General features: G+C 39.5%; 1 pseudogene across 1 annotated transcript; it reads right to left on the reverse strand.

The window, feature by feature from the left end:
- Positions 1-23,928: 23,928 nt before the first annotated feature.
- Positions 23,929-25,671, reverse strand: LOC100590881 (annotated as a pseudogene). The gene is made up of 2 exons (XR_004028755.1): positions 24,571-25,671; positions 23,929-24,498 (listed from the first exon to the last, which is right to left on the reverse strand). The product of XR_004028755.1 is annotated as an RNA-binding protein 39-like (transcript).
- Between the last annotated feature and the right edge of the window lie 46,418 nt (positions 25,672-72,089).

The raw sequence follows: 72,089 nt of genomic DNA on the forward strand, positions 1-72,089 counted from the left end.
TGACCTAGTTTCCATGGCAAAGGTCGTGGGCTATGATTGTATAGGAAATAAGGACTAGACCAGGGGTAAACCAGGTTTAGCATATGACACTTTGTCATTTCCAGTCATTTGACCTCCTGCCTGCTCCCTGTTTATTGATCAAGTATGGATTTATATGCCCAGAGCAGACTGGGCAAATTCCCTTATGCCCTGTGGATGGTGTCTCTCTGTGTCCCTGGAAGGAAAGACAGCAAAGATAGATCAAGTCATATCCACATAGTGGGTGGAGCAGGTTAGAATAGAATTGTCTCCATCTGAGAGGTAGAGGAGAAAATTCAACCTAGTACATGGAATGCTGGGAGTTTGTTTCTTTTTCACATTCGATACAAATTTGGATTTTTAGATTTTATCCATATGCTTTTTCAGCAAGAAGTGGAGCTTAAGCTTTTTCTTCCGGAATTTATACCAAATATGTTGGAGAACTGCATGAATATCTATACTATTTATTTTTCCTATAGATTTAGATGTTAATGCTTTGATGCCCAGGCACTAAAACCATTTCTCAAAACTAATTGGAATGAATCAAAGCTTTTCCTTCATAAGAGCTCATCAAGGAATGAAAAGATGAAACAGAGAGATGTGGTTGCATTACCCAACTAACCTAGTGGGACAAGACTCCCTCTTCCAAACCTACCACTTTTACTCCGAATTAGATTTTTTTTTTTTTTGGTCTGTAGTCAACAAGCCACTATTAAAACTAATATAGAGTTGGAGTTAATATCAGTAAATAAAATAGAAGGATTTTTTTTTTTTTGAGACAGGGTTGCTGTTGCCCAGGCTGCTAGAGTGCAGTGGTATGATTTCGGCTCACTGCAGCCTCAATCCCTGGGCTTAAATGATCCTGCCACCTCAGCTATCCCCACCTCCCAGTAGTTAGGACTACAGGCACATGTCACCATGCCTGGCTCATCTTTGTATTTTTTGTAGAGACAGGGTTTTGCTATGTTGCCTAGGTTGGGATTTTTTCTTTTTAAAGAAAATGTTGAAACATTTACATAACTTAACTTTTTGTTAAAATTATACTTTAAGTTCTGGGATACATGTGCAGAATGTGCAGATTTGTTACATACATATACACGTCCCATGGTGGTTTGCTGCACCTATCAACCTGTCATCTACATTAGTTATTTATCCTAATGCTATGACTCCTCTAGCCCCCCCACCCCCCGACAGGCCCTGGTGTGTGATGTTCCCCTCCTTGTGTCCATGTGTTCTCATTATTCATCTCTTCAAAAAAAATAAACGAATCCAGGAGCTGTTTTTTTTTTTTTGAAAAGATTAACAAAATAGATCACTAGCCAGAAAAATAAGGAAGAAAAGAGAGAAGAATCAAATAGACAGAATAAAAAATGATAAAGGGGATATCACCACTGATCCCACAGAAATATAAACTACCATCAGAGGATACTATACAGAATTAACTAGAAAGTCTAGAAGAAATGGATAAATTCCTGGACACATACACCCTCCCAAGACTAAACCAGGAAGAAGTTGAATCCCTGAATAGACCAATAACAAGTTCTGAAATTGAGGCAGTAATTAATAGCCTACCAACCAAAAAAAGCTCAGGACCAGATGGATTCACAGCCAAATTCTACCAGAGGTACAAAGAGGAGCTGCTACCATTCCTTCTGAAACTATTCCAATCAATAGAAAAAGAGGGAATCCTCCCTAACTCATTTTATGAGGCCAGCATCATCCTGATACCAAACCTGGCAGAGACACAACAAAAAAAAGAACATTTCAGGCCAATATCCCTGATGAACATCGATGTGAAAATCCTCAATAAAATACTGGCAAACTGAATCCAGCAACACATCAAAAAGCTTATCCACCACGATCAAGGTGGCTTCATACCTGGGATGCAAGGCTGGTTCAACATATGCAAATCAATAAACGTAATCCATCATGTAAACAGAACCAATGATGAAAACCATATAATTATCTTAATAGATGCAGAAAATGCCTTCAATAAAATTCAACACCCCTTCATGCCAAAACTCTCAATAAACGAGGTATTGATGACAAGTCCACAGCCAATATCATGCTGAATGTGCAAAAGCTGGATGCATTCCCTTTGAAAACTGACATGAGACAAGGATGCCCTCTCCCACTACTCCTATTCAACACACTATTGGAAGTTCTGGCCAGGGCAATCAGACAAGAGAAAGAAATAAAGGGTTTTCAAATAGGAAGAGAGGAAGTCAAATTGTCCCTGTTTGCAGATGATATGATTGTATATTTAGAAAACCCATTGTCTCAGCCCAAAATCTCCTTAAGCTGATAAGCAACTTCGGCAAAGTCTCAGGATACAAAATCAGTGTGCAAAAATCACAAGCACCCCTACATACCAATAATAGACAAACAGAGAGCCAAATCATAAGTGAACGCCCATTCACAATTGCTACAAAGAGAATAAAATACCTAGGAACTTATAAGGGATGTGAAGGATCTCTTCAAGGAGAACTATAAACCACCTCTCAAGGAAATAAGGGAGGACACAAACAAATGGAAAAACATTCCATGCTCATGGATAGGAAGAATCAATATGGTGAAAATGGCCATACTGCCCAAAGTAATTGATAGATTCAATGCTATCCCCATCAAGCTACCATTGACTTTCTTCACAGAATTAGAAAAAACTACTTTAAATGTCATATGGAACCAGAAAAGAGCCCATGTAGCCAAGACAATCCTAAGCAAGAAGAACAAAGCTGGAGGCATCACACTACCTGACTTCAAACTATACTCAAGGCTACAGTAACCAAAACAGCATGGTACTGGTACCAAAACAGATATGCAGACCAATGGAACAGAACAGAGGCCTCAGAATAATGCCACACATCTACAACCATCTGATCTTTGACAAACCTGACAAAAACAAGCAATGGGGAAAGGATTCCCTATTTAATAAATGGTGTTGGGAAAACTGGCTAGCCATATGCAGAAGATGGAAACTGTACCCCTTCCTTACACCTTATACAAAAATTAACTCAGGATGGATTAAAGACTTACATGTAAAACCTAATACCATAAAAGCCCTAGAAGGAAACCTAGGCAATACCATTCAGGACATAGGCATGTGTAAAGACTTCATGACTAAAACACCAAAAGCAATGGCAACAAAAGCCAAAATTGACAAATGAGATCTAATTAAACCAAAGAACTTCTGCACAGCAAAAGAAACTACCATCAGAGTGAACAGGCAATCTACAGAATGGCAGAAAATTTTTACAATCTATTCATCTGAAAAAAGGCTGATATCCAGAATCTACAAGGAACTTAAATAAATTTACAAGAAAAAAACAAACAACCCCATCAAAAAGTGGGTGAAGGATATGAACAGACACTTCTCAAAAGAAAACATTTATGTGGCCAACAAACACATGAAAAAAACCTCATCATCACTGGTCATTAGACAAATGCAAATCAAAACCACAATGAGATACCATCTCATGCCAGTTAGAATGGGGATCATTAAAAAGTCAGGAAACAACAAATGCTGAAGAGGATGTGGAGAAATAGGAATGCTTTTACGCTGTTGGTGGGAGTGTGAATTACTTCAACCATTGTGGAAGACAGTGTGGTGATACCTCAAGGATCTAGAACCAGAAATACCATTTGACCCAGCCATCCCATTACTGAGATTTTGGGTATTACCCAATACCCAAAGAATTATAAGTCATTCTACTATGAAGACACATGTACACGTATGTTTATTGCAGCACTGTTCACAATAGCTAAGATGTGGAACCAACCCAAATGCCCATCAATGATAGATTGGATAAAGAAAATGTGGCACATATACACCATGGAATACTATGCAGTTATTAAAAAGGATGAGTTCATGTCCTTTGCAGGGACATGGATGAAGTTGGAAACCATCATTCTCAGCAAACTAACACAGGAACAGAAAACCAAATACTGCATATTCTCACTAAATTAACTTTCTAAAAATGCCAGTTGCTTGATTCCCACCCCGCAACACATACTTTTTTTTTCCCATTTAGAAGGCAGTGTAGAGTTGTTGAAAAAGCATAAACCTATGCTCAATTCCCAGCCTCACTACTTTCTGATCATGAGTCATTAAGCATTTCACTGAATCCCTCTATGCCTGTTTTTTTATTTGTAGAACTGGGGTAATAATATCTATTGTCTAGAATTACTGCAAGGATTCAGGGAGATAATGTATGTACAGTATCTGATCTATAACCACATCTATTAATATATATTTAAAATTTCTTTTTCAGTGTCCAGGTTGGAAGTTCTAATTTGTAGTAAGGGCATATTTTAAAAATCATGATTTAAGACCTTATGAATCTCAGCATTTTGGGAGGCTGAGGCAGGCGTATCACGAGGTCAGGATATCAAGACCATCCTGGCTAACACGGTGAAACCCCGTCTCTAATAAAAATACAGTACACTAGCCAGGTATGCTGGCGTGCGCCTGTAGTCTCAGCTACTCGGGAGGCTGAGGCAGGGAGAATTGCTTGAACCCCAAAGGCGGAGGTTGCAGTGAGCCGAGATTGCGCCACTGCACTCCAGCCTGGGCGACAGAGCGAGACTCTGTCTCAAAAAACAAAACAAAACAAAAACCAACAACAAAAAAAGACCTTATGGAAGTGATTATGGGACGAAGGGGGTAGTGGGAGTAGAGTCCTCTTACCCAATAACCCAATATTCAAGCCCATTTCTTTTGCTATGCTGTTCACTGGAGAACGTGGCCATGTTTTTAGAAACTTATTTTTTGAAACCTCTCTATTCAAAATATTTTGTATTTTTCCAACAGTTTCTTCTTTTCTTCTTTCCTCTTTTTCTTCCTTCCTTCCTTTCTTCCTTCCTTTCTCTCTTCCTTTTTAGGGTGAGAAAGAATATGTTAGAGGTATTATCCTCTCATCTATCCTAACATTTAACTACTAGCATCCTTTCAAATTTTCTGTAATGTAACTCTGCATGTTACACTTGAAAGTCATAGCGAAAAACAACCTCCAGAAATTGAAGTTATCTTTTCCCATTAACCACTCATGGCTAGACCTGATTATATCATTGATTTCAACTGAGATTTAGAATTTATACCCTCCTAGAATGGCTTGTGCCTTGCAGAAGAGATTCTAGGTAATCAGCTATGTATTTGTAGAATCTTATTTTATGTAAAGGAGATTTTTAAATAAAAGCATAAACATTTCCATAACTGGAAACATTGTCAACAAAGTAGTTCTCCAAAATCCACTCAGCAACCATCAGGGATCCGGTCCCATCACATTTTCTTTCTCAAAATTAAATTTAAAATGAACGAAGAGGCAGATTGGCAAGGGGCCCAGCATCCTTTACTTGTGTCAACTATCCCCCACACCCCATCCGTTGCTTACAGTCTGTCCTCTTGGACACCTGAAGGCCACTCCTGGTGTCAGTCAGCTTGCTGCTGCATAGCTGCCATCCCTCCTGGACTCCTCAGAGCCTCCAAGGGCCCTGGTCCCCTCTGTCTGCCTGCTGTTGTTGGCTGTGTTCCAGTGAAATCTTGCTGGCCCTAGACTACTGTGACCTATTTGAAGAGCACACTCCCCCAGCTAGCCAGATGAGGTTCAGGCATCCACCTCCCTCACAGAATTATAAATCCCACTCCTCTTCCCAGTCCTGGGGACTCCATCTCAGAGATAGAGGCATGTCCTCTTCACTCCTTGAAACACAAATAAGTGGTCATTTTGTAACTTCTACCCCACTGTGGTCCTTTGCTTGTATGGGTTGGGGGAGGGAGGGTGACAGGGTCTTGTCTGTTGCCTAGGCTGGAGTGTGGTGGCATGATCACAGCTCACTGCAGCCTCGACCTCCAGGGCTCAAGTGATCCTCCCACCTCAGCCTCCTGAGTAGCTGGGACCACGGGCATGTGCCACTACATCTGGGTAATTAAAATAAATTTTTTTTTTTTAGAGACAGGGTCTCACTATGTTGTCCAGGCTGGTCTCGAACTCCTGGGCTCAAGTGATCTGCCTGCCTTGACCTCTCAAAGCACTAGGATTATAGGTGTGAGCCACAGCACCCAGCCCTCCTCTGCTGTTCACTGGAATGATACCAACTCAGCAACGGGGCTCTTGGCTTTATGTAGGTAAGAAGATATTATTAACAGTTATGCATGTCTCTAGTAAGAAATTGAAAATGTCTTTACAATAAGTATAGTTAGTTAGTTAGCATTTTTATCAGTCAAGGTCCTTGAGGAAACAGATGTGACCAATAGGTTACAGATGGCACACTCAAGGGGTGATTGATGAGAAAAAGATCCTTTTATAGAATTGTGGACAGGGTTAATGGAACCACCAAGGTTGGTGATGCATGCCAGGGACTAACAAAAGTAGGAATGCATTACTACCCAAGGTTTAAAGGGGCAGGGAGAGGCCACCGTTACTGGAACCTAGAGAGAGCTCTTGCTGTGGGAGAGGGATTACCTGTCCGTAAAGGAGACTGTGACTTGTAGGAAGGTAGGGTGGGGCTGGGATGCATTTCCTGACTACTCTCCTCTAACCCTCTGATTTCCTGTGAGTGCTGCCCCTTGGCCCAACTCAATCAGAAACCAGGGTTATGGTGAGCCCAGGTGCTGCATTACCACAGAGGTCAACCCAGGGCACAAAGAAGGAATGAGAAAGGAGAAACATGGAGCTGGAAGAGCAAACTGAGAAAATAGTCAGCAGAACATCTTTTAACACAATAGAAACCACTAAACGGATGAATCAACTGAGTGAGTATTAAGAGAAATAAAGGCTGGATCCTGGTCAGTAGAAAAGGTAAAGGAGAAAGAGATGAATTAAGGAGTAAGGGATCCTCTCTTCCTGGCTGCTTCCCAGAGTGGAATTCTAGAAGTTGCAGAAAACTAAGCCCTCCTTTAATTATACCTGTATAAGAAGACATGCTTCCCCAAATAACCTCATCTTCCAATCCACAATTTGAAATGCAGATGAAACAACATATCTCAGGCTTTCAGATGCTTAAAACCAAGCAATCAATTTTCAAATGTAAAGACGAATTGTTTTCCACTTTCTTAATTTGCTGCTGGGGAAGAGAAGGAAGTGTTTGACTTCTCTTCTGCTGCATAACAAGTCACTCTAAAACTTGGTGTAAAGCAACAATTTATCATTTCTAACGATTCTCCAGGTTAATGAGGCTCAGCTCAGGCCATCTTATGCTCCACATCATATAGCTGAGGTCACACATATAGCTGAATTCATTTGGGAGCTTGCTTGGGTGAGAAACATCCAAGCTGGCCTCTCACTCTCTAGGATTTCTCTGTCTGTGGCCTCTCAACACTCAGTAGCTAACCTAAGCTTCCTTATAGCATGGCAAGAGACTTCCAATGAGTTCCCTAAGAGGACATGTCCCAGTGTGCAAGCATTTACTAGGTCTCTGCTTGCATCATGCTTGCTAATGTCCTATTGGCCAAAGCAGGTCACATAGTGCCTGGTCAAACTCAGAATCATTTTGGGTGGGAACTACATGAAGGCATAAGTATAGGGAAATTCAGGGACCACCAGTGTGCCAATCCACCACCAAATAGTAAGAGAATCTGGTCTCTGAAGAACAGGAGGGGTCATCACCAAAGTGAAATGGCACAGAAAGGAATCCAGATATCAAAACTTGCTAAGATCATCCTGTTACCTTAGTTTTATGAAGGCAAATCCATGTTATTCTCAGAAGTTTGTTGCTGCATGTGGGCATGGAGTAATAATGCAGTTCTCTATCCAGGAGAGTCATTACCAGAGAGGTATTGTTACCTGAAAAGGGTCTGGATCCAGACCCCAGGAGAGGGTTTTTGGATCTCAAGCAAGAAAGAATTTAGGGCAAGTCCATAGAGTAAAGTGCCTGATTTCAAGCTATAGCATAAGGCCATAGTCACCAAAACAGCATGGTACTGGTATAAAAATAGGCACATAGACCAATGGAACAGAATAGGGAACCCAGAAATAAAACCAAATACAGCCAACTGATTTTTGATAAAATAAACAAAAACGTAAAGTGGGGGAAGGACACCCTAATCAACAAATGGTGCTGGGATAATTGGCAAGCCACATGTAAGAGAATGAAACTGGATCCTCATCTCTCACCTTATACAAAATATCAACTCAAGAGGAATCAAGGACTTAAATCTAAGACCTGAAACTATAAAAATCCTAGAAGATAATATTGGAAAAACCCTTCTAGATATTGGCTTAGTCACGGATTTTATAATCAAGAACCCAAAAGCAAATGAAATAAAACAAAGATAAATAGCTGGGACTTAATCAAACTAAAGAGATTTTGCATGGCAAAAGGAACAGTCAGCAGAGTAAACAGACAACCCACAGAGTGGGACAAAATCTTCACAATCTATATATCTGACAAAGGACTAATACCCAGAATCTACAACGAACTCAAACAAATTAACAAGAAAAAAACAAATAATCCCATCAAAAAGTAGGCAAAGGACATGAATAGACAATTCTCAAAAGTAGATACACAAATAGCCAACAAACATATGAAAAAATGCCCAACATCACTAATGATCAGGGAAATGCAAATCAAAACCATAATACAATACCAACTTACTCCTGCAAGAATGGCCATAATCAAAAAATTTTTAAAAAATGGATGTTGGCATGGATGCAGTGAACAGGGAACACTTCTACACTGCTGATGGGAATGTAAACTAGTACAGCCACTATGGAAAACAGTGTGGAGATTCCTTAAATAACTAAAAGTAGAACTACCATTTGATCCAGCAATCCCACTACTGGGTATCTACCCAGAAGAAAATAAGTCATTATACGAGAAAGATACTTGCACACACATGTTTACAGCAGCACAATTCGCAATTGCAAAAATGTGGAACCAACCCAAATGCCCATCAATTGACAACTGGATAAAGAAATTGTGGTATACATATACGATGGAATACTACTCAGCCATAAAAAGAATGAATTAATGGCATTTGCAGAGACCTGGATGAGATTGGAGACTATTATTCTAAGTGAAGTAACGCAGAAATGGAAAACCAAACATTGTATATTCTCACTCATAAGTGGGAGCTAAGCTATAAGGATACAAAGGCATAGAATGACACAATGAACTTTGGGGACTCGGGGAAAGGGTGGGAAGGGGGTGAGGGATAAAAGACTACAAATTGGGTGGAGTGTATAGCTCAGGTGATGGGTGCACCACAATGTCATAAATCACCGCTAAAGAACTTACTCATGTAACCAAACACCACCTGTTCCCCAATAACCTAAGGAAATAAAACATTTTTTAAAAAAGAAAGTAAAGGAATAAAAGAATGGCTACTCCATAGACAGAACAACCCTAAGGGCTGCTGGTTGCCCATTTTTACGGTTATTTCTTGATGATATGCCAACCAAAGGGTGGATTATTCATGCCTCCCCTTTTTAGACAACATAGGGTAACTTCTTGACGTTACTGTGGCATTTGTATATTGTCATGGCGCTGGTGGGAATGTAGCAGTGAGGACGACCAGAGGTCACTCTCATGACCATCTTGGTTTTGGTGGGTTTTAGCTGGCTTCTTTACTGCAATCTGTTTTATCAGCAAGGTCTTTATGACCTGTATCTTGTGCTGACCTCCTATCTCATCCTGTGACTTAGAATGCCTAACCGTCTGGGAATGCAGCCTAGTAGGTTTCGGCCTTATTTTTCCCAGCCCCTATTCAACATGGAGTTGCTGTGGTTCAAACGCCTCTGACAGTATCAGGGTTGTAGGCTTGCTCTTTAGGTTTGAGGAAAGGGAAAGAGGGGTGGGAGTGGGGAGGGGAGGCCAGAGGAAATGGAAAAATGGAGCTTGAGGTCATTTTGCACAGACTCAAGGTTCAGCACAGAACTAGTGCCTAGCCTTTCACCTCTTGCCCTGGGCCCAGGAAAATGGAGATTAATGGAAATCAGTTTGACAAAATTGAAGGCATTTATTTCACAAGTACGAAGCTCATAAACAGTTTATAATCCTGAGGATTGTGAGTGGATGGATCCCCAGAAAACAATCCCCCTATTTGTGATGTAATGTCTCTTCTCCTCCCAACCAGGTTAAGGTTAGTGGCTGTGGGTTTTCCTCAGATTTCTCTCAGCTCCGAGGAGGTTCCTGGGTGTGGATGTGGCATGTCAGTCTCATACTGACTCCAACTGCAAACCTTAGCGGGGTCTTAGACGTACAGTAGATAATCCAAGTGCATGCTGCTATAAAGGTATTCTGTCTGCTTGTGAGAGAAAGTGTACTCTGGAGCCCACCTGGGGGACTCCGGTTCTTTCCTCAGTGTCCCCTTCTGTCTCAACATGTCCCAACATGATCTATACTTTCTATTTGCCCTGGAATATCAGATGTGGAGGAAAAAGTGTAAACACATAAACCATAGCTATGAAGGAAGCAGACTGAAAATCTTCAGATAAGTACCAGGTTTTAAGCATCCAAATGAAGGTTAAATCAAAATAATCCTTTTTAGGCATTGCCTTTGAGGCCAATTTATGAGCTGCATAAGGAAATCAGTCTTTTTATTTCATGCTTACAAAAACCAAGACTAAAAACAGCATTACTGATCTTGACCACTAACCTTATTTATTTGAATGACTTTTAACTATTTCCATTATTCAAATGGAAAGAATGTGACATAGGCACTTAAGGCAACTCTGAAAAATAATTTTAAAAATTAATTTGAAAAATAATTTGAGTAGAGGTGGCATTATTAGAATAGTTAGAGCCTTATAAATTGCCTAGCTCAATAGGAACCATGTATTTATGTTCTAAGTTCTAGTATGTTTGTATAAATAATTTTTTTCTTTATCTCAAGCTATATTTTATTAAATGGCTAAAAAAGCTATGTCAACCAACCTCTAAACTGCCCCATAATGATCCCTATCTTCTTATATTTACACACTTGAGTGGGGCTGGACTTTGTGACTTGCTTCTCAGAATACAGCAAAGGTAATGGAATATCACTTCTGAGATTAGGTTACAAAAATCTGACTTCCTTTTTGCTTGTAACCTCTTATACACTTCCTTTCTGTCAGAGACCTTGCTCTTGGGGAAGCCAGCTGCCAGGTTGAAGGTTGCCTTCTGGGGAGGCCCATTTGGCAAGAAACTGAGAGAAGCCTCTCATTAACAGCCAGTGATTACTGGAGCCCCTCAATCCAATAATCTGTGAGAACCTGAATTCTGTCAACAACCATGTGAGTGAGCTTGGAAGCAGACTTTCTTTAGTAGAGCCTTCAGATGAAACTGCAGCCCTGGCCCACACCCTGAATGCAGCCTTGTGAGACATCCTGAGTCAGAAGATCCAGCTAAACCACACCCAGATTTCTGATCCACAAAAAGTATGAGCCAATACATGTTGTTTTAAGCCACTAAGTTTTGGGGGTTTTGTTACCCAATAGTAGATAATTAACACAAGGTCACTAGTATGACACAGGAGTGGAAAATTAACACAAGATCACAAGTATGGTATGATCAAGGAAAGAAGCATTTATTTCTACTGTCATCTGCCTATGAAGAACATTATTCCAACACATCCATATACAATTTAAAATAATAAGATTTTACATAGTTAAGGATTCTAAATAGTGAATGAATAAATCTCGAAAAGGAACTGACTAATCAATGGGAAAGTTTCTTCCAAGACAGTTCTAGTAGAAGTGAGTATGATGGTCACCCACAATACCCATTGTTGGTATCATAGAATGTTAAAATTAATCTTTGGGGCAAAGATTGACTTTGATGGCACATTTCCCTTTTTAAATCTCCATTTCCTCTTGAAAGGGAAAGTTGTTTTTTACTGATTTTATCTCATCACATTAAAAGTATTAATTTTCATAAGCAAAATATACTGGAATGGCTTACAGAGAGGGTATTAATTAAAGCAATTACATAAACAGAATCACATCTCTGCTCAAGTCTTATTTCATGCATGAGCTCATTTCATATCCTTTGAAGACAGCTGCTTTTCCAGGAGTAGCTCTAAACCTGCGTCACTATTGAGAGATGACCAGGTTGGCCAATGGCCAGTAGCTTGTTGATAGGAGACTTTCTCCTCTTTTCTGGCCAGCAAGATCATCTGACTGAAACTGTCTTATCTGAAAGTGAGGCAGCTGCATGAAGTCATAGCTCTAATTCAGCCTGGAAACAGCTCATGATGTTTTCTTACAGATTTGGTGAATGACTGTCCACAGAAGGGAGGTCTCACCATCTGAAGGAGGTGTACTTCTTGGATTGAGACTTGGAAGAAAAATACAAGTTCAGCTTCTTCTCTCCCATCCTTTCTTTCACTGATGGCTCCTTAAATAAACTGACTTGTTAGTGACATAGTGATTTCCCTGAGGGTCTTAGATTTTGTCAAAAACACCCAATTTATAAACCTAAACCAAGTAAGTTTACATTATGGGTGTATGTATTGGCAGATTATATGCAAAAAAATTAAAATTACAGCCATGAGTTCCCCTTGTACGGTCCACAGCTAAAGTTCAGATTATGCCAATATTTCCATTACAACCCATAATTCTAAGAGTCAAAATGAGAACAAGGAAGAGAATACCCCACAGGGGTCTGAGTATCTCTGAGAAGTGTAGCTTGGTGATTTTCCTGACTCAGACTTGGATGCAAATCTTCAAGCAAGTCAGAATAAAGATCAGATTTCAAGAAGACTCAATAGCTCTTGAATGAGAGATGAAATTCCTGATTTCTGTTGACGCAAGTCTGGTAATTTGCATTTCTGGCAGTCCACCACCCTGCTAGGCCTTCTGGGGCTGTCACTGAGGAAACTTCCACAGTTTTCTATTGAATCTCTTGTATGAGAACTTTAGAGAAGAGCTAAGAAATCTGTTTCACTGGGGAACTTAAAGACTGTTATGGAATTATTTGGGGCTTCATCAGGGTGAATAGAGTGTCTCAAGACAGCTCTCTGCTGTCCTAAATGTTGATGAATGAGAGTCCTCAACAAATGCCCATCTGATTCTGACCACTGATGAGAACTCCGCATTGTCTTGAAGTGACTGGCCAAGAGCAGGTGCTTCCTCTCAGACAACAAGTAGCCCCTTCTCAAAGAGCTGTAGCTCTTAGCTCTGCTTTGCAGGTAAAGTTCAATGATGAACTTTACCTTTACTGCCCTATATGAGGACAGGAGGGGAGCATACCAATCAGAGCTGGAGAGTTGAGAGATTATAGGCTATGCTCAATGGCCAATGGGATAGCAGATTGGATTTATGTTCCTAATTCTTAATTCCTTTCTTGTAATAGAATTATACTACCACATCCTTTGCCATGTGACTTTGCAGTGCTTCTCAAGAGAGTAAGCAGATTATATACCCTGATCCATTGACTTTGGTCTTGGTCTTGGGACTTGGTTCAGCCAAGGAAATGTAGGTAGAAGTGAAAGGGTGTCAGTTCCCAGCTGAAGCCTTAAGAGCTATTGTGTATTTCCTCTCACTCCTTTCTTTTGTATTTCTGCCATCAGCCATGAGAATAACATGCTTGGGTAGTTTCTGGTCCCAGATTGAAAAGAAATAGGGAACAAATCTGAACCCAAGTTGAAGCTTAGAGCTGAGGTCAGCTGAGCCCAACTGAGTTACAGGTGATCTTCAGATCCTTGAGGTAGAAATAAATGTTCATTGTTATAAACCACCAAGTTTTGAAGTTATTGTGGAGAATTATTTCAGCAGAATCCTGACTTATACACCTAGGACCTTCCATCTTCCAATGTTCAGATAATAGGGTTTTCATTTTAGCTGAAAAAGACATTATTTATCATTTACCTCTATCCCTTCATGAGTGTACCAAAGCCCTGGTGGTGAGGTGACAACCCCCTGAGGTACAAGTGTTAGATGGCAGAATCAGGGCCTGGACCCAAATTTCTATATCTCCATGTCATGATACAGCAAAAATTCTTACTTTGCTTAGAAAATGCTTTTCCAATCAAGTAATAATGTTCTATATCTGTCTAAACATTAGATATACAGTGTAATAAAATCTAGCCAAGATGATCTATGGATAGATCAAGCTGAGGAACCAAAATGATTATATACTAGTTTTAGAAATTCTTCCCAGGACATTTTCTCATCAGCCTAGACACTATATATACACATAAAACATAAGGCAGGTGTCTAGTTCCTGAATTCCAATGCTGGATGGGCGAGACAGGAAGAAAAACATTCTATTAGAGATTGGATGTTGATCTGGTCCATCCCATAGTCACCCCTTTTATAGCTTCAGTTGCAAAAATAACTGTTAACTCTTTATATCTGTTTTAATGCAGACTTCAAGGGTAAGTTGAAGACTGTTTTAACACCATTTCCCTAAAGAACTTCTGGAGTACGTAGGGTTCAATGGAATAAACGTGGTTTTCCTTGTAGGTAGCAGGTTGACACAGATGATCTTTTGCAATTCTTAATGCAATATCATTAAGAAAACATGTATTACTATTAGGTAATTTGATGTTTCTTCATTTAAGTAAATACATGGGCAAAATTCCTGTTTTTAAATACCATCTCTTTACCATAAACATATCATCCTATAACTTTTTATTGCTTGACATTTTCCTACAGAATTTAAAAGATTTTGGGAAAACCATTCCAAAGGACACTCACTTCTTACTCATAAAGATGGCCTAAGGTACCCTTCACAAGGAACTGTGACAATGAGGGGCCTTACAAGCTCAGGCTATAGTTCCCTGAAAGGGACATGAAGTGGGAGACTGAGTTCCGTTTTCTTGGCTCCATGTCCAGCAGCTTCTCTCCACCTGCCTGTGGAATAGGCAATAAGTGCACCATGATGGTGGTAAATTACAAATTGCAAAAATTTGACTATCTCTCCCTGCTGCACCCCTTCAGCATCCCCCAGTCTGAAACTCAGCCCCAAAACTCCATGCTGACGTTGTGAGTGGTTGCCACCTATCTTTCACTGCATGCACTGCCTCCTAGATGTTCTACAGAGGCCCTGAAAAATGCAGACATTCTATCCTATGGATGCATAGGTCAGGGTTCTAACAAAAAACAGTTGACATGCTCAAAAAAAGGATAATTAGAGGAGGATTTATTGACAAAGTTAGCATAGGAGAAACACAAAGGAGAGAGCAATTATCTGTAACTCGTAGCAACCAACTTGTTACCACTCAGGCTTGAGGGCTTGAGGGCTTGAGGGGAGGGAATGGTTGCTGGAATAGGGAAGGAGCTGGTAAGTCTTTGAGTTGTCATAGAGCCTGCCACCTGGAAAAGGTGGTTGAGGGATGCCTCTAGCCTGAGGCAAAACAGCAGGAAGGGAGCCAGAGGCATAAATACCCAGATCCCAATTTCCTCTGTCTAACTGATCTTCTGCAGATGCTCTTTATGGGTCAAACACAATTGGAAGCCTGAGGGCATGGGGGCCTTGCTGATGCAGTCCAGAACTGCAGTGTCCTGGCAGACAGCAAGGAAAAGAAGTGTGGAGAGAGGAGCTGAGGGGACAAAGTAAAGATACCTGAGTAATGCATTCATAGATGCATCCTGACTGTCCTCGGATCCTTGGAGACATTTGAGTGCATAAAATGCTTCTAAATCACTCATGTAGAACTCATATCTGGTAGTAAAACTTTTTGTTCTTCAATGACTGACACTAGTGTAAGTCGTGTGGATAATTCCTTAGCTCTTTCAAATATATTTATTTGCAAATCTCTGTACCTTCCCTCCAGATAGTTAACAGTTGGGGGTGTGTAAAGATTATGTGGCTTAAGGTGTGAAACGTGGAAGTCTCTGCCAGGACCACAGTGTAATTCTCTAACTGATGGGCATACCAGGGAACCATTGTCAATCTCTTAAATGTACTAAGATTTTCACTGACACTGCTAGGGATGTGTGTTTCGTGTTGCCGAAGCTTGAAATAATCATGAAAATTTTGCATACAAGTCTTTAACTTTAGATTTCACTTTTGTACCTAGATGTCAATATTCCTTCTAGATAACCACACAAAAACACATTTAGATGTCTCACCTATTGCTTTCAATGAAAGCTTAATAAATGTGGGAGAAGAAACCCTCAAGTGTCCTTCAAAAATATCCGGGAAACAAGGCTCACACCCTTTTCTGAAACAAAGTCGAGTAAGGCAGACATCCAATTCTGTTCCTTTCACCTGCTAAACTACAGCAATACAGCCATATCCCTGAATGGCCCCCTAAAAAACTCAACAAGTAACAGGCAAGCTCTGCCATGTTTATCATCTACAGTGATAAATATGCTACCGTAAGACCATTGTCCCTTGTTGCCTTGCTGCAGAAGTTCAGGATTACTAGGTGATGACATCAGCAGAAGGAATCAAATACTGTATTCAAAATTGGAGTTGGAGTAGGATTAAACTGGATGAAGATAACATGCAAAAATGTCACATTCTGCACATACATATGGTCCTAAGGCACTCTCTGTATGCATAATGTCCGTAGATATCAGGCATCACCTAGGAAAATATAGTTAGTGTTGTGGGACATTCAGATTCAGAATTCTGATGACAAATAGATAATGTGACATTTGTTCTTTAAGCATGTATGGAGTACTTTTGTCCTCAGCATTGTCCTATCTAACAATGGGAAATGCCAAAGAAGGAGACTACATTTGCTCTAAGGAGACAAGGGGGAGATTGATGGTCAGGAAATATACTCTCAAAACACACGGAGCAAAGAAATAAATGCGTGTGGGAGATGCAATCTTTCCTGCCTCAGAAATGTAAAGTCAGTGTGAGTGAACTAAGTCAAAAGAAGTATTGAGAACAGCAGATATGGATGAACACAATGTACATGGATGGAAAGTGGTGGTAAAAAAATTTGTGTGTGTGTGTGTGTGTGTGTCTTTGTATGCATTGTATAAAGAATAGGAACTAATAGAGGGCCCTGGGAGCCACTCCCTTTGCCATTCTTCTTCATTGTTTCCTTACAGTTCTTTCAAATAGGCAGCCCCAGTGCCACACTCTCCATGCAAAAGGAAATTGAGTATAACAAGAAGATTAAAGGCTTGTTTGTTTTTTTAAAAAAGGTTCCGGATGGCCATATTCTTTCCTTCATGCAAGCCAAAGGAACATTTCTCAACACTTACCCCTATGCCAACCACAAAGTCCTAAATTTAATTTTCCCCTGAATCCAATTTTTAAAGAAGAGCATATCCAAATGTTACTTAGAAAGTACCACCAAGGTGTCAGCCTGTGGGGTGGCTGGATCACAGACCTTCAGCTTCTCATATCCTCTAATATCTTGTGAGTAGGCCTTAAAGCAAGCAGGAAAACAGTTTTTTAATTTGAAAAATAGACACAAATGCCAATGCTATGGTAGAATTTGAAAGCTAAAAATAGATGACTAATGTGCATATGTATTGCTTTAAAAGATATACATTTTAAATGAAAATTAACACCTAAATAAAAAATATTGCTGCTTTTTGTATATGATATTGATGGTCTGGCTCCTTAACCTAAGTTAGCCAGTCCAAGGATTGGGATTCTTCAGCAAATAAACAATCCAGGGTGGCATAACTAGAACCATGTGTGGAGTCTTTTACTACACATGGGGTACTTTCTGTTTAATGATTACTCTCCACTGATAGCAGAACTCTCGAGATCACAGGGTATCTTTACTGGCAACGAAGGAAGAAAAGTACTCAGTTTCCCAGGGAATTGTTACACATAGAATTTAGGGAGAAATAAAATGGCGGCTATGTTCTGTATATTATTTGTAATACACAAATAATTAATATTGTTCACTTTCAGTTGCGAATGGACATTTTTAGATGATGTCTTAGTCTGTTCGGGCTGTTGTAACAATGTACCATAGACTGGGTGGCTTAGACAGTAGACATTTATTCCTCACAGTTCTTTAGGCTGGGAATTCCAAGATGAAGGTGCCGGCTGATTTGGTTCCTGGTGCAAGCCCTCTTCTGGTTGCAGACAACCATCTTCTCATTATATCCTCACCTGGTGGAAAGATGATGCATGCTCTTGGGGGGAGTCTTTTTTATAAGGGCGTTAATTCCTTTTATGAGGGCTTTACCTTCATGACTTAATCACCTCCAAAAGGCCCCACCTCCTAATACCATCATCTTGGTTATTAGAGCTTCGATATATGAATTGGGAGTTGGGGGAACTCAAACATTCAGTCTGTAGCCTATGGAAAATGAGGGAAAAAGTACAAACCAAGTTACTCTACTTAATAACACCTTGTGTATTAAAAAATAATTCTCCCTAGAAATTTGATGGCTTTTACTGATTAGGCTTTCTTAAATTATTGGGACAGAGTTTCTAAAGTTAAGACAACAAATGAGTGCTTCGGCTGATCCAAAATTGGCCTGTGGACAAGGTTAGAAGTAGGTATGCATTTATAAACATATAATCAGATAAGAAGCAGATAACGTGTTTCCTTCATTCAAGAAGCACATTCCTAGGAAGAACTAGGGCACCACATCCCATACGTACTCAGAGAAACAGCTGTGACAATTAAGACTGAGCCAGGCAGAAATGCTTTTGGTGAGGAGTCAGCACCTGGCAATTTACCAGTCTCAGGCTAAGGTTAGAGACCATAATCATTCAAACACATGCCTTGGTTGGTTTCTTGTCCACAAGAATCATGGGCAATAAGATGGCTGGGTGTTATACAAGTGAGATTTCAAATACAGACATTCCTCTAAACTTCAACTTTAGAAAAGTCGATCCTACCCTCTGTTCATTCCAGAAAAATGAGTCCCCAATAATTATTTGATAGGACTCAGCAAAGCAGCCAGAAGTTTTGATACGGAGGGAGATGAGTGCTTCATATGAAAAATCACGTAGTGATAATATTTAGATAGTTTATAGACTATTTCAGTGTTTCCATTTCTGTCTTATTGCTTTGAAATGAATATTTAGCCCAGGAATTTCACAGATGGTTATGTGCTCCACTACCTTCTACCCTACCCCCCACTCCCAAGGTTTTTCTCTCACAGACCTGAAGCTCTTGGCAGAAGATCTTCTGAAAATTTGCTTCTGGGAATAATCAAGAGGTGTACTTCAGGTACTATCCATGTGAAGATTCCCAAAATTGTCTCAGCTTATAATACCAGCCCTCAGACTTCCATATTTTACAACTCTGTGCTATTATTATGGGCTTTCAGGAAAGTAAAGGAAGCTTGGGCTGCAGTTTATCAGAAGGTGGCCTTCCTGTCAACAGGGGACCTGCTTGCCACATCTGAAGTTGGGTCATAGGCTGTACAGAACCAGTCTCTGCCCACTTATTCCCCTGGGAATTTTGGAATTATTTGTAACTAAGTAATATGCTTTTCTTGGATAAGGAATCAACTAATTGCTTATTTTCCTTTGTGTTTTGCAAATCTGACTAATGTTGACTCAGGTAGAATATTATAAAGTTATTTATGCGGTGGGTGATAATTACTTGCAAATATATTTATAGTTAGAGTAAAGCTTCAGCAAGTTTATACAATTAAATTATTGAGCCCCGGGTAATGGCTTCTCCTCCTTCTTTTAAAAAATATTATTAATTGTTCTTAGTTTACTGTTAATGAAGATGGTTTCCTGAGTCTTACCTCTTCAGCTCATTACACAGATCATCAATGTGGAAAATAGAGACAAGGGTAATTTATATTTCTTTGTGAAATGTAAATCTGTGATGGCTTGAATCTTGTCTTTGGAATGATTTATGTGTAGAATATATTAAATAGCACAACATTTGGTAGGAAGGTAATTAAAGAAAATAGTCATTATCGCACCAAGCTCAATAGCTACTTGCTGCTTGCTTTAGATACTTTCAGTGAAACTTAAAAATCTGGCAGTTCTTTATTTAAAAAGCTAAAATTTCTAGAAAAAGAATATCATCTACAATTTGTGAATGAATTTATTAGTGATTTTTTTTTTTTCCAGTATATGCCAGCTACTGTTGAACATGCTACAAATTACCTTTGGAAAAGATACAAACTTTAATCTTGTCTTTTCAAATGTTAATGCTAATTAATTAACTTTTCTTTGGGTAACAGGAAATTAGATTTCCCCACCCAAGTTTTGTCTTGTTTCTCAAAATATTTTAAAGTTGAGCTTTACCATCAGTAAATGATTGGTGGTAAACAGGTTTATTTGGGAGGTATGTATTACTTGAAATAGTATTTCCAGGGAAAGTTACTTGGGAATGTATGTGAACAGGTTTCACTGTTGAACAGTCAAAACTTTTTTAGGGGGAAAAAATTTCCACAGGAAACTACCTCTGTGGTAATATAACCCACAGCACACATTTTTTTGTACAATATTACCCATCAACATTGATTTTCATCTACCTTTTTCCCCACTAACAGGACTTGAAATAGTATTTCCTGGGAAAATTACTTGGGAATCTATGTGAACAGTCAAACCTATGATATTTTTAAGTTTTATGAAACCTAAATTCACATTCCTTAGACAGAAACCTTAAGGCTTCTTAACATTAATGTTATGCCAGATTCCTTCAGTGTAAAACAAAAACAAAAATGTAACTGGAATAAAAAGTGCAGGCTGAGAATGTGTGTCGGTGGGGAGAGAAGGGGGTTAAGGAAACCATTTTGGTGGGAAGGAAAAAGACGTTACAGCTGTTAGCTCTCTTCCCAGCCATGGCAAACCGTATATTCCCCAAAGATGTCTGAAACAGTATCTCCCATCTCACACACTCTTCTACAATGTGGTTTGACACTCCTTCCATCATGGAGGGATGGCCATGTCCCCTCTCTGTGAAACTGGATGTGCTTTGTGGCACTATTCAACCGATAAACTATAACAGAAGTCACACAATGAGACTTCTAGGTTAGTTCATAAAAGGCCACTCAACTTTCCACCTTGCTCACTGTAACACTAATGCTTGGCATCCTGGGTCTCACTGTAAACAGTCTAGTCTCCATGCTTTTAGGAAGTCCCACATGGAGGGACTATGTGGAGAGGCCCTGTGACTTCACGAAGAGTGAGAAAGATGCCCATCCAGGTCCTGGTTGCTCCAGTCCCCCACCTATTCCAGCTCTAGTTACTACCTGACTGCAACTGCAGCAAGAAATTTTATGCCAGAACCACCCCAATAGAGCCGTTCCTAAATTCCTGACTTGGAAAAGCTTGGAAAGATAATACAGTGACTGCTGCTTTTTTAAAGCCAGAATTTTGGGGTGATTTGCTATGCAGCAATAACAACTTGCACACTGACACACTGGCTCGGGATGAGGCACTCAGTGGAGTGGGGATGGAGGTGGGGGTGAGGGAGGTTCATCTTTCTGTCTTCCCTATTTTCACCATATTTCCTCAGGGCTCTTCTGCCTCCACACCTAGCTACTGGCCATCTGCTCTCATAAAGGAAAAAAAATTCCTAAACTCTGGCATTTTAAAATTAAAAAGACCCTGCCCTACACTGGCTGGGAGCCTCTTCTCCTAGGTGTAAGGCCAAAGTGATAATATCTCTGTAATCCTCCATGAGGCCTCAAGTTGCAAAGCGCCTAAGAGAACCAGTTGAAGTATGCACATTGTATCAAACAGCAGGGGCAACTCAACCCAACTTCCCTGAGAAAAAAAAGCAGCCCCTGCCTTCAAAAGGCTCATGGTACTATTAAGAGAAATAGATGTGTAAATCATTAGTTGCCTTGAGGGGGAGTACTAGATGGGAGTATGTACAAAGTACCATGGGAACATAGAGGAGTTGGGTACAAGACAGCTTGACTGTATCCTGTCCTGGCCTAGGCAGGTTGCCACAGTTCTCTCTCTTTCCTTCTCCTCCTGTAGCCACTAATTAAAAATTGCTTGTTCCCTAATATGGAGATTCTCTTCAGAATCTCCAAAAAAATTTCAGAGATCTAATATAGAGACTATGTCTTATTCTCAAGCAATTGGGGCAAATGATGATCAAACATATATTTAGTGCACCAAATAGTCATTTCTCAGCTAAGATCAACTCATTTCTGATTTTTTTTTTTTAAATCTCCTTTCTCACCACAGGCCAGTCCTATTTCCTGGTGCAGGCAACAATAAATGGTTGTTGAACTGAATTAATCTTAGAAGTAACTAGTATATTTCCAGAGTTTCATGATCCCTTAACCATAAAAGACAAGCATATGATTATGAAAATAAGGTTAGAGCTCTCACAACTTAGTTTATATGAGAAGGAAAGGCAGCAGATGTGATTGATGATGGTAGGGAGAATGGGAGAGAATGTGTTTTGAAAATTAAAATACATTCCAAATTTTTGGGCTAAGAAAGTTAAATACAAATCAGGCCTTTTCGTGCTAAACTTTGTTTGCACTGGGTAAAGTGCAACTTCCTGTTTTGAAGATTAAGTTTTCGTAGGTTCATAAGGTCTCTTGGGGACTCACTCATCTCCTATCAACATAACATTTGAACCATTTTAAATGTAAATTACAGAAAATATGGACTGGATTTCATTTGCAACACAACCTAAATAAGACAAAGAAAAAAATAGATTTGCAAGTTATTGCAACCATTTGAGAGCTCCACATCCTGGTCAATTTCCATTCTGCTCAACCAGCAGGAGGCCCGCCAGGCCCAGCAGCTGAGCCTTCATTCCTCTGTCAGGACAATGGGCATCAGTTTGACCTCTTGGAATCACTAAAAACAAACACTAAGTTGTGGTTCATCTCCCTGAATTCATTGGGGAGATGCTTCTATGAAACAGTGAAAGAGTTCAAGAACAGAATACTCAAAAAGAACGACAATTCTTTCTTTGGAGTGTAATTAAGAACACAGGCATCTAACAAACAACCGTTTTCTTGTGCAGTGTTCTCACACTTAAGCATGCATCAGAATTCCCTGGAGGGCTTATTAAAACAGGGATGGCTGAGCCCCACGACCAGAGTGTTTGAGTCCATAGGTCTGGGCTGCGGCCTGAGAATTAGCATTTCTAACAAGCTCCCAGATGCTGCTGGTCTGAGGACCACATTGAGAACCACCATTTTGGTGGGCAGACACACAATTGTGGGCCTTCTTCAAGGGGGGTAGGAAATCTGCATGCTTTGTATTCATTTATTCACTGATTGATTCAACAGATTGGGCACATAGCCACTCCATACCCACATAATGGGTTGGATATGATTGGTTTACAATGAATGTGCCAAGGTTTCTTAAAACAATTATTTTGGCTTACTCAAGATGAAATACCTTCATCCATTCTTGTTTACGCTATAGTAATTTTCTTTTCCTTTTTTTTTTTTTTTGCCTTTTTAAGAGACTTTTATTTGAGTGGTTCTTACAAAGATTGTTGCAATATGAAAGTCATTTATTTGATAGAAATATCAAGCTGTCTTGTCAAACACACTGCAGTAACCCAAAAATATACTTCAGAGCTTACAGAGCTTAAAAAGAGCAAAGATTATATGCAACCAGACAAAACCTATTTCTGCATTTCCTATTTCTTTCTCAGACTGCTTTGCTTACCAGATTCTCACTAAACATCTTCAGGAAATGCAGGGATCATTTCGTTTGGAATTTTAAGACACACCAGAACACATAGTATTTACAAAGAAACTTTTACAGATAAATTAATTGAAAAGATAGCATCAAGAAATATTATAATTTTGAAATCCCCCTTTCTTGCCTTGATCAGAATACAAGATGAGATGCTAACCAAACAGCCCTTTAGCTGTCTTGTATTCCCATACACTAAATGTGTATTTCAGAAACCTGCTCAACCATTAGCCAAATATCAACATTAGTGAAATGTGAAATGTAACTGCTGTGTAAAAAGTTAGGCTTCTGAAACATTAAAAACATTACATCCTTGGTCTGCCTTTTTACAGAAAGCACATTTGTTCTCCTAGAGCTATTCCTATAGTTCATTAATTTTTTTGCATGAACATTTTAAAAGGCAGAACAAGAGAACAGTTTTGCATACAGTGAGATTTGCTCTTTAGGGAGAATGAGCACACTGCATTCCAGTTAACATTTTTATTTTTTCAAGGTAACGGGAATTGTATACAAATGACAGTAGATCCTTGCCTCTTTATTTTTATCTAAATAAAAGATAACTCAAGATGAATTCTCAAGAAAGAAGAAAAGCTATATACATAAGGGACTATATCTTCCTTCATCGTCTACTTGGAACCAGTAGTTGTGTTGCTGTCATAGAATCGGAAAACAGGTTGTGGTAAGTTGGAAGAGGTACATATGCTGCTGTTATCATTTTACCAGCAAACCACCTGCCATGCAATGCATTGACAGCAGCCATAGCTGCAGCAATTGATGGGCACTTCACATACACATTGCCCTGAGCTGAATTTTTGTCATTATAAATATGAATAACTCCTCCATGTTTATTACATTCTTCAATCACATCGCCCTTAATCTCTGTATCCCATCCAACTTCTTCTGTTTGAGGGTTAAACATGTTAGAGAGTTGGAAACACTGTGTTGCAAGTGGCTGAACAGAAGCAGCTGCAGCTAAAGCTGAAGCTTCAGTCTGCTGGGAAAGTCTTGTTTGCAAATCCATAACAAAAGAAAATTCTGCCACAGCACCAAATGCCAAAGAGCCACTCATTTGTAGAGCTTGCTGTGCTGCTGGTGGAATCTGCAAACCTGTATCCTCTGCAAGTCTTGCCACTAACTGAAGACGACCAGTTGTTCTCAAATCAATTCTAGTCCTTTCCAGTTCATCACTGTCCAAAAATGAACTAGTACTCGAAGCATCAGCATGGTTCAGTAACATGACCAACTTTCATTGGCCTCCCTGCTAGTTCAAATCCATTAAATTGTTCCAAAGCCTTTTTGGCACATTCTGAATCAGAAAATGTAATAAATCCATATCCCTTGGATCGACCAGTTTCACTGTCTATCATCAGCTGGATACTTTTAATCCTTCCGAAAGGCTCAAAGATCCCACGAAGTGTATCTTCAGTTATGTTAAAATTGTAATGAGTCCACATAAAGCCTCTTAGGTCCAGCACTTCCCTTTTGTACATTGTTTGCCATGGCTGCAGCTCGGTTTTTTTCTTTCTGCCTGTGATGCCCGTACTGTGATTGGCGCTCCTAAAACTCGTTGGCCAGTTAATCCTATTGCTAGAGGCACTGAACTAACACCGACGAACTCCACGTAAGCAATTCCTTTGGAACGTCTTAAATTTCTATCAGAAATCTTCCTCACGTCTCGAGCCTTTCCTACTGTAGAGAAAAACTCTTCCAAATCCTTTGGTCGAATTCCTGCCGCCAGCTGCATACAGAAGACTGTCCTTCCATCTCTTTCCTCAGGAGTTAGATTATCAGTAGGTTCCATCACAGGGTTCTTGTCTTTTCTGAGTGGACTTTTCTTCGGGAACGTCCTATGCTTAATTTGATACTATGAGGCAATCCAGTCTTTCCTCAGATGGCACTGTTAAATTTTGGTCCAGAGTAAGGACTTCTGTAGCGGCCTCTAAATGTTTGATCTTGACTTCTTGAGCGGCTCAGTCGCCTCTCTGCTTTGACTTCGCTTCCTTTCACGGCTTTTGCTCTTTTTCCTTTCTCGATCTGTACTTCGCTTCCGTTCCTTTCGTTTCTCTTTCGTTCACGACTACGACTTCTGCTCTTGCTTTTTTTCCTCTTTTTGCTACGTTCTTCATGGCCATTGGCCCTGCTCAACTTGTTCTCATCCTTCTTGTAAGGAGCCTCAAGCATTGCTTCAATATTAATATCGTCTGCCATCTTCTCTAAACGCCTCTGCCGGCTTTCGGACGCCTGTGGTGCTAGTGTTTGGGAAGAGACTGCGGCTGCTGCCACCGCCGCTGCCGCCGCTGCTGTTGCTACTGTTAAGCCCCTACGCCCAGGCCGCGGGACCGCCCAGCCCGAATATCGGGCTGCGAGGACGGCTAGGCCCCAGCGAATCTCAAAAAAAACAATGGAATTAGAGAAGCCCACGCGGGGCCGGGCGCGCTGGCTGGTGGCTCACGCCTGTAATCTCAGCACTTTGGGAGGCCGAGGCAGGCGGATCATGAGGTCAGGAGTTCGAGACCAGCCTGGTCAATATGGTGAAACCCCGTCTATACTAAAAAATGAAAAAGTTAGCCAGGGGTGGTGGCTGGCGCCTGTTATCCCAGCTACTCGGGAGGTTGAGGCAGGAGAATTGCTGGAACCCAGGAGGCAGAAGTTGCAGTGAGCCGAGATAGCGCCATTGCACTCCAGCCTGGGTCACAGAGCGAGACTCCGTCTCAAAAAAAAAAAAAAAAAAAAAGAAAAGAAAAAGAAAAGAGAAACCCACGCGGGAAGAGCAGGACGGCAGCTTCGGCAGCTCAGGATCCACCCCTGCGACGGCGTTGTTAAGCTCCCTGGAATGGCAGCCGCTGCTTCACGCTATAGTAATTTTCTTAGCACATTCTTTCTTCTGAGAAAGTGCAGAGGTAAACGTCAGCTAGATTAAATTAAATTTAACATCAGCTAAATTAAATCATCATGCATTAATGTACTCCCAATCAATCAAACCTTACTGCATTTAATGCAACAGTTTTGTATGTTTGAATTTAATTCTCTGATGTGAGAGTGCTTTGCTAGTGCTGAATTCTACTAGTTAAATAGTTTTCTCATGAATTCTTATTTATACTCTTAGACGGTCGGCATTAAAATGCAACCAAGGGTCAGTTATTCAAGGGATTACCTTCAAACTAAGAAAAGGCAATGTAGGACTCTCTACTATAATAAAAGTATACTTCTAGCCGGGTGCGGTGGCTCTAGCCTGTAATCCCAGCACTTTGGGAGGCCGAGGTGGGCGGATCACAAGGTCAGGAGATCGAGACCATCCTGGCCAAGATGGTGAAACACTGTCTCTACTAAAAATACGAAAGAATTAGCCGGGCGTGATGGCGGGCGCCTGTAGTCCCAGCTACTCGGGAGGCTGAGGCAGGAGAATGGCATGAACCCGGGAGGCGGAGCTTGCAGTGAGCCGAGATTGCGCCACTGCACTCCAGCCTGGGCGACAGGGCAAGACTCCGTTTCAAAAAATAAAAATAAAAAAAATAAAAGTATACTTCTGTCAACACAGAGAGATCACACCGATTCTCATTAAATATTTACTGCACAGGATAACATAAAATTATAAGGATGAAAAGATTCTTCCTTCTCAGATCTGTACCTTTCCAATCATTTTGACACTCTGGACAGGAGATCTCATATCCACCTACTTTTTTCATGTGTTCAGTTCATAAACACAAGCTTGTAGGACAATTGGTTGCCACTCTCTCAGTGAAAAAAATCTCATATTTGATACTGATGCTTTGAGAAGGTTTCAGCAATCGAGGTTCATGTAAAATGTGAATGTGAGGAGGCAGCAGGAAGTAGTAAAAGGAGCATGGGATATGGAGTCAAAAAGGTTTGAACTGTACCTCTGCAACTTTCTTTCCTGACCTTCTCTGACTTTTCACTTCATCATCTTTAAGAGTAGAAAAAAGAAAAATAGCAATCATAAGGGGTTCCTGTGAAGTTTGGAAAAAAATTTAAGCAAAAACTACAGCAAATTATGAAAATTCTTACAAATTATATAGGATATATAAATTTTGTTGCATGTGTTAGACCTTGTCAATGAACATGTTGCTTCTATTATTTTTGATTGATGGTTTTGGACTGTACCTAGCCATATACTGTATTCAGATAGGTCTTCTTGGTTTTATTTTCAGTGATTACTGTTTGACCATGAAACAAGGTAAATCTCATGTGACCTATACCCAGAAAGAACTCCTTGGCCCTAACCTCATTAGAACCATGCTTTATGGGATATGTCATCCCAGGTTATATCCAAATGGACCTCAGAGAAGACAACAGGTTACATCTGTTGGCACAACTCACACTAAAAGGAAAATTGATGTTATCTATTGATTGGGACCTCCATTCATATGTTTTGGTCTGCTAGGGCTGCCATAAAGCATAACAGACTAGGTGGCTTAAACAACAGAAATCTATTTTTCCACAGTTCTGGAGGCTGGAAGCTGAGATCAAATTATTGACAGGGTTGTTTTCTCCTAAGGTCTCTGTCCTTGGTTTGAAGATGGCTACTTTCTCCTTGTGTTCCCATAGGGTCATTCTTCTGTATATAACTATGTCTAAATCTTCTCTTATAACAGTTCTATTGGATTAAGCACCACCTTAATGACCTTATTTTAACTTAATTACCCTTTTCAAGAACCTATCTCCAAATACAGTCACTTTTTGAGGGACTAGGAGTTAGGATGTCAACATATGAATTTTGGGGGAGACATAATTCAGCCCATGATACTATATATCCACCTATTACTTCCTATTTATTGTATGGGATATAGATAAAAATATTCTTATGTGAGTCCTTTTTATACTTAAAGATAGTGTTTTCCAGGCCAAGGTGGGCAGATCACGAGGTCAGGAGATCAAGACCATCCTGGCTAACACAGTGAAACCCCATCTCTACTAAAAATACAGAAAATTAGCCAGGCGTGGTGGCGGGCACCTGTAGTCCCAGCTACTCAGGAGGCTGAGGCAGGAGAATGGAATGGACCTGGGAGGCGGAGCTTGCAGTGAGCCGAGATCATGCCACTGCACTCCAGCCTGGGCGACAGAGCGAGACTCCGTCTCAAAAAAAAAAAAAAAAAAAAATAGTGTTTTCCATGTATTCTACAAGTGGTTTTGACCACCAGAGGGCTCCTGTATTTATGCAATGAAACACAATTATAATACAATGACACTTTCAAGATTAAGTATAAAGTTAATTATGAAAGTTAAATACTTGATATCTGTGTATCTTCAGTGAATCAATCCTTAAGCATCCCAATGCCTAACCTGATGATGATAATGATGATGATGATGGCTGCATTTATTGAGTAGCAACTGTGAGCCACCCCTGTACCAGGTGCTTTACATATATGATCTAATTTAATATTCTGAACTTTCCTGTTACATTCAATGTTTTGTATTATTTCAGTATTATAAATAATCTATGACTTGGAGAGGTTAAACAACACACAGCTAGCAAGAGGCTAAGTGGAAATTTGAATCACTAGCATCATCATTAGCACTAGTTTCATCATATAGCCTTTAGAAGACAGTTCCTAATTAGCTTCAAGGGGTTCGTGACCCTCCTGAAATACTACACAAAATATGCAAGTATGTGTACAGTGCGGAGATGAAACATCCAAATTTGTTGTTTTGTTAAGAAGCTCAGCTCCACTCTGAAGTCTAGGAAATGTAGATAGCATGGCAGTCAAGGTTGCTCTAATCTACCCCCCATCCTTTTTGTTTTCATTGCTTGATTCATAGTCCCTACAATCCCTCCTCTAAAAGTTTCTCTAATGGATAGATGACTTCTATTACCCCTTTAGTTTTGTCAGTTGTTTTGTCCTGAATGTATCTGGCTGAGTTTTCCCTCCATATTATCTAAGACTCCTAGCTGCAAATAACAGAAACACAATTTGTGCCTGGGAAACACAGGAGGGGAGCTGGCCCCAGGAACACCCTAGAACCAAGGACTTCAACTCCAGCAGGACCATGACTTATCTTCCACTATAGACGAGCTTTTTCCATCTGTTGGTAGCTTGGTGTAAATGTTTTAGGCTTATGTCCTCACAGTCTTGGGGCCAGAGAAGGAAAGAGAGCTCTTCCCTGTCAGCTCTATTTAGAAAAGTCCAGGGAAATGACTGATTAGCCTGGCTAGGAGCTCATGCCCATCCTTTGAGTAATCACTTTTCACAGGAAAGTGGCACTATGGAAGTCCAGGCCTCAGTTACATGCTCTCATCTCTGATCAGGTGGGTGGGATAGCATTAAGGGCAGCTCCCTGAAATCACATGGATGAAGTTAGGGAGGAGCGGCCTCCCAAGGAAGAAACATGCTATTACCAGAAAAAGAGGGAAGAGGTGATGGGCCCACAAACACATCGAAGATCCACCATAGCAATGACTTTAACCACCAGAGGCAATCCTTTCTCCTTCCTGCCTCAGAAAAGAGCACAGCAGAGCTGGTGGTTTGCAAGAACCTGAACCTATAATTAAGTCCCAAGTTGACCTTGGCTCCTACATTCTCAGAATTTTTTATTATTTTGTTTTTTTATATAGAATTTTTTATATTGTTATACCTGGCAAAATTGAGCACTATTATGCATTTTAGCATTTTGTTTATTTTGGTACTCCAAAGTGCAGTTTTTAATGATACAGAACACTTTTTGTTCTATGATCTCTGTAAACATACAAACATCTATTATATATTGATGCAAGTGACTGGAATGGATGGACTTATCTTGTTGCCGCTGCATTCTTGAATCCCTGAAGGTTGCATGTACACATGCCCATTGAGACCCACTTCTCCAACTGAAGTGATTGTGGGGACTTTGCAACAAATCCCTGGACATAAACATTCTTTGGGAAAGAAGTTAGAGGAAAGAGGGGAGACCCCAGTGTGGGGTTCTGCTTTTCTTTGTCTTCCAGATCTAAAGTTCTCTCTATGCCTTCTCCTCTTTCCACATCTAGTTCACAATCTCAGATCTTAGCATCTCCTCTGGAAAGCCTCCCTGGGCCCTCTGGGCCTGTATTAGGTCCTCTCCACTATACTTCTGGGGGTAGTGGAGATACTAGAGAAAGGGGTTGGAGAGGAGCTGCTAGAGCCTTAAGTTTTAGCTTTGATTCTTGCCCCTTGCTTTCCCATATGCTTTTGGTCAAGACAGCCTTCACTTCAGTTTCTATAAAGATAGAATTAGGTAAACAATAAGGCAACTCTTCTCCAATATTTACTGTAAGTATACATGAAACAATATTTGTGATTTCATAGGGTGCTAGGCTGTGTGCATGAGGCTCTCAACAAATGCTAACAGGAAATACATGCAGTGGTACAATAACACAGAAGAATAACGACTTATTGAAAAGTTATATGTCAGCATTGTACTAAGTACTTTATATGCATTATCTCAGTTGAACTTCACAGCAATCCTAAATGATACACATTATTATTTTCATTTTACAGACAAAGTAACTGAATGCTCCACATCATTCAGCTAGTAAGTTGCACAGCCAGGACTTGAACTCAGACCTCACCGATTCTAAAACCTTAACACATAGCAAACTGTTAAGATGTCTAAATAAATTCAAGAACAGTACAGCCTCATTATAAAGCTCTTCACTGTCCTCTGCATTTAGTTACGTTTGGAATCTACTCAACTTGGCCTTCTCCTCTGTGTATTTTGTGATCGTTGGAAAATATTTCCCACTTTAACCCAGGATGCTTATTATTTAGGCCTTCTGTTTTCTTTCTCAGTAGAACTAAAACTCAAGTCTATTGTATCATTATTTAGTATCTCATCTTTTCTGCTACAAGTCTTCCAAACACATTCTTGGATGTGTGAGGAAAATAATTAGGTCCAGGCAGACTACAAACTAGCTTGGTTTAAAAAAATTTTTAGAACATTACCTTGGATTAGGAGTTGGGCACATACACGTAATATGCCATATTCAGTGTGATGATGACCTTCTATGGGAAATGACTGAGTCCACTCTGCCCTGCTACACTTTCTCCTACACCATCCTAGTTGGTCCATGCTGTAGATTTCAGGGCTGAGAGTTAAGTCTCTCCTTTTCCCCAGGGTTCTGAGCTGGTGATCACCCAGCCTTGTCTGCCCCATCCCTGGATCTCCGAAGAAAAAGGGTCAGAAACACTTCACTTTTTAATTTCTTTTTAAAGTGGTTGATGCTACATTTCTAATGGCAACTTTCATCCATTATGAAAGTACTGAACCACTGAGGTAACGTGATTTCAATAGCAGCTATGTATTTCATTCACAAGATGATCTTTGCCTAAGTCAAAGAGCTTGAATAATTCCCCCCCCCATCCTATTTTCATGATGTTTAAGTTTTGGCTTCCAAGAACTTCAGACAAAATACACAGACAGGGTGGCATATCACATGGCAAAATGAGCCACAGGTCATGTATGCCAGAAGTCTGAGAAGAAAAAAGTCAAATGAAAACAAGTGTGTTGGGCCAAATAATAAGAAATAAACAGAAGTGAAGTCAAATCACAAACCAAGCCAGAAAAGAAACAGAAACCCCATAAGAAAACACACTTAAGGAAATCAACAAAATGCGTAGCCAAAGGAACATCAGGAAGGTTGTTCCCAGATGGCCATCTCTCCTGGGCAGTCTCCCCTTGGGGATGGAAAGTCTTCGGCAGGCAGCCAGACTAGGTGGTTTGAGCCCAGAGCAGGGCACTACCCATGGAAGGATCTGGGCCTTGTTGACCTTTGGCAGCTTTTAGTAAGCAGAAGTCAAGGGATTCTTTCCTCAAAGCCCAACCCTTCTTAGGCTGGGCTCAGTCCTGAGGCTCCAAAGTGAAGGGCTGGGGAAATGGGGTATGGAGCAGAGAAATAAGGAGCCTCCTCATTTCCCAGAGAAACCAAGATACCGAGGAGGAAAAACAGTTTGTGTAAAGACCATGTACTTTGTAGTTCCACAAAGCTGGGTCTGAGTCCTACTCCTCACTCATTCTGTGACCTGGGCTAATTCATTTTCCTTCTCTGAATCTCACTTTTCTCATCTGTGAAAGGGGAATGATAATAGCACTTATCTAGCAAGGTAACAGTGGAAAGAAACGAGATAATATATGTAAAATGCTTAAAATTGTGCTCAGAATGGCATGTTAATGATTGGTAGGAGAGCAGGAAAGGGGTACGGGGTTAACCAGGGAGTAGCAGAAGTCCTATAAGGCAGTGAGGGAATAGTGGCTTGCCCAGGAATCTCTGCCCTTGTGAACGTTTTAGTCATGGTTTTCTTATTCAGAATTTCTTATGACTGCTACATCTCTCTGACGAGTAAGTCCTTTGGGACCTCCCGGAGAACGAATTTGCCATTCCCAAATACCCTCAGAATTATCTGGAACAAATTCCTCATGCAAAGATCACGTGTGGTGTGAGTTCTCTGTGACGGACCCCAAAGATCCTGGCATCTCTGGAATTTCCTGGGTATCAGGAATTGGATCCAGGGAACCAGCCACCCAGCATGGCTGGCTGCAAAACAAATACATGCACCAAAGAGAGAATGGAAAACAGCCACCACTCCTGTGGGGTTTCCCTGAGCTTATCTGAACCTTCACGGTCTCTAATGGCTGAATCAACATGCAGCACACGAATATAGGAAAAATAAAGATAAGGTAAAGAAAATAAATATTCACTCTGCCTTAATCTCAGTAAGTTTCCAAAGGGTCTATTTGCATTATCTATCTGTATCAATTGTCTAGTGACAGAGGGGACAGTTCCCTCAAACTGGGTGACTCCATCATTGGTGGAATATCAGAGGTTTTTTCCATAACGTTTTTTCTTCCCTTCCCTTTATAGCAACATGGCTGCTATCTTAGCCAAGTTTAGTCTATTCTCTGTCAAGTAGGAATATTACTGCAGGGTGTATGAACAGTTTGGAATCCAAGTTTTTAAAGTTCCACATTGCAGATCCACCTTTTTTGTCTTAGAGGTTGTTGGATAATCAAAAATTATTTTATATTGCACACAATATGGGTCACATGGACATTTATCTTCCAACTATAGCATTCCTAGTAGCTCTTCATGGTAAAATTGTTAGGTAAGTGAAATTTTTTGACCCGTTTATACTTTCTTTTTGGTGTTTATTCCCTATCTAAAACTTACCTCTTCTTAAGAGCCCCCAAACAGACCCCCCACACTTGCACCCCCTAGCTCAGCTAGTCTTTTCCTACCCAACCTCATTGTACACTCAACAAAAATATGTGGGACCTGAGTTCCATTCCCTCAATTCCAGGACAGTTGGCAAAGTGACAACTAACTAATTTGATCAATGAATCACTGCTAGCATGTGAATGTCCATAATGGATACGTGTACAATCTCTTTTAGGGAATAGATTTCCATTTTAACAAGAGTTTTCTAAGGTCTTAATGTCTTAAGTTAACCCAAAGGAGTGGAGAGACGTCTGTGTATATATTTGGGGCACTGACTATTGCCTTCACGATGCTGATTGTTTGCAACCATCAAACATCATAATGTGTCTTGAAAAAACATCAGTTAAATCCTTGAATTGGGAAGGTGCATGTGGACAGCATCAATGGCAGCCTGGCTATGCTACATAAATACTCCAGAAGCTTTTGTCTTTTCAGGCTTGAACTATTTTATTTATACTGTTGCTGCTATAAGGGTGGCCTTGAGGATATTAACAGAGTCACCACTAGAATTGAGAAATTCAACCCTGCCTTTGTCATCAGCTAGCTTTGTGGTCCTGGGAGAGTCTCTTAACCTTTCTGGGTCTTGGTTTCCTCCTTTTATACTTGGGAGAGTTGGACTAAATACTCTCTAACATCCTAATAAACTTGAAAGTTCTATAATTTTAAAATCCATCGGTGAAGCCTGCTAGGGTGTTGACTAAGTGTTGAACACTGACGTATTCTCAGTGGGGTTACTTTAGGGCATTTTTATAATATCTCACTGGGGACATTGTTTTTTGTCTGCAGATTGCTATCTTGCCACAGAGGGTTCTTTTGCATTGCTCCAAGTGCTGGGCTGCAAACCCATAAACAGTGTCTTAACAGTTTTATCTATCCAAGAACAATTGGATGGCCAGTGAGTATTTCTTCTACATGTCTTCAGTGTACTTATTTTAGCTGTACTTGATTCCAAACTGAAGTTTTGGGTTAGAGTGTTTGTCTCTATACTTATTTTGGTCAGCAGTTTTTTCTCTCCAGTTCAGAAGGTCTTATCATTGAACAACTGCATGGGAGACACTCAAACTGTTTCAAACCTAGTGCCTCCACTTTACTTCTTTTACCCCTCAGACTCCCAAGATAGTCTCCTGACAATTCCAAACATCATTTTATCTCCCAGCGTGGATCAATGTGACTTAAAATCATCTTTTTCTCTAGATATCCCACTTTTGGATGTATATCCAACATGACTGAAAGCAGAGTCTCTAAGAGATATTTGCACACCCATGTTTGTAGCAGCATTATTCACAATAGCCAAAAGGTGGAAGCAACCCAAGTGCTTTCCAACAAAATGTGGTATATACATGCAATGGAATATTATTCAGCCTTAAAAAGGGAGGAAGTTCTGACATACGCAACAACATGGATGCACCTTGAGGACATTATGCTAAGTGCAATAAGCCAGTCACAATGAGAAAAACGCTGCATGATTCCACTTATATGAGGTATCTAAAGTAGTTAAACTCTTAGAAACAGAAAGTAGAATGGTGGTTGCCAGGGGCTGGAGGGAGGGGAAAATGAGAGTTGTTTAATGAGTACAGAGCTTCAGTTTTGCAAGAAGAGCAAGTTCTGGAGATTGGTTACATAACAATGTGAATATACTTAACACTACTGAACTGTATGCTTAAAATGGTTAGGATGATAAATTGTATGTGTTTTTATCACAATTAAAAGTAAAACAAAATTTAGAAATATAATTAGTTTCTGCCACTACTTCAGGTTCAACAAATCTACCACTGGGGCTCACTAGGTTGCTGTTTAGGCAAGCTGCTAAGAGCTGTGTCTGGTCACCTTGCTCTGTCTGTAGCATGTATGTCTATAATAAGTCTCCTGGGTAATATATTCTGAATGCCAAGTTGAGCTCATAAGTTAGTGTTGAGTCTCAGCTTCAGAAATCTTGTATTTTCACCTGTTTACCTCAAGGGAATGCAATTTTGGGTATAAAGCATACCCCAAGAGTGCTATCGATATTCTCTTGCAACTTTAGGCATTGTCTGAGGGGCTAAGCCGGTAGCACTTCTATTGAAAACATCGACATAGCAATCACCCAAACAGCCCCCAGGAGACTTAAAGGATGGCACGAGTCTCATACTCTGTCTCATTCACTTTTTCACACATATGTGATGCTTAATAAATGTTGAAGTGTAAAGAGATATATCTCCCAAGGCTGGCTTCAAGGGCGTGAGATCTGTGTAGTCATACAGGAGTCCACCCTCAGGAGGGCCCTGCACTTTAATTTTATGTCCTGCTGTCATTTTCTTGAAATTCTTAATAATTTTACTTTTGAACTTACATTTTGTTAGTGAGGGCTGGTTGGACAATGGAGCTTGAACATGGGTAGTGGAGACGCGAATGGTATATGTGTGTGCTGTTCCTGACTGCCTCATTGGCATATAGAATTTGCAATGCCTCTGAACACAGAATTTCAGTGGAATCATTGTGTGTGTGAATTCAGAGACTCACTTAAAGGGTGTTACAGCTACACCTGAGTAGGCAGGGGAGCTGGCAGCCCTGAGAAGCCACACTTTCCATTTGAACTGGAACTTGCTTTGATTTCAGAACTAAGGCAATGCCATTCTAAGAATCATGGAGGACCAAGGAACCCCATCATATTCTTTCTTAGTTGTGTTACTTCCACATGTTAGCCAACCACTGAAAATGGTGCAATAGAAGGAAAGAGAATGACAGAGCAACACATTCCTTTTCCTTTTACCTCTTCTTTACTTCTCAGGAAGCCAAAGATTGAGTGTTGATAAAATGTGTGCATATGAATAAATGAAATAAAAACAGTTGAATTAGTTTTGTGCAGCATTTCCACCCTTTTGGTAAGAATAAAATACACATAAATGTATGAATGATGAAATCCAAATTGTGTAATTTCTGATGTTTCCACATATGGGTCAAATGCTCTTATATTTGCATTTATAACGGCATCATGTAATATAAGATGAATGGTAAATTTATGCTAATAATTTAAAATTTTAACTTTTCTTTACTTAGAATGACATTAAAAAGCAAATGAGAAACACCATGACAATTCAAGAAAGAAACTGCAGAAGAAAAGAAAAAGCTTTATATATTTACGCCTTTAATGGCAACTTTTTTTCCTGTTTTTTGAACAAGAGGACCTGCATTTTCATTTTGCACTGGGCCCTCAGATTATACAGCTGGCTGTGATGTCCCTGTAGCATTTGGCTAGTGAGATTTCCAGGGAAGTGGTGAGAATTGTAAAAGGGCCTCTGTATTCCAGGGGCCTTGAAATTAAATTCATATCCCTGGTTCCAAGGACTAAAAAAACCTCAAAGACACAGTCCTTGCAAGCTTGTTTTTTTTGTTTTCGCTCCTCACCCATACTGGACATACTGGACGTATGGTCATGCCAGAGGGATTTAATTGAGCTACTCACATCCAAAAGGTTACATGACAATCAATTTGCTTCTATAATATTAACTAATGACACCTGTGCTAATAGTTACATGTAAAATTAAGTCTGGAACAGATGGAGTTCTAAGGCCAACTGTTGCCAATCATGGAAAACCTGCCCTCCTTAAATAGCCTCTGGTGTAATTGTCTGCCTACACTCTGCCCACTTTTCAGGTTTAAATACAAGGCGACATTTGGTATGCATTTCCTGTAATAAAGAACCATGTGATGATTATTCCCAAGATGTTATTTTTAAGACTATTGTTAACTGCGGTCTGTCTTTGGTTTCTCAGTTAAGGAAAAAGCAACTTGACTCAAAGCATCACTTGATTGAAGTTGGGCAACCACAGGAGAGCAAGCTATTGTGACCAAAGTCCCTGAAGGAAAATGAGGACAAAATAACCCCACACTTTGCAGACACTGAGGTATGGCACGACTTGGTGACTCCTGGGAGAGATCAAATCTTACAATGCTGTGTAAAACACTGGGTATGCAACTAACACATGAGGTTATCTGCTTTTATAACAGTTATAAATACCTATTTATTATATAGTGATTTGAATCTACCACCTCGTGGATGGGCAGTCAAGCCTTGATTTTTCTTGCTTTTTTGGTTTCTACTTTTATGATTAAAAATAACTTGAAAAATCAATCATGTTGGAAGGTAATAGTTTATTTTTCTTTCAACATGAAAAAAGGAAATACAATGTAGATTGAAATTGAAAGAATGAGACACATGTACATTTAAATTGAGAAGGAGTTTGTGATAGAAAAGGAGTCTGTCTTCATAAAGTCAGAACGTGGCCGAGTTGGATTCATGCTCAAATCTTCTGTTTTGTGCCCAAGAGGTTGGCACCAAAATAAGCAACGGGGATGGGTCAATGGATCCTAGTACTCCTGGGGGAATGCTAAGAAATGCCTCAAAGTCTCATGCCCAAATCAAGGGTAAGGCATTAGTAGTAACATTGGTAGTAACATAGAAAATGCAGGTTCCTAAAGGGTGAAGAAAGACCCAGAACCAGTTATATTTCCTGGAAGGCTTTGTTTGAATCTACAAAAATGATTAAGATCCATTTACTTAGTCTTGGAGCGAACATTCCGAGATAAGTGTGTTTGATATTAAGTGCAGTTTATTTAAGAAGGTATCTGGCTGAGGTTAAGAGTAAGGCAGGGCCTCCTTAAATCTATATTCTATCTATAAAAACTTTAAAATTCAGCCAACGTTCATAATTAGTGTTAGGATGAGCCATATGAAAATGCGGCTGGAGATTTCATATGGTCTAACTTCATACTTAAATATTTATGCTTGTTATTTTTTATAAAAAGATACATTGTATATGCAAAAACAGAAAATGTATTTTGATTGTGCTTTCATCCTGCTCTCCCTGGGTTAGTTGTGTGGAGTAAGAGAGTCAGTTGTCATCTGTAGTCCTACCAAGTTTCTTTTTTTTTTTGAGATGGTGTCTGGCTCTGTCACCCAGGCTGGAGTGCAGTGGCGCGATCTCGGCTCACTGCAAGCTCCGCCTCCCGGGTTCACGCCATTCTCCTGCCTCAGCCTCTCCGAGTAGCTGGGACTACAGGCGCCCGCCACCACGCCCGGCTAATTTTTTGTATTTTTAGTAGAGACGGGGTTTCACCGTGGTCTCGATCTCCTGACCTCGCGATCCGCCCGCCTCGGCCTCCCAAAGTGCTGGGATTACAAGCGTGAGCCACCGCGCCCGGCCAGTCCTACCAAGTTTCATTTGGTTCTGTATCACGCTTTCAGGCCATTCCAGTGTGTAATGATCAGTTGTAGGGCACACTGCAAATAATTTATTATTAATAGTAGCTAAAGTTGTGACGTTTGTGGATTTTTTAACTTATTAAAAATAAACCAGTGCAGAATCAAGGTTATGCCTATAATAATGATATCATCAACCAGTTGCACAAGAATAGGCTTTCTTGAGTAGGGGAGAAAAGGCTACCCTGGGAGTGATACCCATGGGGCAGGGCCACACATGTGACCCTTCTATGACAGGTCATGGCAGAAAATTATTGGAAACAAATACTCAAAAAGAGCAGTATTCACTTAATAGCAGCTTTCTATATTGGTTATAATGCTTACTTAGAAAGTTGGTTCTCAGGTTTTTGGATTTCAAAAGAAAAGTTGAGAACTGATATCAAGTTGTCACTTTTTAAGTTTTTCAAGTATGGTCATTAGAAATAGAACTTCCATCTATTATAACTACCATTTAAAAAGAGAAGAGACATGTTGACATTAAAAACAGAGTGATTTTAGTTGTGGGAAAAAGCATATTGCATTGGCTTCAGTTTTCTCATTTTGCTACAAATTTAGAGAAAAATATTAGACTGGCTGAGGTCCATGGGCCAGTAGCCCAAGAAAGGCTAATCCTCCATTTTTTTTTTTTTTTTTTTTTTTTTTGAGGTGGAGTCTCGCTCTGTCGCCCAGCCTGGAGTGCAGTGGCTCGATCTCGGCTCACTGCAAGCTCTGCCTTCCGGGTTCACCCCATTCTCCTGCCTCAGCCTCCCGAGTAGCTGGGACTATAGGCGCCTGCCACCCCGCCCGGCTAACTTTGTTGTGTTTTTAGTAGAGACGGGGTTTCACCGTGTTAGCCAGGATGGTCTCAATATCCTGACCTCGTGATCCACCCGCCTCGGCCTCCCAAAGTGCTGGGATTACAGGCGTGAGCCACCACGCCTGGCCAATCATCCTTTATAAGGCTAACAATCATCAACAACTATTGAGCACCTTCTTATTCTAAACATTATGGTGAGAGCTTTATATACCTTATTTTTGATCTCCAAGTTGGATATTATTATCTTCATTGTATAAATGAGGAAGTTGACACTCAAAGAGAAGTAACTCTTTCAAACCTGAACTTACAAAGTAATGGCAAAGTCTTGTCTTACAGCCTATAGAATTTCTAACTTATTTAATTAATAAAGTGGGTAAAGGATTTAAATGTAATATCCAAAGTCTGGATTTTAAAGTGTTTTTAGGCTGGAGTTTGTCTAGTCACCCATTTTTATGAGACTTTGCAGGCTCTCACATAAAGTTTTAGAGTTGTGCTGGTGAGTCAGAGAAGCCCTGGTCTTGAAGGGAGCCCTGGGGGAAGAGTTTTGTCTTAGATTGGCTCCTGAATACCTGACATAAGGATTTGTGTGCAAGTGAATTTTTCAGGAAATGCATCCAGAAGTCAGTAAGGAAGTGGAGGAAGTGGAGGAAGTAGGACAGCAAAAGAGAAGAAGCCAACTGAAGTGAGTTCTGAGGCAAAATCCCAAGAAGGGTAGCTTTAGAGGGTAAGTTATGCCTCAGAGTTGTCTCAACACAGGGCTTGGGAGCCAGGCTTTCAGATTCCCATACTCATCAGTCATTAGCTAAGAGCTGGTCAGGCAGAATGAGAAGTAGGGGTGGGAGGGATGTGAAGTCCTAGACACTTCTGGCTGTCTACATGTTTGGGCAAAGTCCTTCAGTAGCTGGAGGGTAGTCTTGTGACAAAGAGTTCCAAGTGCATTCCATTGTTGGCCAAAAGCACACCACAGACAGGAGATGGGCATATGACAATGATAAAATGGAGTTGAGAGGATCAGAGTGGACAGTGTCTACAACATGTCTGAATTCAGAAACACCATAAAGAAAAGAGGCAAGAGCACAGCTTGGAGGAGCATTCTACAATTCCCAGGATGCCACAGAACTGGTGACAGTCAATTATGTTCTCACAGAAAAACAATAATCTTCAATAAGTCTGTTTTGCTTCATTCCCATCATTATCTCCTTAATTCCAAGTCACTATCATCTCCTACCTGTGCCACTGCAGCAAACCTCATATCAAGCATCTACTTTTGCTCCCCTATGTTCATTCTCTACACAGTAGTCATGGTGATTTTTATAAATACAGTGGTGATGCTTGAGGACGAGAGGTAGTGGAGTTGGAGACACTTTAATCACCGCATAATCACCATTAACCCCCTCAGTCCACCCTACTATTCTTTGTTAGGTACAGTGGATATTTTCTCAATTTACTGTGAAGTGGTATGCAGTTTTACTCTACCTGTAGTAGTTTGTTTTCACACTGCTATAAAGATACTACCTGAGACTGGGTAATTTATAAAGGAAAGAGACTTAATTGACTCACAGTTCTGCATGGCTGGGGAGGCCACAGGAAACTTACAATCACGTCAGAAGGCAAAGGAGAAGCAAGGCACCTTCTTCACAAGGTGGCGGGAGAGAGACAGAGCACAGGGGAAACTGCCACTTTTAAACCACCAGATCTCATGAGAACTTCCTCACTATCATGAGAACAGCATGAGAGAAACCATCCCATGATCCAATCACCTCCCATCTCCCTCAACATGATGGGGATTACAATTTGAGATGAGATGAGATTTGGGTGGGGACACAGAGCCAAGCCATATCACCTCCTCCCATCTTTCTCTGAAGATGGTTGTAGGTGTGTAGTCTTATTTCTGAGTTTTCTGTTCTGATCCATTGGTCTATATGTCTGTTCTTGTACCAGTACCATACTGCTTTGGTTACTGTAGCCTTTTAGTATAGTTTGAAGTCAAAAAAGCCCAACTCTTATCTAAAGAACATATTGATACTGAGTATGGAATCATCTGTAGAGTTGAATATATCCATTCCTTTCCTTTTTCTGGGTCAGTGAAAGTACACTATTAACATTCTTGAAAATTTTGGGTCCTGAAACCCGTTTTTTCCATCCTATTTGGGATCCCAACATAGGATAATTCTTCTAAATTAATTCAATGGGAATTGATGGTTGTTTGGCTCATAGAAAAAGTTAGTTCAATCTGGGAACCATAAAAATGATTCACACATTTCTTAAACATTTAAGTTTAACTCAAAATATATAAATTTGCATTAATCTCCCAATCCTTTGATGAAGGGCCAAGGCTTTTTCTTGAGTATATTTTTCTTGAATGTATTTTACAGATGAAACAGAGAACAGTGCTTAATCTGGCCAATCTGTTGAGGAGTGATTGGTCAAGAGAACTTTTACTACATGATGCTTGATATTAAATGATTGTAATTATTAAGGATATTAGCTGCCTCCATCAGTGGACAGCAATAATTAATGTTAACTGTCTAGCAATGGAACATTCTTCTATATTAGTTGGTCTTACCTTGGTTCATGGATTTTGTTGAAAATTTGATACGTTATAGACATTCTTATCAGAAAGATGTATACTCACATGCATACATACAAAATTGTAGGATTTTTTTTATCCCTGAATCTCATTTGTAGATTATTTATTCACAAACTCCGTGTTATAGTATTAAAACACACAGAGTAAAATGTAAATGTACACTGGCTTATCATTTTCTAATCAAGAAAATAAAGCATGTAGTATATTTATCTGATAAAATTGATTAATCATAAATGCCACTGTCTGGTTCTTGGGAAAAGAAACATCCACAAAGACACACCCACATTTGCTCAGTTCCCTTCAGAGAATGGCAAAAATCATGTCAGTCTGATTCATCTTTCAGGAAGGAAGAGGGAAGTACAGAGTAAAACCACAACCCAGGCCACAGTGAGGACTTGGTCCCAGAGTGCAGCAGAGGTTGGGGCCGTTCAAGGGCAGAGTAGTGGCTGTTAGTTGAGTAAGGACTGTGTCACCAGCCCCCAGATGGGCACAGCTTACTGGTGCCTTGGCAACCATCTACGCCAACTCATTCCATTACTCAGTCCCATCAGATGTAAATTTTTACGGAGTTACAAGCAAGAGACCATTCTCTCATATCTACTTTCAACTGTAGGAGGAGCAAGAATTGCTTTCCTGGCCTTGATTAGCACTCAGGTGGTTGGCGCCAAGAGCCTTCCTCCCTCATCCTGAAGAAGATAAAACTTGAACTCATCATGGTTAGTGCCTACAAGTTGGTGATAAAAGCTGGGTGGGAATCCAGCCCTTCTACTGTTCTTCCCATGATCTTGCTACTAAATCCCACTGCTTCAGGCCATGATGATGCATTTGCAGTTTGGCTAATTATAGTAAAATGACTTGAATATAAAAACATTTCAAGGACATTCTCATTCTCCTCTTACTGATTCTCCTCACTCGTTCCTCTGTTCAGAAACAGCTTTGAAGCCCCAGACTTAACTTCCAAAATTAATGATATTAATGCTTCTGTTTCCCAGGTTTGACAAATAATTCTGAGTGAGGTTGTTTCATTTCTTAAGAGCTGCTACTAACTTTGCACAGAGAGCCGTAAACCCAAAGTCAAGTGGTTAGAACTTGTAATCGAGTACAAGGCAGCTTAAAAAGGTTGCTAAAGATCACCTCTTCATTTTGCTATCTTTTAATTAAGCACATTGAACAGTGCCTATTCACTTATAGAATAACTTAAACTTGAATAGGTGATTATGTACAAATTAAGGTGACAATTGGTAGGAAGCTTGTTCTCAAGTACCAATCCTTGAGCTGAATAATGACCTGACATGGGAGTAGGAGTGGAGGAAAGCCAGGAGGAGAAGAAAAGATTTTTATCTGTGCTTTTGGCCACAATGGAAGTAGAAGAAAAATGGGGATTGTGGTAGGCAAAATAATGCCCCCTCCAAGATGTCCATGTCCTATTCCTTGGAAACTGTGAATACGTTATGTTACATGGCAAAGGGGAATGAAGGTTGCAGATGGAATGAAAGTTGTTAATCAGTTGATCTTAAGATTTGGAGATGGTCTTGGATTATGTGGTCAGTCCTATGTGATTACAACGGCCCTTAAAAGTGGAAGAAGGAGGCAGAAGGAGGGAGTCAGAGGCAGACGTGACTCTGGAAGAGGTCAGAGTGAAGTGATGTGAGAAACACTGGACCTGCTGTTGCTGTCTTTGAAGATGGAGAAAGGTTTCATGACCAAGGAATGCAGATGCCTCTACAAGGTGGAAAAGGCAAGGGAAATATTCTCTTCTACAATATCCAGAAGAAATGCAGGCCTGTATATACCTTGATTTTAGCCCAGTGAGACCTGTGTCAGACTTCTAACTTACAAAACTGTAAGATAATACGTTGGTATTCTTTTAAGCCACTAAGTTTGTGATCATCTGTAATAGCAGTAAATAGAAAAGGAATGCCTAGAGTGATGAATGTAAGGACTAAGGAGATGGTCCTATTTTAGGTCTGTTTCAGGCCGGCTGTTGCCAGCAAGTTAGCTGAGGAAGATAGATACATCAAGAGTTGAAGACACACTGGAGAAGGTGAATGTGAAGCAAGGAAGCTGGAAGCCGAGACTCAGGAGGAGCTTTGGAGAGGGGACAAAAACTAACGATTCAAGGACCCTAATCACAAGTGACCTCAGATTACCAGAGGACAGCTAAACTGAGCTGTGGAAATCAGCAGATGTGATGACTTTCTGTGTTGCTAATTTCTTTCTCTCTCTTTCACAAAGAACCAACACATAAAATAGAAATAGTCCTGAACTTAGTATTTTCTTTCCAAAGAATCACACATGACAACAAGATACTTTTATAAGCCAAAAAAAAAAAAAACATGAATCAACATAAATGAGGAATATCAGTTACACAATGTGGAAGATATGGCTAGTTGTACCCCCATGTTTGCTTTTCTCTTCTTCCATCCTAAAGGAATTTTTCGGCTGGTAAGGGCTACCCAGCCTCATTTGCTTAGAGGTATGATCGTATGACTAAGTCCAAGTCAAAGGCATGTGAATTGGACTAATATGTAGAAACTTTTAAAGGGAAGACATTTACCTATTCCATTTCCTCCTTTCCGCTGGCTGGAATGAGGATGGAGTGTGTGCTCTTTGCCCCTGCAATGAGGACACTACTCTGGGAATATACAAAATTAACTCAAGATGAATTAAAGACAAAAATTAACTCAAGATGGATTAAATATTTAAATGTAAAACCTGAAACCATAAAAACCCTGGAAAACAACCTAGGAAATATCATTCTGGACACAGGAATGGGCAAAGATTTCATGACAAAGATGCCAAAAGCAAAAATTGACAAATAGGATCTAATTAAAGCAAAGAGCTTCTGCACAGCAAAAGAAACTATCAACAGAGTAAACAGACAAGCTACAGAATGGGAAAAAATTTTTGCAAACCATTCATGTGACAAAGGTCTAATATCCAGTATTTATAAGGAACTTAAACAAATTTACAAGAAAAAAAAACCCCATTAAAGAGTGGGCAAAGTACATGAACAGACACTTTTCAAAAGAAGACATACATGCAGCCAACAATTATATGAAAAAAAACTCAACATCACTGATCATTAGAGAAGTGTAAATCAAAACCACTATAAGATGCCATCTCACACCAGTCAGAATGGCTATTACTAAAAAGTCAAAAAATAACATGCTGGTGAGGTTGCGGAGAAAAAGGAACAATTTTATATTGTCAGTGGGAGTGTAAATTAATTCAACCATTGTAGAAGACAGTGCAGCAATTCCTCAAAGACCTAAAAGTAGAAATACCATTGACCCAGCTATCCCATTACTGGGTATATACTCAAAGGAATATAAATAATTCTATTATAAAGATACATGCATGTGTATATTGACTGCAGCACTGTTTATAATAGCAAAAACATGGAATCAACTTAAATGTCCATCAATGATAGACTGGATAAAGAAAATGTGGTACACATATGCCATGGAATACTGTGTAGCCATAAAAAAAAAAAAAGAACGAGATCATGTCCTTTGCAAGAACATGGATGGAGCATGAGGCTACTATCTTTGGCAAACTAACACAGGAAAAAAAAAATCAAACACCACATGTTCTCACTTATAAGTGGGAGTTAAATGACGAGAATGCATGGACACACAGAGAGGAACAATAAACACTGGGGCCTATCAAAGAGTGGAGGTAGGGAGGAGAAAAAGGATAAAGAAAAGTAACTAATGGGCACTAGGTTTAATACTTGAGTGATGAAATAATCTGTACAACAAGCCCCCGTGACACAAGTTTACCTATATAAAAAACCTGCACGTGTACCCCTGAACTTAAAAGTTAAATAAAAAAAGAAAAATCTCTTCCTTCTAATTTTATTATAATTTTTAATTGATAAATCATAATTATATACATTTAGGTGGGGTACAGTGTGATGTTTTGATATATGTATACAATGCGCAATGATTAAATAAAGCTAATTAACAGGTTCATCACTTCGCTTACTTAACTTTTAATGCTTTTATTATTTTATTTGTAATACACTTTTATAACATATATGAACTTAAGTTCATTTAATATATTGCTGCATTCAGTCATTGATCTAAATTTAACTTTAGAAAACTGTTTGACATAATGATAATTTGAATGTCTTTATTTTTTTCATTTGTTTTTTATTTTATTTATTATTATTATTTTTTGAGATGGAGCCTTGCTCTTGTCACCCAGGTTGGAGTGCGGTGGCACGATCTCAGCTCACTGCAACCTCTGCCTCCCAGGTTCAAGCAATTCTCCTGTCTCAGCCTCCCGAGTAGCTGGGATTACAGGTGCCCACCACCATGCCTGGCTAATTTTTTTTTGTATTTTTAGTAGAGACGGGGTTTTGCCATGTTGGCCAGGCTGGTCTCAAACTCCTGACCTCGTGATCCACCCTCCTCGGCCTCCCAAAGTGCTGGGATTACAGGCGTGAGCCACCGCGCCTGGTCTATTTTATTTATTATTATTATTTCAATAGTTTTTGGGGAAACAGGTGGTGTTTGGTTACATGGATAAGTTCTTTAGGTGGAATTTCTGATATTTATTGTGGTGATGTGAAATGTACTCCCTTAGTTATTTTGAAATATACAATACATTATTATTGACTATAGTTATCCTGCTGTGAGATAGATCTCAAAACTTAATCTTCCTTTCTAAATGAAACTTTGTACCCTTTGGCCAACAACTCCCCATTTCCCTCCCTCCCCCTTCTCCTCCTTCCCCTTGGCTTCTGATAACCACCATTCTACTCATTACTTCACTGAGTTAGACTTTTTTGGATTTCACATATGAGTAAGATCATGTGGTATTTGTCTTTCTGTGCCTGGCTTATTTCACTTAGCATAATGTCCTCCAGTTTCATCTACGTTGTTGTAAACGAAATAATTTTCTTTCTTTATGGCTGAATAATATTCCATTGTGCATTATGCCACATTTTTTTAATCGCTTCATCCACTGATGGACACTTAGGTTGTTTCCATATCTTGGCTATTGTGAATAATGCTGCAATAAATATGGGGGTGCAGATTTCCCTTCAATATATCTATTTCAGTTCCTTTATATGGAACCAGAAGTGGGATTGCTGGATCATATGGTTGTTCTATTTTTTGTTTTATCAGGAACTTTGATACCATTTTCCATAATGGTTGTATTAATTTACATTTTCACCACCAATGTGTAAGAGTTCCGTTTTCTCTGTATCCTCGCTAACACTTATCTTTCATATTTTTTATAATAGCCATTTTAACAGGTATGAAATGATATTGTGGTTTTAATTTGCATTCCCTAATGATTAGTGATGTTGAGCATTTTATCATAAACTTGTTAGCCACATGTAAGCCTTCTCTTGAAAAATATCTGTTCTCGTCTGGTCTGTCTTAGTCCATTTTGTGCTGCTATAACAGAATATCTGAGACTAGGTAATTTATAAAGAACATAATTTATTGACTCAAGGTTCTAGAGGCTGCAACGTTCAAGATCAAGGGGCTGCATCTGGTGAAGGCCTTCTTACTGCATCATAACTTGGCAGAAGGCATCATATGGTGAGACAGAGAGCAAGAGAGGACTAAATTTACTTTTATAACCAACCTATCTCAAGATAACAGCACTAATCCCTTTATTGGGGCAGAGTCATCATGACCTAATCTCCTCTTAAATGTCCTACCTCTCAAGGCTGTTGCATTGGGGATTAAGTTCCAACATGAGAACTCTGGGGGACAAATTCAAACCATTGCAAGTCCTTTGTCCATTTAAAAAAAATCAGGTTATTTGTCTCTTGCCATTGAGTTGTATGAATGCTTTAGATATTTTGTATATTAACCGTTTACCAGATGTATGGTTTGCAAATATTTTCTTCCAGTCATGGGTTGTCTCATCACTTTGTTAATTGTGGCCTTTGCTGTGCAGAAGCTGTTTAGTTTGATGCAGTCTCATTTGCATATTTTCACTTTTGTTCCCTGTGCTTTTGGGGACTGGGGACGTATACAAAAAATCACTGCCCAGATCAGTGTACTGAAGCTTTTCACCTATGTTTTCTGTTAGTAGCTTTACAGTTTCAGGTCTTATATTTAAGTCTTTAATCCATTTTGAGTTGATTTTTGTATATGACGTGAGATGAGCATCCACTTTCATTCTTCTGCATGTGAATGTCCAGTTTACCCAATACCATTTTTTGAAGATTGTCCTTTCTTTATTGTGTGTTTTGGCACCTTTGTCAAAAATCATTTGACTATAAAGTTGTGGGTTTGTTTCTGGGCTTTCTATCATCTTCCATTGGTTGATGTGCCTGTTTTTATGCCTGTACCATGTTTTGATTGCAATAACTGTTTTGATTACAATAACTTTATAGTATATTTTGAAACCAGGGAGTGTGATGCCTCCAGCTTTGTTCCTTTTGCCCAAGACTGTTTTGGCTATTCAGTCTTTTGCGGTTTCTATGAATTTAAGGATGGTTTTTTCTATTTCTGTGAAAAATGACATTGGAATTTTGATAAGGATTGCATTGAACCTAGATATTTTGAACACTATGGACATTTTAACAACATTAATTCTTCCAGTTCATGAACACAGGGTGTCTTTTCATTTATTTGTGTTTTCTTCAGTTTTTAAAATCAATGTTTTATAGTTTTCCATCTTTCACCTTCTTGGTTCAATGTATACCTAAGATTTTATTTTATTTTTCTTGCAATTATAAATGATGTTGTTTTGTTAATTACTTTTTTGGATAGTTCATTATAAGTGTATGGAAATGTTAATGATTTTTACATATTTATTTTGAATCCTTCAACTTCACTGAATTCATTTATTTGTTCTAACACTTTTTGATAGTCTTTAGGGTTTTCTATATATAAGATCATGCTATCAGTAAATGGAGACAATTTGAATCAGTAAATATTTTGTAACATTTACAATGCTCCCCTCTTTTGCGATTTTGGACATTTGAGGATGATGTGCAAGCTTATTGAAAAGAACATTCTAATTGTGATTGTGGTAACTGTCCCAATAGTGGCCTTGAATAATAAATGCTTCCTCCTGGTATTCTTGCTCTATGAAGTCCCTTTCCACAGTGACCCTGGACTTCATCATATGACTTCTATTGGCCAATGGAACATTCTCAAGCTCAACACAGGCAGAGGCTTGATAAACCTTTGCACAGTGAGGCTTTCCTGCTTGGAAAGTTCACTCTAAGAAGCCAATCAACCACCATGTAATAGACCTGACAGTTCTGAGATCACTATGCCATCAGGAAGCTGATAGGAGTATAAGAGTGAGCCACGTGGAGAAGAACCAAGGTATTCGGGCTGCATTAAAAAGAATAATGGCCCATGAAGATGTTCAAATCCTAATTCCTGGAACCTGCGAATATTTTATATTATACATTAATTTTGAGCAGTATTTCCACTGTTCTGGTAAGAAGAAAATACATATACATTTAACAAGCTGTGAAATGTGAATTAGTATGGTGATTTCACATATGAGTTAGATGCTGCTATATGTGCATTTAAAACTGCTATTGCATAATATAAAAAGTAAAATTTATATAATAATTTAGAATTTTTGAAAATTTAGAATGACATCGAATTGCAAATAAAAAATGCTATGGCAACTCAAGAGAGACACCATATAAGAAAGTAACTTTAGTGACATTCTCAAAAAAGTGAGATCCCCCACCTTTTTGAATAAAGGGCCTCACGTTTTCCTTTTGCACTGAGCCTTGCAAATTATGTAGCAGGTCCTGATGTAACAGAATTAAGATTGCAGGTGGGATTGGGGTTGCTAATCAGCTGACTTTGAGATGGAGAGGTGATCCTGGATTATTTTGGTGGACCCAATGTAGGATAAGGACTGTTATAAGGGAAAGAGAGAGGCAGGAGACTCTGTCAGAACCAGCCAGATGGCTTAATGAGAAAGATTTGAGCAGCCATTACTGGCTTTGAAAATGGAAGGAGGTCATGAGCCAAGGAATTTGAGCAGCCTCTCTCTCCTGCGGAAGGGATGGCCACCTTGCTGACACCTTGATTTTAGATCAGAATCACCTGTATCAGATTTCTGACCTCCAGAACTGTTAGGTGATAAATCTGTGTTTTTTAAGCCACAAAATTTGTGGTAATTTGTTACAGCAGGATTAGAGAATTAATATGAGTCAACACTCCAGCTCACCCATGAGCTAAATGTAGTTGACATCCTATAGATCAGAAAAACACCCAGTCGATCCACAGAATCTTGAGAATTTCAAAATTGTTGTTGTCATGGGGGAATGTCTCTGATTAAAAAAAAAAAAAATGTATATATATCTACATGACAGGCCTTTTGCCTGCAAGTAACAGAAAAGCCCATGAGCTATTTTAGATGAAAACCAAGAATGCTTGGGGAGGATTTATTATAACAATACAGAAGTGTCTCAGAAACCAGGAAATGAAGGCAGGATACAAGAGGGTCATGAACTAGGACCTGAAAAGCCATCAGAAGCACAGCAGGTCTTCCCTGCCCCTCTAGGGCCACATGCTCTCTTGAACCTACTGTAATCTATGTATTTGCTTTATTCGTCTCCCTCCTCTTTCCCCCCTTCTCTCTCCAGAGTGACTTCCTCTGCTTCTTTAGGCATTCATGGTCAAATAAGATATTTCCAGCCCAACCTTTCCTTAGTTTGCAATCTAAGCTCCCAGTACACTGACCTCTGAGCTTCAATTCGCAATTCCTTGGAGAAAGAAAGTAGTCCTGGTGGGCCAAATATGCAGGCCTGGTCCGATCTTTAGTGACCAAGAGGCTAGCATCAACTAATACAAACATGGCCAACGAGGTCTTTGTGTGTTTGTGTTTGTGTGTGTGTGTGTGTGTGCGCATGCACTCATGTTGACATTTCGAGGCAGGAAGACACACTACCAATGTTTTTATAACCCAGTTCTTTGAGGCAATAATAATTTCTTTGGCCTGGGCGATGTAACTTTGAGGAAAGTCAGAAGAGCAGGACAGGTGGTTCCTGATGCCAAAGTCAGGAATTCTGGGAGTACAGAGCCAGATACTCCTCCAGGGAAAGCCTGACTCAGAGCATGGGCTCCTGGGATGCTACTTCCTGGAACTCTCACACCCCACCCACTCACACTCAGATCGGGGAAGTCCAGACTGTTGGGACATTTGGGACATGGGCATTCAGGAAACTGTATGTGTTGTGTGGGTGGTGAAGAAATAGACATGCTGTCTGGGTTTAATCTGTCTGTAGACAACATGCCCCTTTATGCTTCTCCACCTTTCCTGATGCATGCCTCCATTGGAGGAATCTAAAATCCCACACCCTCTTAATTGTGATTACATTGTCAAAGTAGATTAATGAAGAGTGTGGCTAAAATAAAATCTGTAATTATAATATTGACAATTCATTTTTAAATAAACATGCCTCCAGAAGATTCTGATACATGTCTCTGGGAGAAGGAAATGCGTTTTCCTCTGTTCCACACCTGTTTTATCCCACCTCTGGTCTAGAATAACTGACTTCAATCCTAAAAGAGTCAATTCCATTCCACAGATATTCTTATCAGCGTTAATTATTATTAAATCAACACTTTTAGAATCTAAGAAATGGCCTGAGTGAAGATTCATGAGGATGTATTTACTTGAAATGAAGAAATAGCCTTGGGCCATTTCATTTTATTAAATTGCCATTGTATTGAACATCTTCATATCTGCTGTTAAAAAGTCAGCTCTTTTATATGTGCCCACATACTGTGTCATACTTTCTGAAGTATATAGCAAATGCAATTTGTGCAAATGAATAAAATCTCAAACTCTGTGGCTAGCTGATCTATACATAGCTGGGATAATAAGTTTTCCTAGTGTGGCACTCCTGACTACAAACTGAGTAGTATTGAAGAGTCATATTATGTCTTTATTACTCTAATATCTCATCATTCATTTACAATTGGCTTTACTAAGGCCACCTATTGTTGTCTTGAGACTTATCAAAGGACCTCATCAGAAATCACGTTTCTACTTGAAGGATAAGTTGTTCTCAACAAATATCAAGAGAAAGTTTATGTGCAAAAACCTTTTTTTTTTCTTTGAGCAGTTAAAGTAAAAATGAGTTGGAGTTTTATTTGCATGGAAAGATCTAGAGTAGTATTTTCCAAAATGTGCCCTGTGTGATGTTATAAGGTGTGATGCAAAGAGTGGGTAGTGAGGATCCCTGTATGAACAAAAGCTTTACTGCAAGACTACCACCTTAGTCATGGTTCTCCAGAGAAAAAGAACCAATAGGGCACACACACACACACAAAAAAAAAAAAAAAAAAAAAGGAGATTTATTTATTATAAGGAATTGACTCCTGAAATTATGGAGGCTGAGATGTCCCATAATCTGCTGTCTGTAAGATGGAGACCCAGGAAAGCTGGTGGTTTAATTCCAGTAAGTCCAAAGGTCTGAGAACTAGGGGAGCCAATGATGTAAATCCCTGTCTGAGAGCAAGAGAAGAGGAGATGAGATGTCCCAGCTCTTGCAATGTGACAGGAAAGGGGTGGGTTCCTCTTTCAGCTGTGTGTTCTTTTCAGGCCCTCAGGGGATTGGGTAATGCCCATGCACATAGGAGAGGGCCGTCTACTTTAATGAGTTCACCAATTCAAATACTAATCTCATCCTGAAACCTCTTCATAGACACACCCAGAAACAATGTTTAATCTGGGCACTACCGTAGCCCCAGTCAAGCTGATCATAAAATTAACCATCACAGCCTCTCAGAGCTTTTGCTCTGCATATTTGCTAATGCCGAGAAGGCATCACCAAGAAGATACACGGGCACTGCTTCAAAACAAATTGGATCACAAAAGTCCTTTTTTCAGGACCACGTTGGGAGACTATAATTCTTTACAATGTATTTTTGAAGAAGCTCATCTATTGTATGGTGGCTTTTTAAAAATTGAGGTGAAATTCACATCACATGAAATTAACAATTTTAGCAAGAACAATCCAATGGCATGTAGTGCAATGTTGTGCAGCCACCAGCTCGATCTAGTTCCAAAACATTTTCATGACCCCAAAATAAAACCCCGTACCCATTAAGCAACCACTTTTCATTTCTATTTCCCCTAAGCCCCTGGCAACCACCTATCTGCTTTCTGTCTCTACGGGTTTAGTTTAGTATGGTAGTTTTTTTTTTTTTAATAGACTTTAGTTTTTAGAGCAGTATTAGGTTCACAGAAAAATTGAGTGGAAAGTACAGAGAGTTCCCGTACACCTCTTGCTCCCACACATGTACAACCTCCCCCACTATCAACATCCAGTACCAGAGTGGTACATTTATTACAATCCTGTGTTGGATTTTTAATGGGACATTTTAAAAGGTTCTTCAAAGCCTTGTTTTTATAACTGAGATAGTTTATGTAGGCAGAGTATCCATGGCAAATTTCTAAAGAATTGTTCTATAGTTCTACTTTTAGCATTATTACTTTCTATCCCCCAAATGATATCTACATTAGCTTTTTCCCTCTACCCCTCTACATCATCATATTCCACTTTATGACTGTGATGATGGACTGAATGAATGTTTCTTTATGGGTGCTAAGGTAACCCTTTGGAGTTGGGTCCCTCTCTTCTCTCCAAGGTTGACATTATGACTTTCATGAAAGTAAAAGACATTATTAAGCATATATTACATCTTTTCACCTCCCTGAAACACAGAACCTATTTCTTGGGCTGAATAATAAATGTGTTGTAGGAAGAAGAGTGATCGATTAGTTTTTAAATGTAGCCTTCAATCTTTAAGTGAAATGCTAAATTTCAGGCCATTGTTTTTTAAATCTTAAATTAGCCACTAATGTTAAAATTTGAAATTAATTGAATGATCATTCGGTTATTCAGTGATTACTTGTTAGCCATCTCCAGGTCTTCTAGCTTTAGAAGAAAACCTTAAATGTAAGAAAAAAAAAGATAGCTAGCTGTCTTAGTCAGGGAGATGATGCATAATACTGAATAAATTTCCTTAGGCTTAAAACATGCAACTTCATTTGATTTTCTACTACAGTTTTCCAAAACTCTTTTCCATAACTGGCTATCTCCAGTTACCATCTTGCCTTGTAAAAGAAACTTAACTATAGTTAAGTCCACATAAATTTAGTCAATCCAAGGTTTTGTTGCTTACTTCAAAGCGTTCCCTTTCTGCCTTTGTCTCTCAGGGTGGTAGCCAAGTTCCAGCGGGCTTGGCATAAAGCAAGTTTTAGGGAAAGAGCTTCAGCAGAGGAGCCAGTATGGACCTGCTCCCACTGGTCTCTGCATGTCATTGGCATTTGTGCTTGCTGGTACCTGCCCAGATATTTCCATCTGTTTTTCGACCAATGGTCTCTGCTGGTCTCTGGTCTCATCCTTAGATGAGCTTAGAATACTCAAGTTTTGGCTGGGCGTGGTGGCTCACGCCTGTAATCCCAGCACTTTGGGAGGCCAAGGTGGGCAGATCACGAGGTCAGGAGATCGAGACCATCCTGGCTAACATGGTGAAACCCTGTCTCTACTAAAAATACAAAAAATTAGCCGGGCATGGTGGTGGGCGCCTGTAGTCCCAGCTACTCGGGAGGCTGAGGCAGGAGAATGGCGTGAACGCAGGGGGTAGAGTTTGCAGTGAGCAGAGATCATGCCACTGCATTCCAGCCTGGGCGACAGAGTGAGAATCTGTCTCCAGAAAAAAAGAGTACTCAAGTTCCATCATTGTTCTCTTGGCTTTCTTGGCTGTACCTATGCTTAGGGAGACCTGAGTTGCTTTTTCTGCCATGCTGGAGCACATGGAGGCTCTTGGAGTCTCCTTTAGGCTTTTCTGCTTGGACATCCCCAACCTTCATGAGCCGTTGTCATCTGTCTGTCCTCACTACACAGCAGAAGTTATGGGGAGCTTGCTTGCTATAGTTTTCTCCACCTGGAAAGGGAGCACATGTTCCAGTCCTCATCTGTCATCCACTACAGAAGCCCCCTCCCTTGCTGACTCTTCTTCCCTCTGCCCAGCCCATGTCATTGTTATCTCTTCCGCAAGCCAATCATACACTCCATGCCCTTTGTTTAGCATAAACTCTGTGTTCTGAGTCTTCTTGGCATTTAAAACTGAAAAAAGACTAGACTCTTGGAATTTAAACCCTTTTGCTCTCAACCTATTGTCTCTGTCACTAGTTTAAAAGCCTATTTTGAAGTCTGTAAACCAAAACTGAGTACATTTGCTTTCTTTACCCTGCTGTAACAATTCTTTATTCCCTTAAGTGATGGTAACTATGATTGGAAGGGGAGAAGAGCAGTGTGTACAAGGAAGAGCAAGGAAAAGATCCTCAGGTCACATTTCAAATTGTTTACCTCTCTTTCTCACTCTGTCTTTCAGAAAGTGTAAGAATTTCTCCCTATAAGAAGGGTGTAAGAATTAACTAAAATATAAGGCTACATTACAAGAAATGTCACAGAGCAATATTTGATTATCGACTAAAACGGTATAAAAACTCTTCAGTCAGTGGCAGATCAGATCAATATGGGATGGTCTGAGGAGCTGTCAAAGAGGAGGGGGCATTGATTGATTTGTAATATGTAAATCAGTGGAAAGAAACATGTAATGGATTCCACATTGAACTACAGAAATGGGAATATACAAGGCGTGTCCATGGAAGGGATGTTTATAATTTTAGACGGATGGCTGTAGCAATGTGGTGTTACAGAAGCTGGGGAAGGAAAGGGTTTCAAGGAGGAAATGGTCAAGCATTAAAAGTTATAGAGAAGTAAAAGCAAATACCAACTGAGAAGAGACTATTGCATTAGTTTGAAAGTTCCCACGTGTTGGTGTTGGGAGGGCATCCACTAACATCGTTGCATATTTCAGAGTTTATAGACTTCTCAATAGAGCTGACATATAGTACAATGGAGATTGTAGGAGTGGGCAGAGAAAGGTAGAAAATGCTGGAGTCATGTTGGAAAATGGTCACTGACCCAGAAAACTTCCAAAAGACACTTTCACCTCCCATGGGTACTGGTTGCCACAGCTCTGTATCTCTAACCATATACCTGGAAATGGGGGCTGTAAGATTCTGAATAAGCATGCAAATGAGAAGCAGTAATAATATTAGCATCCTATTGCAAACTGGCAAGGTACAATGTTCAAAATCAACCATACTTTAATCCATGCTTATAACTGGCAGTTCTTTTAGCTGTGCTCAACCATTATTTATTGGTATTCTAGATTGGCTCTCAAGGCCACATATCTACAGTGGAAATGCACAAAAGGATTGGCAGAGAATCTAGCTGCAATATTACATTTTAAATTGTGTAGCATATTCATAATATTCTTAGATCAGTTTTTTTTTCTTTATAAAGAATTCCTTTCTGTTCAACTTATTTGAAAAGTGACTTGCACTGGATTAGTTTTTAAAATCAGCTTTAGTTCAACTGGAATGAATGTCTTGAAGCCATTTTAGTCTCATCTTTGTACTGTATATAAAGTGAATACAGAAATCTGCTCAAAATCATGAGTTATAAAAATCTATAGCTTTAAAGTGCCCAGTCTATTTTAATTTACTTACTGAATGATCAGTTTGGTATGTGATAGAATCTTAAATAACACTGATTTTTAAGTAACTGCATGGTGGATGTTTGCTGCTAACTAAATAAGCATTTTTGGAACTTGGTGATAGGAATACAACCTTGCTTTGAGTCAGAGGACATCACTAAAGCTGAGTCAAGTACCTGCCTGCCCAAGAGTTGGATAACCACTCCATGGAGTTATTAGGAGATACACCTCAGAGCAAGACAAGGAAGTGAGTCCTCAGTGACAGAAAGGGGAGGCTATGTGTAATTGAATGTGTGAAACTTACTGATTAATGGATGACTGTGGGGACACACAGAGAATAAATATATAATAAATATAAATAAATAAATATATGGATGAAGGTTTGCACTACCATGGAGTCAGTTTTTCTGCCTGCTTTCTTTATGTTAAGAACTGAGTTGGTGACTGCCACACAGTTATGTATATCATCAAGATTAGGCAGGGCCCTAGAAGTTTTAGAGGCACCAAGGAAAACAAGAGCTTCTAGGAAGGGGGAAAGAGCTGGAAAAATTGTACAGAGAATGAGTATCATGAAGCACACTCTTACCAAAATTAACGATAAATTCTGAAAGGAGGTTTTTCTATTCTCATAACCTGACTTTCTGGCTTCATGCATCTGTGATTGAAAAGGCTTTCTATAATGGGAGACTTTATCAAGAAATTGAGTTAATAATGAAGGACAGTGATGGTTTGGCTCTGTGTTCCCACCCAAATCTCATCTCAAATTGTAATCCTCATAATCCCCAAGTGTCGAGGGAAGGACCTGTTGGGAGGTGATTGGATCATGGGGGTGGTTCCCCCATGCTCTTCTCGTGACATTGAGTGAGTTATCATGAGATCTGATGGTTTTATAAGTGTTTGACAGGTGCTTCTTCAAATGTTCTCTCTCTCTCTCCTGCTGCCTTGTGAGGAAGGTGCCTGCTTCCCCTTTGCCTTCCACCATGATTATGTTTCCTGAAGCCTCCTCAGCCATGTAGAACTGTGAGTCAATTAAGGCTCTTTCCTTAATAAATTACCCAATATCAGGCATTCTTTATAGCAGTGTGAAAATGAACTAATACAAACAGAGCACACATTCGGTACTGAGGACTCATTACTCTTCTCCACACCTGCTCAAAGACAATTGACGGAAGAGTCAGAGTGGGTTCTGATGTCTGTCACTAATGCCTCCTCATAGAACTGATTCAACCTCATTTAACTCTTGGTTTCTGGAATCAGCTCAGTTATTCCCTGCCTAGGCCTGCATGCCTGCTGCCTTTCTACTTGGGATGCTTCCCACTCTTCACAGGTTTGTTCCTTCTACAGCTTAATCTGTGCTTCCCCAGGGCAGCCTTTCCTGAGTATTTGATCTGGGCAGTTCACAATTTGTAATTGTGTATTTGTTAGTTTGCTTATTTGACCCTTATTCCCTTGATGGCAGGTATATTAATTTGCTTGGGATGCTGCAACAAAGTACCACAGACTGGGTGACTTTAACAACAAAGATTTATTGTCTCACAGTTCTGAAGGCTGGACGTCTGGGATCAAGGTGTCAGCAGGGTTAGTTCCTTGTGGGGCCTCTCTCCTTGGCTTGTAGGTCTTCTCCCTGTGGCTTCACGTCATCTTCCCTCTTTGTGTGTTAGTGTCCAGATTTCCCCATACTGGATTAGGGCCCACCCTTGTGACCTCATTTTAACTTAATTGCTTCTGTAAAGACTCTATCTCCAAATACAGTCACATTCTGAGGTTCTGGGGATTAGAACTTAAACATACAAATGGAGGGGGCACAATTCATCCCATAATGGAGTTGGGTAACTTTCTCACCCAATGGAGTTGGGTAATTTTCTCACCAAAAGAGTTTTATGATTGCTCAGCACCTAGAACAGTGTCTGGCACATAATAGACCTTTAACAAATATTAGTTGAGTTAATGAATTACCTACTCTTCCTAGTTGTTTAAGGAGTGAATACTCCTGTAGGCCTAGCACAGACCCTTCACTGCAGTTTTTGCATGCTAGGAAATTCTCTTATTGCTTCAGGACTCTTAGTGGATGTACGTATTACTTTATACAGATCTTGCATCTTTCCTGAAAAGACTAAGCTGACTATTAGACAGGGTGCAAGATGACAAGGTTCTGAAATGGAACAATCACATGTCACATAGATTCATATCCTTCTTTACAGAAGTGAACTTACGTTGTCTCCAAGCTTTCTAGTTTACATGCTTCATAGGGTGCATCAGACAAAAACAGGTCAATTTCTCAGGACTATAGTGACTATCATCCACTGTTGTCGAGAATGGAGAAGAATCTCTCCTGGGTGTTCTTCTGAAGGAGACACTGCATATCATGACAAACACATGTTGATAACATATTTTCAGTAAGACACATTAAGAAGTCTACAAGACTGCTTGTTTCTCTTTTTTGACTTTTTAAAAGTTAATTGTGACTTATTTATAATTTCTGGTTATAAAGCAGCACATGTTCATTCAAGAAAATCTGAAATATACAGGTAAGCAGAAAAGACATTAAAAATAGTCTAAAATCCCAGAACCTAGAGAAAACCAGTGTGGACATTCAACTGTGTAAATTTCTTGCCTTTTATTGTGCATGAATATAATTTTTAGCAAAGGATTTAAACTACTTATTATTTTCCAATGTTTTTAAATGAAACTACATATTATGCATATTTCTTCATGTTAATTAAATATTCTTTTAGAAATATTTTAATAACTTCTATGTATCTCATTAAATAAAGGCATTTATTGCTCATCATCACTGGCCATCAGAGAAATGCAAATCAAAACCACAATGAGATACCATCTCACACCAGTTAGAATGGCGATCATTAAAAAGTCAGGAAAACAACAGGTGCTGGAGAGGATGTGGAGAAATAGGAACACTTTTACACTGTTGGTGGGACTGTAAACTAGTTCAACCATTGTGGAAGTCAGTGTGGCGATTCCTCAAGGATCTAGAACTAGAAATATCATTTGACCCAGCCATCCCATTACTGGGTGTATACTCGAAGGATTATAAATCATGCTGCTATAAAGACACATGCATACATATGTTTATTGTGGCACTATTCACAATAGCAAAGACTTGGAACCAACCCAAATGTCCATCAATGATAGACTGGATTAAGAAAATGTGGCACATATACACCATGGAATACTATGCAGCCATAAAAAATGATGAGTTCATGTCCTTTGCAGGGACATGGATGAAGCTGGAAACCATCATTCTCAACAAACTATCGCAAGGACAAAAAACCAAACACCACATATTCTCACTCATAGGTGGGAATTGAACAATGAGAACACTTGGACACAGGGTAGGGAACATCACAATCAGGGTGTATCATGGGGTGGGGGGAGCGGGGAGGGATAGCATTAGGAGAGATACCTAATGTAAATGATGAGTTAATGGGTGCAGCACACTAACATGGTGCATGTATACATATGTAACAAACCTGCACGTTGTGCACATGTACCCTAGAACTTAAAGTATAATAAAAAAAATTTAATATCTAATAAGAAATAGTATTACTAATAAAATTTAAGTGTTCTTTAGATTACTTAAAAAAAAAGAAAAAAAAAGCATTTATTTATTGAGCCAATTCTTTGTTGTTGGATATTTAGTTTTTTTCCAAAATTGGCTACTATAAGAAATGATGTAATGGACCTATTTATAGATCCATCTTTGGGAAAATTTATAATTATTTCCTTAGGACAAATTCCCAGAAGATCAAAGGTCAAATTTGAAAGTTTTTGATATGAAAGATAACTTTTCCATATAGAACGTCATGAAATGTATCCTCTGGACAACTGTGTTTGAGGGTACCAGTTGCTTCCACACTTACCAACACTTGGTATATCATAGTCTTATTTAATTCTTGTCAATTTGATACAAAAAAGGTGATATATACCTCATCTTTATTTTAGTGTGCATTTTATTTTTTTTTAATTTTTATTTATTTATTTATTTATTTATTTATTTATTTATTTATTTTGAGATGGAGTCTCGCTCTGTCGCCCAGGCTGGAGTGCAGTGGCGCAATCTCGGCTCACTGCAAGCTCTGCCTCCCGGGTTCACGCCATTCTCCTGCCTCAGCCTCTCCGAGTAGCTGGGACTACAGGCGCCCGCCACCACACCCGGCTAATTTTTTGTATTTTTAGTAGAGACGGGGTTTCACCATGGTCTCGATCTCCTGAGCTCATGATCTGCCCGCCTCGGCCTCCCAAAGTGCTGGGATTACAAGCGTGAGCCACCGAGCCTGGCCTAGTGTGCATTTTATTACTAAAAAAGTTAGTTTCTTAAAAATAAAATAATTGGCTCTGCAATTTTGTGAATTACTCCTTATGGCCTTTGCCAATTTTAATTTTTTTTTTTATTTGTGAAAGCTCCTTACTAAATGTATATTTTTTGCTTCATATGTAGTAATGATATTTTCCCAATTTTGTTTGTGCTCTTCCAATAGAAGAGCACAGTATGCTTAAGATTTTTTATATATTGATTTTTTAATGTATATGAACTTAAAATGTTTTACATGGTCAAATAGACCAGTACTTTTCTTTTCTTTTTTTTTTTTTTTTTTGAGATGGAGTCTTGCTCTGTCGCCCAGCCTGGAGTGCAGTGGCGTGATCTTGGCTCACTGCAAGCTCTGCCTCCCAGGTTCACGCCATTCTCCTGCCTCAGCCTCCAGAGTAGCTGGGACTACAGGCGCCCACCACCATGCCCGGCTAATTTTTTTGTATTTTTAGTAGAGACAGTGTTTCACCATGTTAGCCAGGATGGTCTCGATCTCCTGACCTCGTGATCCACCCGCCTCGGCCTCCCAAAGTGCTGGGATTACAGGCGTGAGCTACCGTGCCCGGCCCTTATAGACCAGTACTTTTCTTTATGATTGCTATGGTTTGAATGTGTCCCTTAAAGTTCACGTGTTGGAAACTTAATCCCCACTAGGTTGGGAGATGGGGCCTTTAAGAGGTGGTTAGGTCAGGAGGGCTTCACCCTCATGAATACATTAATATTGTTATTGCTGAAATTGGTAAGTTATTGTGAAAGTGAGCTTGTTCTAAAAGCAAGGTTTGGCCCCCCTCTTGCGCTCTTGCACTCTCTCGTGCTTGCTTGCTCTTCTGCCATCTGCCATGAGATGAAGCAGCAAGAAGACCCTCACCAGATGCAGCCCCCTCAACCTTGAACTTCCCAGTCTCCAGAACTGTAAGAAACAATTTCCTTTTTTTAAAAAAAAAAAAATAAATTACATAGTCGATGGTATTTTGTTATAGCAACACAAAACAAACTAAGACAATGATGTTGCTCTGGATGTCATGATTAGAAAAGCCTATCCAACTCTTAGGTTACATAAATGTGTATCTCTATCTCTTCTGAAATGTTCTTGATTTTTCCTTAAAATTTACATTTTTAGCCCAGCTGAAATTTATTTTGGAATATGAGGTTAATTTTCACACAAATATTTAGCCACATTCTATAATAAATATTATTTTAAATGCTATAACTATCATACACTAAATTCTTAAATATTCTTGTTAATTAAATGTCTGTTCTGGACTTTATATTTTTGTTACTTCGATTTTTTTATCTATTCCTGCACCAGTACCACATTGTTCAAATTATCACGGCTTTATGAGACATTTCAACAGTTGGTTTCATCCTTTCTCATTTGTCTTTTTAGAATTTTCTTGGTTCTTCTTGCACATTTCTTCCTTTGAATAAACTTTAAAAGCATTTTGTCAAGCTGCAAAAATGTTCAGTTGGTATTGGATTAGATTAGCAACATATTACATTTATAAAGCAAGCTGAGAAGAATTCATACTTTAACAGTAATGTGTTTCTTTTATTGAGAAACATTGTGTCTTTCTCTATTTTAAACTTTTGCTTTTAGTGTTTTTGAGTTTTCTTTGCCCAGTATTGAACATTTCTTGTTAATATCGTTTGTAAAATGTTATTTTTTGTTCACTTTGTGTATGAAATAATATTTAGTTGTAAATACATGAAAGCTATTGACGTTTGTATCTTTATGTTATCTGCCACTTCCAAGTAGTTATAACATTCCATGGATGATTTCCTTAAAGTTTCAAAGTAGGTTTAAAAAATCAAAAATACGTTCATTTTGTCCTCTTTTCACTGTTGATACCTCATTTTTTTTCTTGTTTTATTGTGTTGTTCAGAATGCACAAGAAATGAAAAAGAATAGTTGTGATTTTAGGCACCCTTATTTATTCCTTATCGCTCCTCAGAATGATGTGGGTTGTTGCTTTGCAAAATATACCACTTATCATGTTAAGAAAGTTTCTTTCATCCAGTATACCATATAAACTCTATTTATAATTATTGGATATTTTATTTTATCGTTGATTTATTAATTAATTCTGTTGAAATTCTGGCTTTTCTTCCTTGATATGATAAATTATGTTAGTAGATTTAAAAATATTAAATAATCTTTGCACTCCTGATATAAGCTCTTTTTTGTGGTATGTTATTCTTTTATTTTCATTCTGGACTCAGTTTGCCAATGCTATGTTTAGAATTTTTATTTCTATATATTCACCATTATATATAATGGAGCTTTCTCTCTGAGTGTTTAATTTTTATCAGGTTTTGATATTGTGGTTTTACTAACTTCATGAAATGAATTGGAAACTTTCCATCATTTTCTCTACTTTGGAATTATTTAAATCGCATTGGAATATTATAAAAATGAAAATAACCCAGTAATTCTTCTTCCACAAGTCTTGTAATTTATTCCATGGTTTCTGATCTATTCCAATATCTTACTGTTTCTTGAACCAGTTTGTAAGGCTGTTTCTCAGAAAAGTGCTTCTGGAATGTTGATGTGCACACATATCTCCTAGAGATCTCACTAATGTATAGATTCTGATTCAGTAGGACTATACCATGGAATCCAAGTATCCCACTCTCTAGTGTTTTACCTTAATTAGAGAAAGACATCAGAATAGCTACAGAGGTGGAGTATCTAAGGTCTTCTCCAGAAGCAGACTAGATTTGAGGATTCATGTTTATGTGATTTTATTTAAAAAGTGCTCCCATAAAAATCTGCAAGATAGCCTGTACAACATGGTGAGACCCTGTCTCTACAAAAATTAAAATATATATATATATATATATATAGCCGAACATGGTGGCTATATTGGAGTGCAGCAAGTGGAAGGAGTGCTTGAGCCCAGGAGGTTGAGGCTGCAGTGGGCCATGTTTGAATCACTGCACTCCAGACTGGGCAACAGTGAGACCTCTAAAAATAAAAAATAAAAAAATCTGGCAAGGGAGTGAGGGAAGCAGGATAGAGAAGGGGAAAAGTCAAGCAAGAGTGGAAGTACAGATAACATCATAGCCTCAGCCTGATTTTGCAGGGAGCCCTGAGGGTTAAATTATAACTCAGAGTTTATACTGATGGGGACAAAAGACCTGGGCTTCATTCTCCTGTACCCATCAGTCATTGATTAAAGACTGTGGGTCCAGTAGTGGGTAGACGTGAAATAAACTCCCAGGTACTTCTTGCTGTAGTGCCTGTGAACAAATTGGCTCCAGTAGCCTGTGATTAATCCTCCCCCAAATAGTTGCAGAAGTTGGGGGAGAGTACATGCTGTTAAAAGGGATTCAAGATGTATTAGTCAGAGTTCTCCAGAAATATAGAACCAATAGAATATATATATATATATATATAGAGAGAGAGAGAGAGAGAGAGAAAGAGAGAGAGCTCTATGAGGGAATTTATTACGAAAATTGGCTCATGTGATTATGAAGGCTGAGAAGTCTCATGACAGGCAGTCTGCAAGCTGGAGACCCTGGGAATCAGTAGAGTGGCTCAATCCAAGTCCAAAGGTCTCAGAACCAGGAAAGCTAATGATGTAACCTTTGGTTCCAGGCTGAAGGCCTGAGAACCTGGGGATCCACTGGTGTAAGTCCTGGAGTCCAGAGGCCATGAAGCCCGGAGTTCTGATGTCTGAGAACAGGAGGGAAAGAGTGTATTCTAGCTCCTGCAGATAAATGGACACATTTATCTTTTCTCTGTTTTGTTCTCTTTGGGCCCCTAGCTGATTGGATGGTACTGGCCCACACTGAGAGTGGATCTTCCTCACTTAGTCCACTTAGACTCACACATTAATCTCTGGAAACACCCTCACAGACACACCCAAAAATAATGCTTTAGGTATTTCTTAATCCAGTCAAGTTGACACCTAACATTAACCATCAATGATAACCTCTGACAGTCAGTCCTTCTATGTTGGAATACTTTTGTAGAAGATTGACGGCCTGGGAGTAGGGTTGTTATCTGAATTCCTTTTGCAAAAAGCATAACAAGACTACATACCTGAATAGGAAGTCATATCATCTCTGCTTTAAGGTGAGACATGGGAAAACTATGGACCAGGCTAAGATTCTCCTAGAAAATTGCTTTTCATTTACTACAGTGCATATGCACATGGGACATAAAAGCTTGAAGCTCTACTCCAGACGATGTAACAAAAATATCTTTAGCTTGGAATTTTTCAAGGCTTTATACCACTAAAAATATCTCAGTAATGGACTCAAAGTAAGTTATTTCCAACAGTGCAAGGTGACTAAATAAAATAATGTATATGGAAATTTTATCTATATGTTAGCTTGTAACTCTCTCTCTCTCTCGTTACATTCACCCTTGAAAACCCAGCTATCACTTTGTGAAGAAGCCCATGCTATGGAGGGAGGACATATGTGGGTGTTTCAGCTGACAGTCCCAGCTAGGCCCCAAGCCAATGGCCAGTATCAGCCTCAGATATGTGAGTGAATGAGTCTTCAGAGGATTCCAGCCTCCAGCCTCTGATCTGCCCCAGCTGAAGCTCCAGGCATTGTGGTATGGAGACAAACTGTTTCTACTATGCCTTGAATTTCTGACCCACCAAATCCATGAGACAATAAATGATTATTGACATTTTGAACCACTAAGTATAGGGTTGATTTGCTAACTGAGACATGCACAGTAATATTTCCCCACTGATTAAGCACCATTGTCACATACTAAACTTCAAAATATACATAGATTGATTTACAAACCCTCATATTCATTGATCTGTTTAGTATTATCTATTGAGGAAGGTTTCCCTTTGTATTAGTATATACATAGGTAATGCTATGGTAAAATACAAAACTCCAAAACTCTGTAGCTTAATACAACAAAGACTTATTTCACAGTGACACACATTCCACCATGGGTCAGTCAACTCTCTGGGCCAGTTCTGTTTCATGTAAAGATTCAGTGACATAGGCCGTTTTCATGTTGTGATGCTGCAATCTTCATATATGGCCTTCATGTCACTGAAGCATGAGAAGAGAGAGCTGGAGAGTTTATGCCCACGATCTTAAACACTGATTTAGAAGTGGTACCTTTCCTGCCCATTGGCCAGAACTGGTTCCATGGTCCCATCCACAACAAGGGGGTGAGCAATGTGGAGGAACACATGGAAACTGAGTGAGCAATAAGTGTTCTTGCAATGTCTTCATTATTCATTGTTTATTTTTCTAGAAATTTCTTAGTTATTCTCATCCATATATTGGCCCTGAAAAAGTTTATAATCCAATGTACTAAGTTTTAATTACTTTTATTTTTTAAAAAAACAGATTTTTTTATTATTATACTTTAATTTCTAGGGTACATGTGCACAACGTGCAGGATTGTTACATATGCATACATGTGCCATGTTGGTGTGCTGCACCCATTAACTCGTCATTTACATTAGGTATTTCTCCTAATGCTATTCCTCCCACCTCCTCCCGCCCTACAACAGGCCCTGGTATGTGAGGTTCCCCACCCTGTGTCCAAGTGTTCTCATTGTTCAATTCCCACCTATGAGAGCATGCAGTGTTTGGTTTTCTGTCCTTGCGATAGTTTGTTGAGAATGATGGTTTCCAGCTTCATCCATGTCCCTACAAAGGACATGAACTCATCCTTTTTATGGCTGCATAGAATTCTATTGTGTATGTGTGCCTCATTTTCTTAATCTAGTCTATCATTGATGGACATTTAGGTTGGTTCCAAGTCTTTGCTATTGTGAATCGTGCCGCAATAAACATATGTATGCATGTGTCTTTATAGCAACATGATTTATAATCCTTTGGGTATATATCCAGTAATGGGATGGCTGGGTCAAATGGTATTTCTAGTTCTAGATTCCTGAGGAATCACCACACTGTCTTCCACAATGGTTGAACTAGTTTACACTCCCACCAACAGTGTAAAAGTGTTCCTATTTCTCCACATCCTCTCCAGCACCAAAACAGATCTTTTTGTTTGGGGAAGAAGAGCAGGAAATAAGCTAAAACAAAGAGGAACCCAAATGATTCCATGTTTCACATTGTTGGACATTTTTATTTGTTCCACCATCCCTATCAACCAAGACTCTTTTGATTCCTGATTAAGTATTATAAATCATGATTTAATGCCTCGTTCATTTAGCTTAGGCCATAACCAATTCCTGGCTCTAGACCCAAAAGCTGAGGAAAGGATAATTACAGTTTCAGATTTCCTTGATAATTTCTCCTTAGAGCAATAAAGAATATAAAAGTGATCTGTATAGGAATAACTATATCTGAAGCATCATTGTTGCCTACTTGAAACATTGGTCTGAGAAACCTAAACTTGAAGCACAAAATAGACATATCATGTGAGAGGAATGTCCAATAATTTAAGAGTTCTGTAGTTTGGAAGGAGGAAAGAGTAAAATATAGCCATATTAAAGATAGAAGAAAATGTTGTGTTCAAAAGAAAACAAGCCTTGCTCAAAAAGCTTTGAAATAATTATATAATTTTAATTGAAATCTCTGGAAGAGTAGGCAAAATACGTGTTTTTGTCAATTTCTTGTTTAGTTGGCAGGGAATTCTCCTTAGAGGAGTGAGGAGAAAGCTGTGCTTTTAATATTGTACCTTCATCATCTTTTGTGTCTGTGTTTGTAGAAATATTCCCCCATTGCCCTGGAACATGATGCTTCAGGTCTATCTCAAGCCTGCCTTATGTAGTAAATCACAGGTATCATTTTGAGATTACATCGTGCTTGAATGTTTCTTCTTTTCTTGGTGCGCGCAACCAAGAGTCTGCCTGGAATAGAAGTGAACACTAGGCCTGCTCCAGACTTCTAAATATTGACACAATCTGGGCAGAAGACAGTGTGCGGCCCTTTTCCCTTTCATATTCGCTCCTAAGATGATCCAGTTTCATGGCTTTCAAAGGTATCTACATGCTGATGACTACAAAATTTGTATCTACAGTCCAGATCTCTCCCCTGAACTCCAGGTGCTGTCCATTTCTCTATTTGTGTGTCTATTAGGCATTTCCAAAGCAGAACTCTTGGTTCCACCTCCACCCCGACTATACACTTCTTCAATCTTCCTTATTTCTGTCAATGACAACATGATTAAATCAGTTATTCAGGATAACAACCTACACATCCTCCTTGATTCCCCCTTTCCCTCTCAAATTCTAAAGCCAACCCATCACCAAGTTCCTTAGGAAATCTATATTGAGAGTGTTTCCAGAATCCAACCACATTTCACCACCCCACCACTACCAACTGAATCCAAGTTTTTACTGAGAGGAACTGTTAATTTGTCCATGAATTATTTCCTGCAGAGAGAAAATTGGCCTCTTGCAAATCTCCATAGAAACTGGCCAAGGCCAGTACTTAAGGCAATCAATCTTGGTCAACCATGAGGCTTGGATCTCAGCCCTCCAAGCATGCCTGAATAGGGGCCGATGCTTCTCCAGTCATGAACACAGATGCGGCAAATCTTGCTGTTAGCTTTCTGTGTCATACAGCCGCAGCATGGAGCTTTGATTCTCCCCGCACTTTCGTAATACTAGAAGAGGAGCTCGCAGGATAGGGGTGGGACAAGGTTCTGCTATATCATATTGTTGTTATATCCTCCCCAATCACACCAGAGGCAAGACTGGCAAGATAGAGATGGAGCATGGTTCTACTACGTAAATACTGTTATTACATCCTGGCCCTTCATCATATCAGAATAGAGCCTGGTTCTTCCCTAAATTATTCAGCATAAAAGCTCCATGTCCAAACAGTCATATCTCTTTTCCACATCTGACCTTTGGGGAGCTACCCCAGAGGGTGAGGTACAATGGGAAACTCACAGATCTGCAATAAATACTGTTCCAGCAGGTCTGCTCTGTTCGTCATCAGAACATTTGTCCTTCTTGCCCAATAGATGTTCTAGTGTGTCTAAATCAGAGCTCTTGGCTCTGCCTCCCACACCTACTGTACGTATTTTCTGATCTTCCCTATTTTAGTTAAATGGGAACTCCAGTTAATCACTAGTTGTTCACACCAAAAACCCAAGTGCCATCACCAATTCCTTTTCCTCACCCAGGCCATAAATTCAATTCATCAACATGTTCTGCAAAAGCTCTAGTTTCAAAATATAGTCAGAATTCCATCATGTTTCACTGCATTGGCCTCCTAACCAGACTGCCTATTTCCACAAAAGACCCAGGGTGATCTTTTATGAACATGAACCAGGTCAGGTCATCCTCTAGTTCAAAACTCCCCAGTGGCTTCCTATCACATTAGAATGCACTGAAAATGCCTTACAGTGCCCAAAGGCTTGACATGATCTGACCCTTGACTCATTTTCTTCTACTCTTGCTCTTCTTATTCACTCTGCTGCAGCCCTAGTGGCCTCCTTTTTATGCTCCCCTCCCAAGGCTGTCTCCTCTGCCTGGAGTAGTCTTCTTCCAGCCCTTGAATGACCTCTCTTACTTCACCCATATCCCTGCTCAAATACCACCTCCTCCTAGGGGCATTTCCTGATCACCCAATGTAAAATAGCACTCCCCTTCACTCCTTATCCCCTTATCCTTTTGAATTTTCTTCATTGCACTTATAATGACCTGAGAGTTTATTGTCTATTTGTTTATGAGCTTGTTGTCTGTCTCTTTAATGGAATGTCAGTTTCTTGAGAGCTGGGACCTTGTCTATCTTGTTTGCTATTCTAACCTTAAGGCCTAAAACAGGGCTTGACACTGCTCTAAAATTATTTGTTGAATAAGTGGTACTGAGAAAAGGTTGGAAAATCATTTCTCAGATACCTGGGAAAATCAAGGAGCATTTCTGAAAATCTTATTATTCATCAATTCAGTAAGGAAAGGTAGGGTTTTCTGTATTTAATTGGTGCTTAATAAATGCAGATTGAATAAACCAATGAATAAAATGAAGCTGCTTCTATTTATTGCATAGAAAAACTGTGGACTACCTTTAAGTCTTTTTTTCGTTTTTTAATAAAGACTATTTATATACTTTGTAAATAAAGGATAAATACAGATATGTTGAAGGAACAAAATATTTAAAAAGTTATAGCAGTTACCAGATTTCAGAACTGTCTTTCTCAGTGGTTTTGATAATACTTTCTAATATATGTCAAAAATGTGTAATAATATACTTTTTAATATTTCCTTCAAGTAAATGCTTATACATGCAATTGGAGTCAGCAGGAAACATTCTGTAGTATGTTGTCATGCTGCAGTAAAAAATATTCAGTTATTTTCCTAAAAGCTAAATAAATAATTCTTAAAATAGTTATTTCTGATCACTGTTTTACTGATGTGGACACGATGGGAACACTGTTCATTGAAATGAAAGACAAACTCTTTGATTTACACTCTAAATTTACTATTCCTTTTTTTTGTTTAATTAAAATAGTGCAGAGGGGAAACCAGGGGCAAATGGAAGCACATCTCAGAGGAAACTCTGAGAGTATGAGGTGTACCAAATTCCTGGCTGTCACCCAGCTGCTGGGCCATGAGTCCAGCAATATGGCTTTCTCAAGGGCACATGAATTGGGTGCATCTTAATATTTAAGTTCAGGCCTTTCTGTTTCCTTTATAATATTTCTTGGGTTTTTGTTTGTTTTCTTTTCTTACAAGTCTTTATAAGTTATTGTCGTGAGAGAAAGAATTGATGCCTGCCAGAGAAAGGACTCTAATGGGTACTTTGTTTGTTGGTTGGTTCTTACAGACAGGGTCTCTATCACCCAGGCTGGAGTGTGGTGGCATGATCATAGCTCACTGTAACCTTGAACTCCTGGGCTCAAGTAATCCTCCCGCCTTAGCCTCCTGAGTAGCTAGGGCTACAGGCATGTGCCACCATGCCCAGCTATTTTTTTTTTTGTAGAAATGGGTTCTCACTATGTTGCCCAAGCTGGTCTCAAACTGCTGGCCTCAAGCAGTCCACCCACCTCAGCCTCCCATCTGAAGGGTTTGTTTTGGTTTGTTTTGTTTTGTTTTGCTTCAAATTGTGACGTTTATTTTAGATATTTTAGATACATGTGCAGATTTATTACATGTGTATATTGCACACAGGTAGTGAGTACAGTACCCAGTAGGTAGTTTTTCAACCCACAGCCTCTTCCTCCCTCCCCCATCTAGCAGTGTGCAGTGTCTATTGTTCCCATGTTTGTGCCCATATGTACTCGGTGTTTAGCTCCCACTTATAAGTGAGAACATGTGGTATTCGGTTTTCTGTTCCTGCATTAGTTTGCTTGGGATTATGACCTCCAGTTCTATCTATATTGCTGCAAAGGACTTGATTTCATTCCTTTTTATAGCTGTGTAGTATTCCATGGTATATATGTACCACATTTTCTTTATCCAATCAACCATTGATAGGTACCTAGGTTGATGGCATGTCTTTGCTATTGTGAATAGCACAGTGATGACCATATGAGTGCATGTGTCTTTTTGGTAGAATGATCTATTTTCCTTTGGGTATATACCCAGTGATGAGATTTGCTGGGCCAAATGGTAGTTCTGTTTTAAGTTCTTTGAGAAATATCCAGACTACTTTTCCCAGTGGCTGAACTAATTTACATTCCCACCTACAGTGTGTAAGTATTCCCTTTTCTCTGCAGCCTTGCCAGCATGTGTTATTTTTTGACTTTTTAGTAATAGCCATTATTATTATTATTTTTTTTGAGATGGAGTTTCGCTCTTGTTGCCCAGGCTGGAGTGCAATGGTGTGGTCTCGACTCACTGCAATCTCCGCCTCCCAGGTTCAAGCGATTCTCCTGCTTCAGCCTCCCTAGTAGCTGGGATTACAGGCATGTGCCACCACTCCCAGATAATTTTTTTTTTTTTTTTGTATTTTTAGTAGAGACGGGGTTTCTCCATGTTGGTCAGGCTGGTCTCAAACTCCTGACTTCAGGTGATCCACCTGCATTGGCCTCCCAAAGTGCTGG

The sequence above is a fragment of the Nomascus leucogenys genome, chromosome X (genome assembly GCF_006542625.1).
Source record: "Nomascus leucogenys isolate Asia chromosome X, Asia_NLE_v1, whole genome shotgun sequence".
Lineage (NCBI taxonomy): Eukaryota > Metazoa > Chordata > Mammalia > Primates > Hylobatidae > Nomascus > Nomascus leucogenys.